The sequence below is a fragment of the Homo sapiens genome, chromosome 14, assembly GCF_000001405.40.
Source record: "Homo sapiens chromosome 14, GRCh38.p14 Primary Assembly".
NCBI lineage: Eukaryota > Metazoa > Chordata > Mammalia > Primates > Hominidae > Homo > Homo sapiens.
The window spans coordinates 94,566,104-94,635,336 of record NC_000014.9 but is presented as its reverse complement, the minus strand read 5'-3'; the positions used below and the strand labels follow the sequence as shown (position 1 = coordinate 94,635,336).

The 69,233-nt window shown below is 49.5% G+C and overlaps 3 protein-coding genes, 2 long non-coding RNA genes and 1 pseudogene across 10 annotated transcripts in view, besides 1 other annotated feature; 1 reads left to right on the top strand and 5 right to left on the bottom strand.

The window, feature by feature from the left end:
• ADIPOR1P2 (adiponectin receptor 1 pseudogene 2) lies at positions 763-1,666 on the bottom strand (annotated as a pseudogene).
• Positions 11,284-22,946, bottom strand: SERPINA3 (serpin family A member 3). Of its 4 annotated transcripts, none has more exons than NM_001384673.1 (6): positions 22,890-22,946; positions 21,968-21,990; positions 20,253-20,903; positions 15,869-16,142; positions 12,846-12,996; positions 11,284-11,726 (listed from the first exon to the last, which is right to left on the bottom strand). In NM_001384673.1, exons 3-6 carry the CDS (start codon positions 20,893-20,895, stop codon positions 11,523-11,525), a joined length of 1,272 nt encoding a protein of 423 aa, NP_001371602.1. In that variant the 5' UTR covers positions 20,896-20,903; positions 21,968-21,990; positions 22,890-22,946; the 3' UTR covers positions 11,284-11,522. The 4 variants fall into 4 exon arrangements, with proteins under 4 accessions (NP_001371602.1, NP_001371603.1, NP_001371601.1 ...); NM_001384674.1 differs by lacking the exon at positions 21,968-21,990 and adding an exon at positions 21,098-21,301; NM_001384672.1 differs by lacking the exon at positions 21,968-21,990 and having other exon boundaries at positions 22,798-22,946.
• Positions 35,314-36,152: an enhancer, noted in NCBI's record as "H3K27ac-H3K4me1 hESC enhancer chr14:95065522-95066360 (GRCh37/hg19 assembly coordinates)". NCBI's record gives its function as "activates a minimal SCP1, AML or CMV promoter by ChIP-STARR-seq in naive H9 embryonic stem cells {active_cell/tissue: H9 hESC(naive)}" and the evidence as "EXISTENCE:reporter gene assay evidence [ECO:0000049][PMID:30033119]".
• Positions 36,414-42,645, top strand: LOC112268127 (uncharacterized). Its single transcript, XR_002957587.2, has 2 exons — positions 36,414-36,511; positions 39,654-42,645. It is a non-coding gene; the product is annotated as an uncharacterized LOC112268127 (long non-coding RNA).
• LOC124903411 (uncharacterized) lies at positions 38,339-41,091 on the bottom strand. Its single transcript, XR_007064390.1, has 2 exons — positions 40,821-41,091; positions 38,339-39,680 (listed from the first exon to the last, which is right to left on the bottom strand). It is a non-coding gene; the product is annotated as an uncharacterized LOC124903411 (long non-coding RNA).
• Positions 42,219-53,911, bottom strand: SERPINA5 (serpin family A member 5). The gene is made up of 6 exons (NM_000624.6): positions 53,847-53,911; positions 53,627-53,722; positions 47,356-47,991; positions 45,026-45,296; positions 44,441-44,588; positions 42,219-43,280 (listed from the first exon to the last, which is right to left on the bottom strand). Exons 3-6 carry the CDS (start codon positions 47,972-47,974, stop codon positions 43,098-43,100), a joined length of 1,221 nt encoding a protein of 406 aa, NP_000615.3. The 5' UTR covers positions 47,975-47,991; positions 53,627-53,722; positions 53,847-53,911; the 3' UTR covers positions 42,219-43,097.
• SERPINA4 (serpin family A member 4) overlaps positions 65,431-69,233 on the bottom strand; it is an 8,465-nt gene continuing 4,662 nt past the window's right edge. For all 3 annotated transcript variants that reach the window (NM_001289032.2, NM_001289033.2, NM_006215.4), the window contains exons 3-5: positions 68,094-68,367; positions 67,049-67,208; positions 65,431-65,942 (exon numbers count right to left, since the gene is read on the bottom strand). In NM_001289032.2, the coding sequence (NP_001275961.1) occupies positions 65,742-65,942; positions 67,049-67,208; positions 68,094-68,367 (635 nt within the window). In that variant the 3' untranslated portion in view covers positions 65,431-65,741. The remainder of the gene's footprint in view (positions 65,943-67,048; positions 67,209-68,093; positions 68,368-69,233) is intronic.

Here is a 69,233-nt window from a genome sequence, read left to right as displayed (position 1 = left end):
AGATTCAGGCCCTAGAAAGATGGGATCAGGTTATACAATTGCTTTTGAAAAGTGTGCTACAAAAATGGATGGCCTGGTATAAGCCAGGATACAAAGTAAGGATGAGGGTAAGGGAGGGACATTTTCTTCAAGAAAAAAAGCAAATTTCTCAAGAGTTCCACTCTATAATTTTCCCAAAATGGTTGGGGTAAAATCTCAACATGAGGTTCAAAGTACTGTCTCTGTGGGGACTGGTAGTTGCTTTGCCAAAGAGAGCGACTGCCGAGGAGGGGATGGCTAAGTTTCACCATGCCCCATCCTCAGCTAGGAGAGTGGAAATGGAAAGTGTATCGCCCAGTGGGTGTGAAAGTGGGCTGAAGCTTGGTTGGTACTGAAATCTCTAAGAGTTTCTTCTAGAAACAGACAACTCAGACTCCTCCTCTCACTTCAGTGAAGAAGTTATTTTTAAAAAGCACCTGGGCTGGGCACAGTGGCTCATGCCTATAATCCCAGCACTTTGGCAGGCCAAGGTGGGTAGATCACTTGAGGTCAGGAATTTGAGACCACCTTGGCCAACATGGTGAAACCCCATCTCTAGTAAAAATACAAAAATTAGCTGAGTGTGGTGGTGCACGCCTGTGGTCTCAGCTACTCAGGATGCTGAGGCAGAATTGCTTGAACCCAGGATGCAGAGGTTGCAGTGAGCTGAGATGGCACCACCTCAGTCCAGCCTGGGTGATAGAGAGAGACTCTGTCTCAAAAACTATAAATATAAAAATAAAATAAAAGCACTTGGGAAGTTCCTCCTCCACCCCTCAGATGGGAAGGCTCAGAGAAGGGAGTCATCAGTGCAGTCACCTTCTCGGCTGTAATGGAATTCCTGAAGGTTGGAGACCCCACAGAAGTGGACAAAGGCCACCGTCACCATGAGGACATGGAAAATCTGCTGAGACTGGAACCATATGTCTAATTTTCCAGGAAAGAAGCGCTCAGGAATTTAAGCAGCATAAAGGCCAGCTCTGGTGATGTACATCACAGCCACGAGGAAGAACCAGCCCATCTGGCCCACTGTGGTGGCCTTGACGAAACCCTCAGCAATAGGAAAGTGCATGGTGGGCACAATACCGCTCAAGCCAAGTCCCAGCAACACCCCTGCCCTTGTCTGCCGGTGCTTAGGAGTGACAAACCGGTCCCACTGTCACAATGATGGCAGAGATGCCCAGGACATAGATGATGGAGAAGTAGATGAGCCGTGGCTGTGGCGAGCAGTAGAAGGAGTAACAGAGCCAGGGGACGAAGCTCCTTATGAGCAGTGGAGCAATCCCTGAATAGTACAGTTTGGAAAAAGTCCGAGAGACTTTCTCTGAATGACAGTAGACAGTGCGGACGAGCCAGGAGAAGCTGAGGCTAGAGCACTGCACCCAAAAGGAATATCCTCCAAATCACTTTCTCCTGTAGAGGGGCCGTGAAGTACATATTTGGTCTGAGCATGGTCAAGATTTCCAAAAAGAGAAACAGCACGAAACCAAGCAGATGTGTCCGGCTGCTGCCGGTTTCTGTATGGATATAGAAGATGCTCTTGAAGCAAGCCCAGAAGGAGGACATGGGTTGTCTATGGCCATAGAGCAGACAGTCATTGTCCTGCAGACAGTCATTGTCCTTCAGCCAGTCAGGGAGCCCATCATATTGATGGTGGCAGCAGCTTGTCTGGAGCTGCGGCTGCCGGGATGCCAGCAGCACGGGGGCGGGGCGGGGCGGGAGAAATGCCTGGCCAGGGTTGCATGCTCTGTGGAGCCAGTTGGGGCTGGTAACAGTAGGGAGCCCTGTCCCCTACTGAATTGGTGGGGTGGGACCCCCATGCATTCAGGTGCAGCTGCAGCCGCCCATCCTCAACTCCAGACCCAGGCATCTCTGTGCTCTTGGGGACCCAGGAAGCTGCTTGCTCCAACAGGCTTTAAAGTGCCTGCTTCCACTCCTGGTGTCCGCTCCAGGGTGGAGCAAAGTTGTGGCCGAGCCCAGGTGCTGTCACAAGCCAGGTGGGTGTGTGCACACTCAGAGCAGTGCTGACATGCCAGCCCCCTGCCGCCTCAGCACCCTCCGGACTTTGAGCTCCAACAAGCACGGGAGGGAGGTCAAGGGGATGCTGAGGGAGGCTTGAGGTGGGTCTGCAGACACCTCTCATCACAAACAGCTGGAGTGCTGTGGACAGCATGTTAATGGCAGGAGGCAGACAGTTTGCTGGGCTGAAAGTGGTGGATCCCCAGTGAAGCCCCACCTTCAAGCCAGGGACAGGCTGAAGCCTGGGGACTGGGCTGCCAGTTCTGAGTGGGGTTCCGTGGTACAGAGTGAGAACTTATGGTGCTTTTTCTGGGCCTGCCTATGACCGCCCATGGACCAATTCGCATGCACTTCCTCCCTTCTGAACCTGTACAATTCCTGGGCTCAGCCAGACTCCAAAAGATGTCAGGACATCTTTCCACCTGTCTGTGGAAAGCAGCTACCCACTGCATGTCCCCTGAGAGCTGTTCTGTTGCTCAGTGAAGCTCTTCCATGCCTTGCTCACCCTCCAGTTGTCCATGTACCTCATTCTTCCTGGATGCAGGATGAGAACTTGGGACACACCAAATGGAGGGACTAAAAGAGCTGTAACACAGAGCTGAAACACTTCCCACTGCTCGCCACGTTGTAGGCAACAAGAAGGAGAGAATAGCTGATCCCTTTTGGGGAGCCCAGACCTAGGGGCTCTCCAAGTCAGGGCTGTGACACCCTCTTTGGGGCTCTTTGGTTCCTCATGTCTCCAAGCTTCTGGGTGCCACCATGTTCCCCTTGTCCAGATGTGGGTGCCCATAACAGAAGCCACGTGTGGTACATCTGGTCCAGCCACAGCCTTGCATGGAGCCAGCACCTGTGCCAGTGCCTAGAGCTGCCCGCCCTGCCACAGCAGCCAGCATGCCTGGCTGTGTGCAACGGCCAGACCCTGCACTCACTAACTCACATGCCCTTCTCCACTCTGCTCCTGGCTCGCCCTTGGCAGGTGTGGGATCCAGGCTGATAGTATGAGCTGAGTGCAGCCTGCTGGGTTGAGTGGATGGAACGAGCCCAGCAGACACAAACAATACTCAGGCATTAGGTGCTGCTGGCCACAGAGGTTTCTGGCTGGCAAAGCAACCCCTTCCCCCCAAGGATCCCATGACAATATGGGATGACCCTCCAACATCTGTCCCACTCAGACCTTGTACACAAACTCCTCCATCTTCTCCATGGTGTGGTGGGCTTGCAGGGGAAGTGTCAGTACCCACACCTCCTCCTCTTCTTCCTGGGGCACTGGGCATGTTTGCTCTTCTTCAGCTTTGTTTGGGTTGGTGATTACCCATTTGCCCTTCTCTTGTAGCAGGGGTCACAATTCAGAGTTCAGCCAGTTCCACCATGTCAGTTTCCCTGTTACTGGCAGGAGCCCCATTCCTATGCCACCACAGACCCTTTGTGAGAAGACATCTGGCTGGTACCTCGATACCCTGCAACTTCATCTTGGGGAAAGGTTGGGGTCTCTCAGCCCAAAGGGGCAGATATCTCCCTGAGATGGTAGAAAAACCAGGCCGGTGGGCATGAACCGGGTCATGATGCCCCACGCTACATCCCGTGGCACTGAAGGTGGCCTGCGGCTGAGATACCCTGATCCTCAGTGTATCCCCAGGCCAGAAGAGGTGTGTAACTGTGACCCTAATTGTTTTTTTATTGTTGATTTGTTTCCATTAGAATCCAAATAACTTCTATATATGACATTTAATCTCTCTCTCTCTCTAATTGAGGCAAAATTCACATTACCTAAAATTAACCTTTGTAAAGTGTTCAATTTGGTGACATTTAGTACATTCATATGTTGTGTAACCATTACCTCCATTTGGTTTCAAACTATTGTAATCACCCTTAAAGGAGATTCCTTACCCACTGAGTAGTCATCCCTATTCTTTCACTCCTTAACCCTGGACAACCACTAATCTGCTTTCAGTGTCTGTGAATTTACCTGTTCTGGATGTTTTACATAAATGGAATCATACAATATGTGGCCTTTGTGCCTGGCTTCTTTCACTTAGCATAATGTTTTCAAGGTTCATCCACATTGTAGTGTGTGCCAGTGTTTCACTCCTCTCAAACAAAGCTGGGTTTGTTAAACTCTCTGAGCAAGGGAGAACACCATCTTGGCAGCTCAGTAAAGTCTTGAAAGAGGGTAGTTAAGGGAAATACAGGGTCTCATGGGCTGAGTTACTCTATGGTGGTTTCTGAGTGATACTTCGAAAGCATGGCCAGGATTTGTAAACTAAGCGAGTAGTCAGTGTTTTTATCTATGAAACCCATGAGTCTGTCTGGAATTACTCTTAGAAGCATTTGCTGTGGCCTTGCCTTGGAGCACATGGGTCTGAACATGCTGCTCTCAATACATTCTGGACCTAGGCAGTACCTGTAACAAATCATGGTTGGGTATAGTTTACCTGTTTTGCACATACTGGTTCAGTTTGCTTTGCAAGTTGTGATTTTTGTTTCATTTCTTATTGGGATCAACAATTTTGGCCAGAGAGGATGCTCTGGGTACCTGGGGAGAGGATGGTCATCAGGAAAGGGCTGTTGAAATGCACAATGGTCAGTAGGGTTTTCTTTGTAGAGAATGGAAGCTTAATTCCTCTGTGCCCTTCTTGGCCACATCAATCACAGCCATAAGCAGCACCTGTGGGCCCAAGAGGGCGTCATGCATGTTTCTGGTGTGGCAGAGGCTGTGGGCGGTGGAGCTGGGGTTGTGGAACCCAGCCAGGTCTTTGACGTGTCTTGTTATTATTATTCTTTGTAATCCACCTGATGGTCCTCTAGAGTAGACGCTCTCCCATCATTCAAGAGCAGAGGCAGTAACAGTGATGCCAGGTAATTTGGCTAAAGTCATGTGACCAAGATCTGAACTGGACCTTGAAGGTTTGCTGACTGAAAGTCACTATGGGGAGCTGTGTGGCAAGAGGAAGGGCTCTGAGAAGAAAGGGGGAGTAAACAGGAGAACCAGCTGCATGGAATTTGTGGGCATTGTTTCCCCATTTCCCAACTGGTAGATCTGTGTAAAATGGATGTTGAGCAAGTGGAAGGAAGCCTTTTAGCAATATATGAATCCTCCCATGTCTTCAACCTCAATGCACCATGCTCTATTCAACTTCAAATTACTATCTTGTTTCCAGACACCTCTATCACCCATCAGCTCCTCTTGTTATGGCTCCTTGATGTCCCCAGCCTGGAATATGAAAATCCCATCATTTGAATGACTCTCTGGTCAATATTTTCAGATATATTTATTTTTCCTTGTGTCAGCCACTGATGGTCCCTCCGTCCTGTAGCCAGGGGAAACTTTGGCTCCAGTAGCCACTTGCAGTCTATCCCCTTTTTGTCTATGTCTGAACTACCTAGTATACCTAGAACCACACAACTGTACAGGCTAGTGACACAGTAGTCTCCAGCCCCCAAGGGACCCTTATTAGTGACTGCTAGAACATCGAGGTTTCCTGAAGTGTCCTCGTCTCCCCTCCTCCAGACTTCTGGGTTTTATGCTTCCCCATGGTGGACTCAGCAGATAACATCTCTTTGTATGGCACAGGGAAAAATAGAAGTCATTTGCCAGGGGTGTCCTCACATTTTTGACAAGAAGAAATCCTGAAATCCATCCCTCCTGCCCAAATTTCCCTATTGAAGTTCAGATCCATAGAGCCCATTCTCTATTGGACTTCTCTTCTTAGATGGCCTACAGACATCTCCAACTCCACATGCCCACATGAGGACTTATCTGCTTCCTGCACAAAACGTTATTCATTCTGTAATGCTTAGCTCATAGAATGGCATGTGGATTTCAGTTCCCCAAGTTCCCGACCCAGCAACTTTGCTTCCTTTCTGTCCCCCACACAATCAACCATGAAGTCTCATCAATTCTGTCTAATAAATATCTCTCCAATTAGTCTCCTTTCCTCTCTGTCCTCTCCCAATTCCTAGCTAAGGCTGAACCTCTTGGTCATTCTGCTTCTCTTCTTTTCACCAAATCCACACTCAATACTGTATCCATCCTTCCCTGCTCAGCCACGGTGATCTTTCTAATGAAACTTAATCAAAACAGCTCCCTGTGTATAATATTCACTGTGGCTCATCACTCTTTGAATAAACTCTGAGATCCTTAACATGATTTACAAAGCATGGTCTTGTTCATGTTTTTCTCTTTAGCTCCACAGATGACCATGGTTCCCTCAAACATCAGTTATCCAGAACATAGGATCTTCTTCTAGCTCCATGGACACACTGCACTCCCTCTCCTTTTCTGCTGGTACATCTCCCTGGTGTCTCCTCTTCACTGTACTGGATTTTGCATTTGAGGACAGCTCTTCTAGGAGACCAAACTTGACTCTTCTAGTCTGGGGTTTATTCCTGCCCTCTCTGGGCATCACGTACCCCACTCCCGAGGGCTGCTGTCACATCCATGCTCAGTTTTCTGTCTTGCTCAACAAATTGAACATTCTATGAGGGCAAATTCCAGGTCCACTTTCTTAACCTCGGAATCTCCAGGGCCAGCTCAGGGCCTGCATTTGGAGGGTTGGCAATTTGCGTGGGCTGAATGAGAGAGTAAGTAGGTGTCTTTTATTGGTGTCAGTGCCTCTCAGGCTTGGACTTCACTTTTGGTTAGTGAGGGAGGTAGTAAATCAGGACAGGTGCTGTCTTGTCCCTGCAGCTAGCGTCAGGAAGCCATTTAAGGGCAATAGCTAGTGACCAGCAGGTGGATGGGCCCTCAGCCCCCAGGGGAGGCGGAAGAATGAAACTAAGCCCCACCCTCACAGATCTGGGGCCCAGACGCTCCCTTAAGGGAGGAACTCAGTTTTCAGCCAGCAATTTCCAGACCTAAGTCACAGAAGGGAATGAATGCTGGGCTGTGGTAAGGCTCCTTAGACACCTGGACTGGGGTCAGGAGGGACCGGGGGCAGGAGCTGGGCAGGTGGGCAGGTCAGAGCCTTGTCCAGTGCAATGCCATCCAGCCCCAGCTGAGTGACGAGAAGCCATGCCAGCCTGGATGAGGAGTTAGTTCACATGGAAAAGATCATCTCAGGAGTTTTTAAATTGCTGTCAAGGGAACGTTCAGACTCAGGAGCAAGCATTTCAGTGACTTGCTGACTTCTTACACACGGATGACACAGGCATGCACACACTGTCATGGTTTCCACTTTACAGTTGAGAAAACTGAGAGTCAATGTGAAAAAATCCTCTTTGGGGGGGAAAAGTAGCCTTTGTAGTTCATATGGCACTTCTAACAGGTCATTCTTGGACCTCCTAGGGACCCCATCTCCCCATCCTCAGTCTTCCTCAGTGATCAGCTCCCTCTGCCCTCATCTGTACCCCCCAGTGCTGGTCTCAAGTCCATGATGTCAACCCTTCTGTAGTCTGTACCTCCAGCCCCCTTGACTCCTGTCCTTCTGATCAGCAGTTGGCCTTCTTGAAGCCCACAAAGGGGCTGGTAAGAATGGAGAAATATTCCACAAGATGGGGGATTCCACAACTGTCTGTAAAGCCTGGAACCACCAAGAATTCCTGCAGCTGGATCTCCAAGGCGCTCATCAGTGAGCCTGGCTGAACTGCCGTGACACCGTGGCCCACTCTGTGTCCCATTTTGTGCCTTTTCCTGCCCCAACCTGTGGCAAATATCACTAAGCAGGTGACTTTGCCTCCTATACTAGGAATCATCAGAGTCATTGGAGGAGAGGAGGTCCCACCTGATCCTACCAAGAAACACACTCCCTCACCAGCCCCCTCGCCAGGCCCTGCCTGCATTCCCATCACAGTGGAATCCTTGATCCTTGATCCTGGCCCTCCAGCCCTCCACCTGTTCCCTTTCCAGGGATGCTTCATGCAGCCTGGCCAACTGCTAATTCTGCAACTCCGAGTTGAAGGCGATGTCAAACCACCTGTGAACTGTAACTTAGGATGGTGTCAAACCACCTGTGAATTGTAACCTGAGGAGTTGTGCCACTCTGCGACCCTGGTTGCTTGTCACCCTGCCTCCTGAATCCTTTCTATGGTTATGAAAGCTTGTTCAAGGCTCTCACATCTGTCAAGCACTGCAGCTAACTTCAGCCTAGCACTCACTACCCACCACCCTCTCTCTCACCTCCCCTAAAGGCCAGTCTCTAAATAGGCATTTGCACACTGTGAAGGGGTGGCCTGCCCCTCCACACCTATGGGTATTTCTAGTCAGGTGGGACGAGAGACCGGGAAAGAGAAATAAGACACAGAGACAAAGTATAGAGAAACAACAGTGGGCCCAGGGGACCGGTGCTCAGCACACCAAGAACCTGCACCGGCACTGAGTTCCCTCAGTTTTTATTGATTATTATCTTCATTATTTCAGCAAAAAGGAATGTAGTAGGAGGGCAGGGTGATAATAAGGAGAAGGTCAGCAACAAACATGTGAGCAAAAGAATCTATGTCATAATTAAGTTTAAGGGAAGGTACTATGCCTGGATGTGCACGTAGGCCAGATTTATGTTTCTCTCCACCCAAACATCTCAGTGGAGTAAAGAATAACAAGGCAGCATTGCTGCAAACATGTCTCGCCTCCCACCATAGGGCGGTTTTTGTCCTATCTCAGAATTGAACAAATGTACAATCAGGTTTTATACCGAGACATTCAGTTCCCAGGGGCAGGCAGGAGACAGTGGCCTTCCTCTATCTCAACTGCAAGAGGCCTTCCTCTTTTACTAATCCACCTCAGCACAGACCCTTTACGGGTGTCGGGCTGGGGGACGGTCAGGTCTTTCCCATCCCATGAGGCCATATTTCAGACTATCACATGGGGAGAAACCTTGGACAATACCCTGCTTTCAAGGGCAGAGGTCCCTGCAGCTTTCCGCAGTGCATTGTGCCCCTGGTTTATTGAGACTAGAGAATGGCGATGACTTTTACCAAGCACACTGCCTGTAAACATTTTGTTAACAAGACACATCCTGCACAGCCCTAGATCCCTTAGACCTTGATTTCATACAACACATGTTTTTGTGAGCTCAAGGTTGGGGCAAAGTGGCTGGGGCAAAGCTACAAATTAACAACATCTCAGCAAAGCAATTGTTCAAAGTACAGGTCTTTTTCAAAATGGAGTCTTTTATGTCTTTCCTTTCTACATAGACACAGTAACAGTCTGATCTCTTTTTTCCCTACACGCTGTCTTGCCTTCCCTCTCTCCCTCTCCTGCTCACTCTCCAGCCCACTGTGGTCCTCCCTTAATTCTGCTAACATTGCACTTGTGATCCCCGAGTGGTTTTAGATCACTAAATCCCACAGACCCATTCATTCCATTCATTCATCATTTGTCTCTAGGTTTTCTCCCCTCTCCCCCGGATAAGTATCTCCTCTTGTTCCTGCGGCGACAGCTTTCGTCCTGTCCTCTTGTCTCCTGCCCCACGCTGGTGACTTTCCTCGGTGGGCTGCCCTTTCTTAGCCAGTCATTGAGGTTTCCCTTTTCTTTTCACTCCATGGCACTCATTTGAGGGGACACCCTCAATACTCACTTGCCCATCCCAGGGGAGGATCCTGAATGCTTCCCTCCAGCCCAGATTTCTCTCCTGACCTCAGCCTAGCTGCTTCCTGAACAAACCCCTGGGGTGTCTCCCAGGAACCTCAGACATGGGAGGTTCAAATCTGAATGTATCGACTTCCCTTGCCAGCAAGTCCCTGCTGGGTTTCCTATTCAGAGAACTGGGGATCACCCAGGCACCCAAACCCAAATAGTTATTCTCCCTTCCACCCCACCTGCAATCATAAATTCACACCCATTCTCCTCAAAGCCTTCCAACAGAATCATCCCGCTCTCCCTCCCCAGCTCTGACCTATTTTGCCCCAGTTCCCACAGAGCCCCCTCGATGTCCAACCCACATCCTTGTCCTGGGCTATGAATCACTTTTCTACTCAGCAGCCAGGGTCCTTCTCTAGTGTGTAAAGCTGCTTCCATCACCTCTGTGTTTAAACTCGCTTAGAGCTCCCTGTGGCTCTAAGGAATCACTTGGGAATCCTTGCCAGCGGCCAGCCCTTCTGCAGCCCACCAGCTCTGTCATGGCACCTTCCTCTCTGTAGCCCCTCAGCCTCTCTGCTCTTTGCCCCAGAGCCACCCAACTTCTTTTGGTTTCTTGAATGCTACCATTGCTCTTTTTCCCATCTGAAGCATTGTCCTCTCTGTTCACTTGACCACCTTCTCTTTCCCTGACCTCAGCACAGAAGTTGCCTCCTCCAAGAAGCCTTCCCTGACTTCCCAAACTGAATTTGGTGCTCTCCCTCAGCTTCCACAGACTTGTTTCACCATCTATTTGCCATCGGGTTGTACGTTCCATGAAGGCAATCCCTACGGAAATCACTTTGTGGTTAAGAGGGCGCCTGTGGTGTCAGGAGGGTTGGGATAACATTCTACAGGCAATAATTACTAGCTCTGTAGCCTTGGGAAAATTACTAAGCCTCTCTGCACCTCAGTTTCCTCATCCATAGAATGGGACTGCTGAGAGCATTTATCTCATAGGGACGTGAGGAGGATTCAATTGGCTATTTCAGGGAGAGATCTTGGCAGGTTGTCTGGCATCAAAACCTCAAGTACTGAGCTGTTGTCAACAGTATCATTGTTGCCTTTGTGATAGAGATTGCAAGGTGCCTGGGAGCCTCGGTTAAATGCCTGACTACACGATTGCTTTATTGCAGTTGTGCGCTGATGGCTCATTTGTCCTCAGCCCTGCATTCTGGTTGTTGAGGGAGATCATTCACAGAGCCAGGGCTAGGAACTGGTGAGGCAGTTGAGGGGCTCCATCTGGAAACCCAGAAAGTAGCTACTTCCCCCAAATTGGGGGTGCTAAAGGGCAGAAGAAGGATGTCGCATGATAAAGCCCTGCACAGCTGCAGGAGCAAGGAGTCCGGGGGCTGTGCCAGATGTGGTCAGGGCTAGGAGCTCTGGAAAGAGCCAGGTGGAGCCTGGGCCCTGGGGGTGGAAGGAGAGAAACTGAAAGTGGGCACCCAGAAGCCTGGGGGGCAGGAATTGGCCTTAGAGCAGCAGGGTCCCCTCCCAACCCTGGGCCTGAGGTCTGGGTGAGCTTGGCCACAAGCTTAGGTAGTCCTGGGCAGGCTGCTGCAGCTGAAGGCAGAAGGAGCCCAGATCTTGGGGTGGAGCTGAGCCTGCATGGGAGCTCAAGGGGCTTGTCTTTGGGGCACAGGTAGCCTCAGGGGCGCAGAGTCTGATAGTCAGCATGGAAAGGCACAAGCAACGTGTCCAACGAAATTATTTATTGCTGTCAGGAGGCCCAGGACCCTCCAGACTGAAGAGTCCATGGGCCCCTGTGCATGTGAGAGCTACACAGGGAATCGCTGTCACCTTCCAAGGATAAGCAGACAGGGCCACACATGCCATGGCCACTCGGTGCACAGGGGCCAGGCTGTGCCCAGAGACCCAGGCATCCAGCTTGCATTCCAAGTTCCTTACTGAGAGCCCCACTGCTTGATGGCAAGCTCTAGGCTTGCTTGGGATTGGTGACTTTGCTCATGAAGAAGATGTTCTGGGTGTCTGTAGGGACAATGATCATCAGGAAGGGCCTGTTGAAACGCACAATGGTCCTTGTCTCCACTAATGCAGAAAGGAGGGTGATTTTGACTGCTGTGGCAGCAGATGCTTCTGTGCCCTCCTCAAATACATCAAGCACAGCCTTATGGACCACCTGTGGGGACAGCAGAACATTACACACGGGAAACACAGATGCGCAGGAGTTCAGCGACCTGCCTGTGTGCCACTAAGGGGTCTAATGTGCATTGAGCACCTAGTGCTGGCCTGTCTTTGTGCTGTTGAATGTTTGCTCCTCCCAACTCCCCTGCCAACTAGTTTTGCACAGTCCTGATGCCTAGATGTGCAAATGGAGACCCAGATGCTGAGTATGATTTGCCCAGAGCCATCGAGGTAAAGAATGGAGCACCTCATATGCATCCCTTTGTGTCTGAGTTGAGAGTCTATTTTGCCCCCAAAACAGCCACTACTGTTGGGAGGAAGAGCAAGAACAATGTAAAGCATTTTTCTTCTAAGCAACATCCCGGCAGCTCTTGACCACAAGCAGCTGCTGCAGAAACCTCCTCAGCCAAGCCAGCATGGCTTTCAGCATCTCTCCTGCTCTAGCTTAAACATCCTTGGGGCTTTCAAGTACTTTTCATGGCCTTGAATTCCTGAACCATACGGGTCTGCTCCTCTACACACAACCCTCTCTTACTTTGCTGTTTGAAAGGTGGAGTGCAGACCTCAACCCAGTGCTGTGTGAGCACAGAGGGCAGACAAGAGCAAAAGGCTGCATGGCCACCCTGCCTTGGCGCCTCTGCTTTTAGTAACACAGGCTGAGTGTCCCAAGTAGTCTTCTCTCATACTCCGAGCATATTTTCATTACAATTGCCAGATAATCATTGTTATTACCTATTGGCATTCCCTGTCCAGCCAGGCACTGGATACTAGCCAAGAACTATCACTACCATTTGACACATGGAAAGCTGGGGGTGGAGGACTTTAATTGTTTGCCCCCATGGATAGTAAATGGTATAGTGTGGAATGGTGTCCATGGCTCTCTGATTCCAAGCCTGGATGACATTATGTTGTAGAGGCTCAACCCCTAACACGGCAGGAGGAGCTGGGCTGTAACCTAGCTCTTCTTGGCTTGGGGGTGTCCCAAGCAGGGTGAGTATATAATGAGAAATGCACGTGCATTAACCCAAGTTCAAGAGTACCCAAAAGTCCATCTGGCCTTCACCAATTCAAGTTCGGATACAAAGGATGAATTGACCCAAGTCTAAAGACTCACCTGGGAGACTGCTAGGTTCCTGGCCCCTGTGATCCCTGACAGGTCAGCCTTGCTGGTGAAGGCTTCCTCAATGCCCAGCTGGAGAAGTATGTCGTTCAGGTTATAGTCCCTCGAGATGGAAAACTTTGGCAGGTAGAGCTCACCTATCTCTCTAGAAAACGAGAAAAAAAAAGTATCTGAACCTCTGCTGATCAGTACCTACCTGCCTCCCACCTCGCAGCATGGTCTTCCCTGGTTTCCTCTACAGTCACCCCCTTCTGATTGGAAAATAAATAATCTGTTCCTCAATTTCTTAACCCCTGTCTTTACTCTTCTTATTCATTAATTATTCATTCAGATCTGCAAGTGTGAAAGTCTCCAGGCAGCACACCAAGCCTGGAGTTGTGGCCCTGCTCGAGCCTGGCCCTGCCCTTTCCCTGCAGCTTGCAATGCAGTTGAAGCACCTTCACACCAGCAGGGACCCCTGAGTGTGTTGAGAGCCTGGGCTGGGCCAGCTGCAGTGGCTGCATGGCAGCCTGCTTCACGGGGGCACCAGGAGGGCTTCCTGTAGGAGGTGGTGTTGAGGCTGAGTCCCAAAGGCAGGAAAGGAGCTAGCTAGGTGAAGAGGTGGGCAGGAGGCAGGTGGAAGAACCTGGAAGAAGGTGGGAGCAGGAGGAGTTGCTCCACGGGGCGGTGGGTGATCTCAGTGTTTCAGGGAGGAGGGTAGTGAGGGATGAGGTGGGCCAGGAGCCAGAGGCAGGTCAAAAAGGGCCTGGGGGCCTCTGAAGAGTCTGATTGTGTTAGAAGAGCTTTGGGGATCCTGAAACAATCAATTGGAGGTTCCCATCTTGCCTCACCAGTGGGCACTGTCCCTCAAGCCAGGTGTGGGCTGGCATAGAGCAGGTAGCAAGCTCCTAGAGGCCCAGGTCACACCTGCCACCTGCAAACTCCCCCTCCCTTAGTTTATAGCCCTCTTAAGATGCCTGTCACTGTCTGCCTGGTCTTACAATTATACAGGAGGCTGTGTCTTCCATTAAACTCTGAGTCCCCTGAAGGAGGAAGGTGTCCTATTTCTATTTTTATTCATTCATTCATGTGTTTGTCCGTTCATTCCATCCTTCATTCAACAAGTATCTATTGAGCATTCTCTGTGGGCCAGGAGTGTGTGGACACATGTTTCCTCAGCATTTTGTAAATCAAAAGTGTTTGGAGAATTCTTTCCACTCAAAATTATCTGCTGAGCCCCTGCTCCCTGGTGGCTATTAGGTGCTAAAGGAGGAAGGAGTCTGGGAGTAAACGGATGGGTTGGGTAGGACCCCCACGTTCTGGGGTCTCCTGGGATCTAGAGTGAGGAGGGGCTGAGGGTCAGGCAATCCCGAGAGGTGTCCGGCCTTCTGGACAGTGGTTGGGGCAGGGGTTGCAGCCTCAGGTTAGTGTTGAAGCAGCTCCCTTGCCCTTAGTGGTTTATTATGGCTTCAACATACAATACCTCACCGGATTCTCACAATCACCCAGTGAAAACAGGGGTGGTGGGGAAAGGACATTCCTTTCTCTTCAGGAGGTAGCTGAGCTCCAGAGAAGAGCAGCGACCTGCTCCAGGTCACACCAGCCACCACGGTCTGAACCCAAGGCTGGTGCTCCTTCCTCTCTACCCCACACAGCTGCCCACATGCACTCCCTGGGCCCACTGCAGGGTCTGGGCCCGGAACTACTGCTCCTCCTCACTGTGTCCCCATGAAATCGGTCAGCTCAATTCCGTGTGTCCCAGCAAGTTCCTCTACCCTCAGATTTATCCAGAACTCAATGACTTCTCACATGCATGGCTCCCTCCTGGATCCCAGCCACAGTGGGCTCCCACCTCATGTCTGTGCCTGGTTCCTGCGGGTGTCACTGACTCCATACCTGCTCTACAGTTATTCTCCTCTCAGCAGCCAGGATTAGTCTTTTAAAACAACACTCGGATCGCAGCACTCCTCCAAACCTCCTGATGGCTCTCCATTTCACACACAGGAGGAAGGGCAAGGTTTTCTAGGGGTCTACGTGGCCCTACCTAAGCTGCTCCACCCCTTTGGGGACTCCTGACCTCTCTCAACTCTCTCCTCACTCTCTCTGCTCCTGCACCGTGGTGGAGCTGAAGTACACAGGCAATGCCAGCGCACTCTTCATCCTCCCTGATCAAGACAAGATGGAGGAAGTGGAAGCCCAGCTGCTCTGGCCTGACTCTTCTTTGACCACATCAAGCTCACTTCCACCTCAGAGGCCTTGCACTGACTGTTCCCTCTGCCAGGAATGCTTTTCCCTAATATACCAACATGACTCCACCCCTCCCCTCTGTTATATGGATGCTCAAACATCACCTAATGGCTACTCTATCTAAAATCACAAACTAACACGAGTTCCAGTTTTCCTGATCCTTTCATCCTCCTCTACTCAATTTCTATCCCCTTACTCAATTTCTCACCTTCTAATATATCACGTAACTTATTTGTTATATTTATTTATTGCCTGTCCCCTCTCCAATTACAAATTAAGCTCCAGGAGGGCAGGGAATCTTGTGTTTTATTTGCTGATTTACTCTCAGGGTGCAAATTAGTGTCTGACACATAGTAGGTGCTCAATTAATCATGCAGCAAATGCTGAGAGAATGAATAAATACAGTGGTTCACCAGTGCAGAACTGATTCTCAGAGTCCATCTCACTGCAGCCCTCAACTGATCACAATTCCTTCTGTTTCTCTCTCCCTTCAAGAGATTGAGACCAGGAGAAACCATGCATGAGTGTTTGGGACTGTGCAGAAGATTTCTCATGACTTAGAACATGCTGGAGTCAGAGGAAGCCTCAGCCCCTTGTCCTGTCTGATGTCATTGTCTTAAAGAAGAAAAAGAAAAATCAAGCCCAAAGCCATGTAGGCAGCATAGGGCAAAGTAAGTGTAAATTCCACCTGTCCCTGTATGAGTTCTCCCACCACCATGCCCTTGTCCCTGGACATTGGTGAGACCTTGACGTGGAGAGATGTGGGGTCTTTGGGGGCCAGGAAGAATCACCTGAACTCCAGAGAGTCTCTCCACCGCTTCAGGGTCTCTGGGAGCAGCATGGCTTCCACTTCCTCCATCTTGTCTTGATCAGGGAGGATGAAGAGTGCGCTGGCATTGCCTGTGTACTTCAGCTCCACCACGGTGCAGGACAGCTCCTCGTCCCGGAAGTAAGGTATAGTCAGGTGATGCAAACTCATCATGGGCACCATTACCCACTTTTTCTTGCTCAAGTAGAACCTTGACTGATGAGTATCTTGGGGGTCAAAGGGCATCTCCCATTTGGCTGAAGGTGGAGCAAGCAGTTGGAGAAGGTGTGAGTGCAAGGGTCGCCCTGCTCGACCCTGCTTCCGCAGCAGTGGAAGTGCCCAGAGTCCCTCATAGGAGGGACCCTGCTTTGGTTTAGAGAAGTAGCTTGGCAAGAGTAAAAGTTATTGGGGGTGAGGGAGAGCCCAGCAGGCTTGGATTGGGAAAAGGGCCACAAAAGAAAGACCTAGTTCCTTGTGCTAAATGAGAAATCAATAGGAACCAGGGAATAAGGAGTGCAAGAGAGAAAGAAGGTTTAGGGAAAGTGGGGGAAAGAGGCATGACAACATGTGGGAGGCTGGTGCCTGAGGAGAAATGGGACAGCCTTTGTTCCATAAAAGGAAAAATGTCTCATTAGCAATTATTACTCACTGGTATTACAGGGATGTGAACATATAACAGTGGCTTGTGGGAGGGCTTTGGGTGGAAATAAGAGGAAAGAGACTGGGTTCTGTATGTGAGTTGGTGAGGGCAGACAGAAGAGATGCCAATCAGTGTGAATGAGGGGAGGAACAGGAAGAACCTTAATGGAAGATAGAACTCAGAGCCAGGAGAGACCATGGGAATAAAAGCCTAGGGACACTTGTGACATCTTAGAGGATAGCGGTGTTGGACATCACAAAAGCCATGAGCTGGCTATGGTCCTTAGCTCATATCTAGCTCATGTCCACCTCTACAGACCATGAATATTCAGCTAAGATTTGCCCTGGATTCAGTGTCTGTCAGGCTGAGGATTCAACTGTGGGTGTTCTGACTCTGAGGCTGCCTAGGCTCTCAGTGTTGCAAAGGTAAAATTCCATGAAACTGCCTCTGGTACCTCTAGCTATCACAAACCTGAAATGCAGCCTGACTCCTAGCCAGGCTGACATAACTCCTCTCACTAAAGGCCTATTTACCATAGTAAAGAGAAAGAGAAAATCTTGAAAGAGGTAGAGGTAGAGGCAGAGGGAGGAAAACTCCACCTTATCTAAAAAGGAATAAGGATGAAAATGACAGCAGACTTCTCATCAGAAACTATGCAAGCAAGGGAAGAATGGAGTAAAATATTTAAAATGTTGAAAATTCCATGAAACTCATTCTTTGGGAATCATGACATAGGCCCATGATTCGCACGCATTTAGTTGGGTACAATTATTTTCCTCCCCTAGAACAGGGGTCAGGAAACTATAGCCTGTAAGCCAATACAGCCATAGCTTATTTTTGTGTGTACCTAAAGCTAAGAATGGTGCTTATATTTTTCAAAGGTTGTAAAAAAAATGAAGAGGAAAGAGAAGATGAAGAAGATGCAGAGGAGGAAGTCAAAAAGAAGAATCTGCCCTCATGTGGACCACACAGCCTAAAATACATACTACTAGGCCCTTTATGGAAAAAAAATTGTCAATCCTTTCTCTAGGTTGTGGGCTCCACAATCTTTCACCTCCATTCTTGGTTTTAGGAGATGCTTGGTAAAAGCTCATAAAGTCACAAACGGCTTTACTTTAGGGGTTAAAATGAGGGAGCAAAAGGAATTTTCAAATGGGCCCAGGTCAACTTTGAATGTTTAATTATTTGCTTTTCTGGACGGCATGTCTCCTACCTAACAAATGGCAATACCACCATCCACCTTTCAGAGCCGCTGCGAGAATTAAACGAGGTATTGCATGTGAATGGCTGGTGAGAGTAGCTGCTCAATAAATGGGAGCTTCTTTCCTTTCTTTCTTTATTTTGGTTTTTCTTTCTGTAATTGCAATGAGAGCCAGCTTCTGGGTGGCCCTACATTCTCTTGTGCCCTCATCTTCCTTCTTGACACTTCCCCACCTTTGGGCTTTCTAGGACCAAAATAACTGTCCATCTTTCCTTTCCCCTCCCCAAAGACCATCTCAGCTTCTCTGGTCCCTGCAGCCTCCCAACATGGAATGACTGGGGACAAATGTAATTGTAAAGATCCCTTGGAGAAAGGACCCATCTCAGGGTAGGAGATATTTCAGTTGAACAGGTGTCCCCGTTACCAATTGCAGCAGCCATTCAGGGGCTTCTGTGGCCTCCATGTGAGGGCAGTGCCATGGAGCACCTTCCCATATTACCCAGGGCACCGAGCTCCTTTGGGGCCTTTCAGCTGGCCAGATCTCCAGCATGGGTCCCTGCCAGAAAGATGGGCTGCCTCTGGGGACCCTGACTGCTGCCTTGTATGCCAGAATGGGGAGAGAGATAGGTTTGGTGGATGAAATCACCACCCAAGCTCTACAAGCCTTTAAATCTTCTCACATCTGCTCCCATCTCCCCCCATTTCTGTCTGCCAGCCACCAAGTTTTCCAATTTTGCCTCCTTAACATCTTCTGACATCCTCAGCTGTTCAACTGAGGGCCCGAATGTCTGGTTAGTCTAGTGTCTTTAGTATCTGATCTCTGCTTGACTCAACTTTCTCTCTGCTGTAACGGCCTTCGCTTCTTATTCTATCTGGATTTAAGAGAAAAGACGAAAACCGTTTTCTAGGGGAAACCTTCCTTTCTTGAATTCCCATCTTCTGCCCCTGGTTGGATGCCCCCACCCCCTTACTTTCAGCTGAATACATAGTTCTAGCATCACTGGGTGAGTCAATCCTTGCATGCTCTTGGGTCCAGTGGGTGCAATGGAAGAGGAAGAGCAGAAAGGGAGGGAACAAGCACTCCAGGGTTCTGAGCTGGGACTGTCTCAGCCTGAAGCTCATGCATGCTCGGTCCCCTCCACCTTCCACAGGGCTGCCCCAGCAGTGACCAAGCCCCGTCACATACACTGTATGTAAACCAGGCTGAGGCAGGGAGCAAAACTGGCACCTGGAGAGTGAGGAGAGGTCAACAGAGGAAGGGGAGGGGCCCTGCAGGTCTCCACTCCAGGAGGACCAGAGCACTGAACAATGAGGGGGGTGGGAGCTTCCAGGGGAGGCTGGAGACATGGGGCCACCTCCACTGCCCACCTGTTTACCACCTGCCTGTTTCCCATTGTTAGAGGCAGGTGGGGAGGGGAAAGCTAGGCTGGCTACTGTGTCCTGGAGGGGAGAGTCCTAGCATAGGGCTAGGTAGTAGGAGGCGAGAACATGGGAAACTCAGAGAACAAATGGCACGTGAGGCGTGGAGTAGTCTTAGAGGGAGATCTGGATCCACGCCTTCATTTACAGATGAAAACCCAGGCCCAGGAGGGGAAGTGGCTTGCCCAGGAATCAACCAACAGCTTCCAAGCAGGACTCTGCCTCCAAGCAGCTCATGTCTCCTAAGCACCTTTCCACCCTCTGGCTCAGTGATCACTCTTTGTGTCCCTATCTCTTTTTTTGTCCCCATCTGGACTGTGGGCTCCAGGAGGCAAAAGCTACCGGCTTGCACTCTGCCCCTTCGGAGCTTGCAGGCTGAGGTTTGCATTGGTTGAGTTTCTATCAATGGGATTGGGCACTGGACCAGTTAGAATCTGGCAAAGGGTCATGTTTTGTATACTGCCCACCCTTGAGGCTCTTCCCCAGATGGGAACAATGCCATTTCTGCCCTCATTTGTTATGTGTCAGTGACATATTTTTTAAAATAATTAAAGATGATAGCAGAGTAGAATCATAGAATCTTGGAAGTGGCCAGGCTCCTTGGGGATTATCTTGCCCTGTGAAGATGGCCCCAGCCCCACCTGGCCACCTCCAGACACCAAGGCCCCTGGCTGGAATGTGCTCCTCCCACATGTGCAGGGCAGGAGCCCCAGGTGCATCCAGACAGAGGGACTTCCTGGCCTAGTCTAGCAGCACCCCTGCAAGGAGGGAGCTCTAGCTCCTACGCGCCCTGGAGTGGTTTGAAAGGAGAGCTCCTTCTTTCTGTTTGCCGGACAAGTTTAAATCAGAGTGAAAAGCACCACACTGACTCAGACCAGAGGCTGATGGGCTCCACTGAATTATGTCTTCCAAGGACAAACTGTAATTTGGAAAAACCCCACAGGAGACGGCGATGCCTATGGGCAGGGTGGGGCCTTGATGCTTATGCTGCCCCCATGCTGTGGGCACTCTCCTCTACAGTGGTTTGCCTAATAACACCATTGTTGAGTCAGGACAGAAATGGCCCTGAGATCCACCTCTTCTGAACCCCAAGCCAGGCACACTCACCTTTAAAGAAGATGTAATTCACCAGGACCATCATTGTCTGCGAGTCAAGGTCCTTGATCAGATCTGTGATTTTCCCCCTAGTTCCATTCTTCACGTAGTCGTTGATGAGCTTCTTAGCTGCAGCTGAGTCCTGAAAGTCAGTGGCAAAGGCCTCGGAGCCATACAGCCTCTTGGCATCCTCCGTGAACCTGTCCAGCAGACTGAGTTGCTCTTTGACAAACATGGCATTTCCCATACTCAGCTGCAGCTCATCGCTGGACTGATTGAGGGTGCGCAGGAGGTGCTGGAAGCTCTGGTGAATTTCTGCCTCAGAAGTCTCCGTGAGGTTGAACTTGAGGCCTTTGAGAATCTCTGTCAGGGTGGTATTATGGGCCCCCAGAGACAGGAAGGCCAAGGCGGTGGAGATGCTCAGTGGGGAGAAGATGACATTCTTATCAGGGGCCTTCAGGACTAACTGCTTGTACAGGCTGAAAGCGAAGTCCACGTTGGCGGAGGCTAATCCGAGGTCCACGTGTGTCCCTCGGTCTTGGTTCTCCTGGGTCAGATTCTCCTCGTCAAGTGGGCTGTTAGGGTGGCAGAGGACAGCAGGGCAGAACCCAGCCGCCAAGAGCCCCAGAGCCAGGAGAGGTAACATTCTCTCCATTCTCAACTCTGAAAAGCAAAGCTCCTTTAAGTCTCAGAGGGCCAGATGGAGCCCCGACCACCTCCCACTGCCCTCCACCCAGCCTGCGTCCTGGTCCCTGTCCTGCTGCCTCTTGCTAGCTTTGGAGCCTCCCTCAGGTAGGTGCTCTCTGGGGCACCCGACACACATCACTCTGCTTCATTTCACCCTTTGAGGTAGGTACCATAATTGTTGCCATTTTCTTGCAGTGGAAAAGCCGGGCACAGAGCGGTGAGGGGGCTTGCCCAAGATCATACAGCAAACAGGTAAAGGAGCCCAGTGGGCAGCCAGGTTTGCCTGGCTCCTCGGTCTGTAAGCTGATGGGGGGTCCGAGGTTCAGTCCAATCAGAATGCCTGCTCCTCTCCTGCTTGGTGAGCAGATCTCATCCTAGGGGATTAGAAAGCAGGGGCTCCCTTCCTTCATTCTCCCAACTGCCACCAAAGTAGAACCCAGGGATGAAGGAGCCCTGGGCAGAGATAGAGGCCACAGTGACTCTCCCAGCCTCTAGATGTCACGTGGTGTGGCCTCCACAGGCCTCCACGATGTGATGCTGGGTGGCAGTGAGGGTCGACTGAGAGAGGGAAATGAAAGTCCCTGGTACAGTGTCTGGAGCCTCGATGGCCCTGATAATGGTTGGCAGCAAGACCAAAGAAAGGCAAATGTTCTTCTCTGCCCCTGCCAGGTTGCCACGTGGTGTCTGTGTCCACCATAAGCCTGGAAGGGCCTCTTAGTGGGGAGAAGGCAGAGAGGGCTTTGGAGTCTCCCAGACTTGGACTGGGATTTTATTTTGGCCACTTTTGATTGCTGTGTACTGGCAAGCAGGTGACTGTACATCTCTCAACCTGTTTCCGTCTCTGCACAACCTGTTAAGTGGCTCAGGTGAGATAAATGATGAAGGCACCTGGTTCATATTAGACGTACCGAGCAGTCACCACCTCCCATACTACCCCTTTCCTGAAACTACAAGCCAGAGAAGAGCCATGAGCTACTGCACAAGAGACCCTGGAAGGGCTGAGTTCCAAGCCGGTGACCGCAGCAAACAAGATTATTCACCTTCAGCCTCCGCCCACTCAGTCCTAGAATTCAGAAGAGAAAAGGGGCAGCTTGGGTGCTGGGGAGAAGAGTGGGGAAGAGAGGCGATTGGAAGGGAGGGGAGGGGAGAGGGGTAGAGAGAGGAGAAGAAAAGGGGAAGAGAGAGTGGAAGGAAGGGAAGGAAGGAAAGGAAGGGAAGGAGGGGAAGGAGGGGAAGGAGGGGAAGGAGGGGAGGCCAGTGGAAATGCCTTTGGCCAAGCCCAGGGACAGAGGCACCTTGTTTGCTTCAACTGTTCACTCTCAGGCTGATGCAATCATTTCTCTGGATAAATGTTAGACAATATTTTTCTCCAGAATTATTTCAGGGGCAAAGGCTTGTCTTTTCTGTTTGGGCAAGTTGGAGGGCTGGCTGTTTCCCAGCAGTTTGTCTTTTCTGTTGCTGGACAGAGACACAGCCCATCTGTCGACTTGGCCAGGGGTCCTTTTGGGGAAGTGGAGCTCCCGAGGCAGCCCCATGGAGACCCTGAAATCATGGTGAGGCCTGTGGCCTCTGCTCAGAGGGACCTGCTGCAATAATCACATCTGCCACATGTTCTGAGAGCTGCACCCTGCTCCAGGCAAGGGGACAGCACCTCTTCCCTGAGGGTCAGATGCACAGCTGACTCAAATCCGAATCTGTAAGTATCAAGGCAGAAATGACCATAGAGGCCCCAGGGCACCTCCACCCTTTGCAGGTGTGAAAACCCAGACACAGAGGATGCCTCTAAAAAAGGCACAGGGAATCAGTGGCAGCCAAGAACAGACCCCTGGCCCCTAACACCTGAGTACACCTCCTCCTGGCCTCTGCTTACCCCTCACACTCCACACACTCCAGGCTGCTGCCTAAAACTCTCCTGGAAAAACAGATTCCTCCGCTCCCAGGATGTAAAACATCATGGATTACCTGCCTCAGGGAGCTGGATGTAGCTGGTGGATTCCAAAGCCGTCTGTCTGGAGTAGTGGATTTTCATGAATGCTGAGGCTTATTTATTCCTGCAGAGAACTCCTCCCCCTGCTTGGGAAATGCCAGGACAACCAAGTGTTCTGTTCTCGGACTGGAAATGACCAGATGATAATTTCTGGTAATACGGGCTTGTTAGACCTACTCAAATAACCTGGTTATGGGACTAGCTCTAATCTCTTCCTCCAAAGGTCAAAAAAGCACACAGAAAAAATCCTTTGTTGTATTAGTTTTTATCTGCTTATTAAATACTCATTGAAGAACATGGAAAAACTCAGAGAATGTAAAGAAGGACTTTGGAAAATATCCCCCAGCACTTTACTACCCAGAGAAGACCCCAGCTAACATTTTGGTATATTTCTTTTTTATTTCTTTTTATTTTTTATTTTTATTTTGAGACAGAGTCTTGCTTTGTTGCCCAGGCTGGAGTGCAGTGGCGTGATCTCAGCTCACTGCAACCTCTGACTCCCGGGTTCAAGCAACTTTCTGCCTCAGCCTCCCGAGTAGCTGGGACTACAGGCACACACCACCACGCCCAGCTAATTTTTGTATTTTTCGTAGAGACAGGGTTTCACCTTGTTGGTCGGACTGGTCTTGAACTCCTGACCTCGTGATCTGCCCACCTCAGCCTCCCAAAGTGCTGGGATTACAGGCATGAGCCACCGCACCCAGCCACATTTTGGTGTATTTCTAAAGCACTTTTCTTTGGTGTCTCTGTGTGTGTGTGTGTGTGTGGCTGCATGTGTGTCTGTGTGTCTGTGTGATGTGAATGTCCATATACAAACCTAGATATATTTTTAAAATACAGGACTCTATTTTTCTGTGGATCAGTTTGCATTTTTGGCACCCCTTCACCAACCCCAGAGAGTAGGGCACCTAGAGAGGGGTGTGGAGGGGAGCTTTCGGGGAGCACAGGTGTTGTGAGGAACCCCTTGTCCTCAGGCTCTGTTTCTCTGTGGGGGCCTCCTCAGCCTTGGCCTCTGTCCTGCTGAGCCTCTGCGATTGGTTCACCCCAACAAGTGGTTGTCCCTCCTCCCCGGCCTTCAGGTATCCTTGGGCCTCTCTCTTAGCTAGTCTGGGGTCTTTCTTTGGCTCATGAAAAAGGAAAAAAAAAATCCTGGGCGGGACTAGTGGCTCATGCTGGTAATCCCAGCATCTTGGGAGGCTGACGTGGGCAGACCACCTGAGGTCAGGAGTCCATGACCAGCTTGGCCAACATGGCGAAACCCCATCTTTACTAAAAATACAAAAAAAAAAAAAACAAACAAACTAGCAGGGCATCATGGCGCATGCCTGTAACCCAGCTACTTGGGAGGCGAGGCTGAGGCAGGAGAATCGCTTGAACCCAGGAGGCAGAGGTTGCAGTGAGCCAAGATCACGCCACTGCACTCCAGCCTGGGCAACACAGAGAGACTCTGTCTCAAAAAAAAAAAAATCCTTCCTCTTGATTCCTCATGGTCACAGTCCCCATCCGGGGTAGCCCTGACAGGCCTCTCTAGAGGGCATGCTTTGGAGGCCACCAGACCAGTGGCGAGGTTCTAGCTCTGGCATGAGCTGACCTGGCTTGAATCTCTGATGTCTGACTCACCAACTGACTCACTTCAAACAAATCATGGGAAATCTCTACAGCTTAATTTCCTCATGTCTAAGATGCAAGGCAATATTCCCTGACAGAGTGGTAATCAAGATGAAATGAAATGATATTAAATGTACACTCTACGAGGACAGGATTTTTTGTTTGTCTGTTGCGATAGTGCTGCATCTTTAGAGGACTTACATATTTGTTGACTGTAAGGCACTAAGATGACCAATAACTGTCTGGGCCCATCTTTCTTAAATGACTTTCAGGCTCCCAGTTTTGGAATTGAATGTGTGTGTGTGTGTGTGTGTGTGTGTGTGTGTGTGTGTGTGTGTCTTTATATATATATCTCTCTCTATGTGTGTGTGTGTATATATATACATATATACGTATACACATATATAATATATTATATATTTTTATATATATATTATATATATATATATATATATATAGAGAGAGAGAGAGAGAGAGAGAGAGAGAGACTCGCTTTGTCACCCAGGCTGGAATGTAGTGGCGCAATCATTGCTCGTTGCTTACTGAAGACTCTGACTCCTGGACTCAAGATATCCTGCCGCCTCGACTCAAGATATCCTGCCGCCTCAGCCTTCTGAGTAGCTGGAACCATAGGTGCACAACGCCATGCCTGGCTAATTTTTAAATTTTTATTTTTTTGTAGAGGCAGGGTTTCATTGTGTTGTCCAGGCTAGTCTTGAAATCCTGGCCTCAAGGGATCCTCCCACCTCAGCCTCCCAAAGTGCTGGAATTACAGGTGTGAGCCACTGTACCTGGCCAATACATATGTTTAAGTTACACAGAATCCTAAAGAAATAGTTGCTAAAATGAGACTGAAGTTCATTTCCCTCTCCTGCAGGTCCAGCTGGAGGCAGTGGGTTGATATGGTGCCTCCACGTTGTCAGAAACCACGTCCTCCTGTCTGGTTGCTCAGCTGCCCCTCCACGTCTGTTTGTCTAGGCTAAGATGGCTCACTGCTATGTCCACCTTCCAGTCCATAGAAAGGGCCACAGGGGAAGGGAAGGGCACACCCTTTCTTTTGAAAGGAATGCCTTGAACATTGCCTGTCATTCCCACTTGTGTTGTGTTGCCTGGAGTTTTGTCCCATGGCCATACCTAGCTACAAAGGAGGCTGTGCAGTGCAGTCAAGATTCTAGGTAGCCACCTCCCAGCTAAAAATTCAGAGTTCCATTACCATGAGAGAGACAAAGAGAGTGGACATTGGGGATGACTAGTCATCTTGCCTCAGAGCATTATCTGAGTGTTCTCAAGTTCTCCGGCCTCAGAGCATCATTTTCCTTCTTTCTTTCTTTTCTTAAATTATACTTTAAGTTGTGGGGTACATGTGCACAACGTGCAGGTTTTTTACATAGGTATACATGTGCCATATTGGTTTGCTGCACCCATCAACTTGTCATTTACATTAGGTATTTCTCCTAATGCTATCCCTCTGCCAGCCCCCAACCCCCCAACAGGCCCCAATGTGTGATAGTCCCCTCCCTGTGTCCATATGTTTTCGTTGTTCAGCTCCCACTTATGAGTGAGAACATGTGGTGTTTGGTTTCCTGTTCCTGTATTAGTTTGCTGAGAATGATGGTTTCCAGCTTCATCCATGTCCCTGAAAAGGACATGAACTCATCCTTTTTTATGGCTGCATAGTATTCCATGGTGTATATGTGCCATATTTTCTTTATCCAGTCTATTATTGGTGGACATTTGGGTTGGTTCCAAGTCTTTGCTATTGTGAATGGTGCCACAATAAACATATGTGTGCATGTGTCTTTATAGTAGCATGATGTATAATCCTTTGGGTATATATCCAGTAATGGGATTGCTGGGTCAAATTGTATTTCTAGTTCTACATCCTTGAGGAATTGCCACACTGTCTTCCACAAAGGTTGAACTAATTTACAGACCCACCAACAGTGTAAAAGCATTTCTATTTCTCTGCATACTCTCCAGCATCTGTTGTTTCCTGACTTTTTAATGATCCCCATTCTAACTGGTATGAGATGGTATCTCATTGTGGTTTTGATTTGCATTTCTCTAAGGACCAGTGATGATGAGCATTTTTTCATATGTCTGTTGGCTTCATAAATGTCTTCATTTGAGAAGTGTCTGTTCATCTCCTTCGCCCACTTTTTGATGGGATTGTTTGTTTTTTTCTTGTAAATTTGCTTAAGTTCCTTGTAGATTCTGGATATTAGCCCTTTGTCAGATGGATAGATTGCAAAAATTTTCTCCCATTCTGTAGGTTACCTGTTCACTCTGATGATAGTTTCTTTTGCTGTGCAGAAGCTCTTTAGTTTAATTAGATCCCATTTGTCAATTTTGGCTTTTGTTGCCATTGCTTTTGGTGTTTTAGTCATGAAGTCTTTGCCTATGCCTATGTCCTGAATGGTATTGCCTAAGTTTTCTTCTAGGGTTTTTATGGTTTTAGGTCTTACATTTAAGTCTTTAATCCATCTTGAGTTAATTTTTGTATAAGGTGTAAGGAAGGGATCCAGCTTCAGCTTTCTACATATGGCTAGCCAGTTTTCCCAGCACCATTTATTAAATAGGGAATCCTTTTCCCATTTCTTGTTTTTGTCAGGTTTGTCAAAGATCAGATGGTTGTAGATGTGTGGTGTTATTTCTGAGGCCTCTGTTCTGTTCCATTGTTCTATATATCTGTTTTGGTACCAGTACCATACTGTTTTGGTTACTGAAGCCTTGTAATATAGTTTGAAGTCAGGTAGTGTTATACCTCCAGCTTGGTTCTTTTGGCTTAGGATTGTCTTGGCTATGCAGGCTCTTTTTTGGTTCCATATGAAATTTAAAGTAGTTTTTTCCAATTCTGTGAAGAAAGTCAGTGGTAGCTTGATGGAGATAGCATTGCATCTATAAATTACTTTGGGCAGTATGGCCATTTTCATGATATTGATTCTTATTATCCATGAGCATGGAATGTTCTTCCATTTGTTTGTGTCCTCTTTTATTTCGTTGAGTAGTGGTTTGTAGTTCTCCTTGAAGAGGTCCTTCACATCCCTTGTAAGTTGGATTCCTAGGTATTTTATTCTCTTTGTAGCAATTGTGAATGGGAGCTCACTCATGATTTGGCTCTCTGTTTGTCTGTTATTGTTGTATAGGAATGCGTGTGATTTTTGCACATTGATTTTGTATCCTAAGATTTTGATGAAGTTGCTTATTGGCTTAAGGAGATTTTGGGCTGAGACAATGGGGATTTCTAAATATACAATCATGTCATCTGCAAATAGAGACTTGACTTCCTTTTTTCCTAATTGAATACCCTTTATTTCTTTCTCTTGCCTGATTGCCCTGGCCAGAACTTCCCATACTATGTTGAATAGGAGTGGTGAGAGAGGACATCCTTGTCTTGTACCAGTTTTCAAAGGGAAAAGCATCATTTTCTTTACAGTTGAGCTGACTTAGTCTTGACCTCCATCCAACGTGAAAGCAGAAAATTTTTGACCTTCTGCAGGTCCTACTGAGGATGCTTTGGAGGACCTGCAGAGGGTCAAGAATTGTTCTGGGTGCCACTGGTCACCTGGAGCTCCAGGCAGATGCCCCAAGGCCACGTTTACCCCATTCCTGACCTTCTCCCAGCCTCTTTTCTGGGCTCTTACAAGTCTTCATTGGTCTGCTTTTCCCCAGGCATTGGTACAGGCCCTTCCTTCGGTTCTGCAAGCACCATTCATACAAGGATGGCACATGTCATCGTGGACTCCCATGACCAGATGAAACCACAGGGCAATTAAGACAGAAAAGTGAAGCAACACTAAGGCCAAATCATACTCTTCCAGGCCCACTGCTCTTCCTTTTTGGAACAGCCCCCTGTGGGTCATCTCCCCACCAGCCCGTGGGCTGCAGGATCGCTGGAGCCTGTTTGCCTCCCGAGTCAGCAATCCCTTGAGAATGTTCTCTCATCAGAATCCAGGGCACTTCTACTGTTTTTTGGAACCCGACAAAAGGAAGCAAAGAGGAAATGAGGAGGATACTAGGGTCTGAGGAGATGCTCCTGCCTTTGAGGAAGAGAGCTTTGACATCCTTGCTGTACAGCACATGTGATTCAGGGACCAGTAGCTGCAGCAACACAGAAGAGCTTGTTAGAAATGCTAATTCTTGGGGCCCAGCCCAGGCATGCTAATTTAGAATTTGGATACTAATAATAACCCCAAGGTGATCTGTGTGCACCAGAAAGCCTGAGAAGCTCTGCTTCTTAGGCTAAGCAGAAGAGCAACCTCTGTAGGAGGTTCCTGCCTTTAGATTTCCTCTGTCTCCAGCTTCCTGGGTTGGGATCTGCCCTGCCTCTTCATAATGTGGCTTCAAGCCAGGCTCTCCCAGAACACACTGAGGGCCTTGTCCAAGGGCAGAATTCAGCATCCACTCCAGAATAAGAACAGGTGCAGTGGATTTAAAATAGTATGTAGGCTGGGGGCAGTGGCTCATGCCTGTAATCCCAGCACTTTGGGAGGCCAAGGCAGGTGGATCACCTGAGGTCAGGGCTTCAAGACCAGCCCAGCCAACATGGCAAAACCCCATCTCTAATAAAAATACAAAAAAATTAGCCAGGCATGATGGCACATGCCTGTAGTCCCAGCTACTCAGGAGGCTGAGGCAGGAGAATCTCTTGAACCCGAGAGGCAGAGGTGGCAGTGGGCTGAGATCGTACCACTGTACTCCAGGCTGGGCAACAGAGCAAGAGTCCATCTCAAAAAAAAATTAAAATAAATAAATAAAGTATGTATTTTTATTTGTCCTATACTTGGACTTTATAGGTTACCAAGTGCTTTTCTATACATTGTTCATTCATTTATTTTTTCCTTTATTCCACAAATATTTACAGAGTGATTTTATGTGCCAGGCATGATCCTAGGCACTGGGCATCCAGCAACGAGCAAAACAAATAATGCTCCCACTCTCAGGGTGACACTGTCTCTGCAGTTTTGGGGCAGTGGCCTTAATGGAAGGGAGCAGGGACTACATTCCAGGGATCTGCAAACTTTTTTCTGTAATGGGCCAAATAGTAAGTGCTTTAGACTTTGATGGTCGCATATGATCTCTGTCTCCTCTTCTCCCCTGACTCCTCTTTGTCTTTCTCCTTTTCTTCCTTCTTCCTCATAATCTTTTAAAAATGTATGAAGCTTAGCTTGTGAAATATTTAAAAGCTGTCTGTTTTGGGCCTGGGTTTGGCCAGTGGGTCTAGTTAGCCGACCCCTGGACAATCTCCTTAAGCAGCTGTGAAGTGATCAGATACATATGGAGTCCAGAATACTGAATAAACACCCTTACTGTTTTAGCTCAGGCTCACATTATAGCTTCAAGCCTATGCGTTGCCCCCAGAGGTTTGAAATGCAAGTTAATTTCATTGCTTCCATCCCACCTCTCAACTCCATCCTGCCCTACTTGAAATTGCAGGGAGCCCCTTCCTGATTGAAATCTTCTCTTTCTTCTCTCTGGGAAGCAGAGTCCCATGCAATGGTTATCAATCTGGGGGGAGGACTCCCAACATGTCCCCAACACTGTGCACCTGCCTCGCTCCTCAGAGAGGACTCTAAGCATCTTGCTAATTTCTGCTTAATTTCCTGGATGTGGGAGGAGGTTTTACACAAACCCAGTTGCTAGAGTATGAGTTTGATGTGACAGAATACTATGCAAGCCACGCAAACCAACTTCATTACAGATATAGGCAGCAAGAATCAACAGACGCCTAGGATCCATGGTGAACCAGTCCCCCAAGGCTCAGGAAAGCTGCCCCGGCAGATGGGGTCTTGTTTGCATGTGCCTCACTTTGCACCACAGCTAAGGGGCCTCAAAAACACCCCTCCCTGGGTTTTATATCTCAGAAGTCACTTGGATGGCTGAAACAAGTTTTAGGAGGAATGAAGACAAAGCTCAGATTGTTCCTGATATTTTCTCCTTGTCTCAGGGCACTGCATTCTTAGCATATTCTACAGTTATCCTGAGAGCTAAGAGTTGGAGGAAGGAGAGCCAAGGCCAAGGCCATCTGGGGATTGCTGTCCTGTACTCTGCATCCCCCACAACCTCTTGATCCTGCTAAACCCTGTGTCCTTTCCCCATACCTCCCAGTAGGTGCAGAAAATTCCCTAGGCAGAACATGTGCTGGCTAACGAGTATTTTGACATTGCCATGGCTGACTGTCTCCTCTCTTTGTATATCTTGTATAGCTCCCATCTCTGATGATGTTGAAAAAAATCTCTGCCCTCTTTTTTTTTTTGAGATAGGGACTCACTCTGTAGCCCAAGCTGGAGTGCAGTGGTGCAATCTCACCTCATGTGCAGCTTCAACATCCTGGGCTCAAGTGATCCTCCCCCTTCAGCCTCCCGAGTAGTTGGGATTACAGGTGCACACCACCATGCCCAGCTAATTTTTGTAATTTTTTGCAGAGACATGGTTTCACCATGTTGCCCAGGCTGGTCTCAATCACCTGGGCTCAATTGATCCACGCACCTTGGCCACTCAAAGTGCTGGGACTACAGGCATGAGCCACCTTGCCCGGCCTCTGCCCCTTCTTTTATCCTAAGTTTTCTTACCAAGCTTTGGTCTGTGTCAACCTCCAGGAAGGGGAGTAGGAAGGAGGAAAAAGCTTCCTATGTCTAATCATGTGATTTGCCCACATACCCCTAGCTGTTAAATGCAGGAGCTGTTGGAGTTTAGGAAAGACCAATCCAATGCCAAATCCAGACTCTCACCACCATCCCCTGCTCCTTCTTTAAAAATGAAGGAAGGCATTTCCATTCTTGAACACAGGAGAGAAAATCACATTTTCACAGGCTTTAGGGTTGATGCCTTTTTAAGGCTTTGGTTGTCTGTAGATCTGTGTAGGGAAAGATTTTCTTTACTGATTGGGGTCTCAGCTGAATGGGAGCTTTGTCCACATTGGTCACCACCCTCTTCTTTGACTGTGGATGGGTATAGTCCTCTGACTTAAAATGGACACAGGGGGTCAGCCTACGGTGAGATTGAAAGTTCACTCTGGCTTTTGGGAGGTCAGGGCCAGGGGCTCCAGGGGACTATTTCTTTTCTTTTTTTTTTCTTTTTGAGATGGAGTCTCACTCTGTTGCCCAGGCTGGAGTGCAATGGCATGATCTCAGTTCACTCCAATCTCTACTATCTCTACTTCCTGGGTTCAAGCAATTCTCCTGCCTCAGCCTCCTGAGTAGCTGGGATTACAGGTGACTGCCACCACACCTGGCTAATTTTTGTATTTTTGGTAGAGACGGGGTTTCACCATATTGGCCAGGCTGATCTCAAACTTTTGACCTCAGGTAATCCGCCCACCTCAGCCTCTCAAAGAGCTGGAATTACAGGCTTGAGCCAGCAGGCCTGGCCTCCAGGAGACTATTTCTAAAGGTCAGGGAATCTGGTGGAATGCAGGAGTGGAGATGGCAGAGGTAGTGGGTGGCACTGGCCTTTGGGACCTGTGTGAGTGTGGCTGTAGTGCCTGTCTCAAAAGTGAAGAGACTAAAGATTCACATCAAATGTTCAGCCTGGGACCTGGGACAAGCAGATGCTTAGTCCAAGGCCTAGTGACTCTCACTGTCCCTGGATTGCAGTCACCTTGGTACACACAGAGTCCATCAGACAATGGAATTCTGCAAGCTTGATCACTGTGATGCTGCTTGTGGTCTTCACAGCTATTGCCTTTGTGGTGCCACTCTTGATTCCTAAATGCTGACTTGGTGCAGTGGGCTAAGGAACACCCTAGGAAATGGGTTGTGTCCACACATGGGCTGGGACTGCAGATAGGGAAGAGTGTGCTTCTGGGGCATAACCAGCAGGAGCCCAAGCACAAACGTGCCCACCTGCATGGGAAGGTGAGGCGGAGAGAAACCAACGCTGGTGCCTTCCGGAGAGGCAGGGGCCATCCAAAGAGTGTCACCCACCAGGGCTTCTTTTGCAACATGGCTTTGCCACATCTACTTGCTGGGTGACTTTAGGGCCATAACTTTACCTCTCTGAAACTCTTTTGTCAACCGTAGCTCCTTTAAGAATTCTTAGGAGGCTGGGCTCAGTGGCTCATGCCTGTAATTCTAGCACTTTGGGAGGCTGAGGCAGGTGGATCACCTGAGATCAAGAGTTTGAGACCAGCCTGGCCAACATGGTGAAACCTTGTCTCTACTAAAAATACAAAAATTAGCCCTGTGTGGTGGTGGGTGCCTGTAATCCCAGTTACTCGGGAGGTTGAGGCAGGAGAATCCCTTGAACCCGGCAGGCAGAGGTTTCAGTGAGCTGAGATTGTGCCATTGCATTCCAGCCTGGGCAACAGAGCAAAAACTCCATCTCAAAAAAAAAAAAAAGAATTCTTAGGAAGAAGAAATAGATACTGACTGACACCAGCAGATCCAGAGAACCCTGAGAAGGCCCCACCTTCTCTGTGGAAGGCCAGAGGACTCTGGTCTCTGTTAGAAAAGGATGGAGTCAATAGCCTGTTTTTGCCCAACACCTATGCTGCTCTCTGGCTGGGTTCGTGCTGGCCTGGTTTGGAGGCTGCTGGGGGAGATACTGGCTGCAGATTTGAGGCAGGATTTGCAAATTTCCTTCAGCACAGCTAGGCCTTTGGCTGCGTCCCTGTATGGATAAGAGGTGCCTGCAGAGGGTTTGGCAAAAGCAGGGAGAACTCCTGACTCTGTTTTGAGGGCTGCTGAGTCATCCCTTCCTCCTTGGTGTTGGGTCCGTTCTCCCTCCGGGAGGGAGTGGCTGCTGTAGCTTGCCATCCCTGGCTTCCATTTCAGAACTGCTGCACGCTGCATGCTGCATCTCCGAGTTCTGGCAAACCAGGCCAGCCCCCACCCCTTACTGCCTAGAGAACCTCACACATGTCCTAATTCCTCTGAGCCTCAGTGCCTTTTCTGCATGTGAAATGAGACAGAAATATCCTGCTCACTCACTCGTTCATTTATTCCTTCAGCTAGTCCATCCATTTTTTAAAACATTAATAATCTACTATGAGGGCAATTAGTCTGCTGGATTCTGAGGTTCTAACGCTCTGGTCATTTTACAAATGTGTCCACAAATGTCTGATACCACTTCCTTGAAGAGATAGAGCTTAATTACTTTCTCTCACATTGGACTGGACTTAGTGACTTCTTTCTAAGGCAGAAGGGGTGGGGTGTCATTTCCGAGATTGGGTTATAAAAAGACTGATGCTTCTGGCCAGGCGTGGTGGCTCAGACCTGTAATCTCAGCACTTTGGGAGGCCGAGGCGGGCAGATCACGAGGTCAGGAGATCGAGACCATCCTGGCTAACACAGTGAAACCCCGTCTCTACTAAAAATACAAAAAATTAGCTGGGCGTGTTGGCGGGCGCCTGTAGTCCCAGCTACTTGGGAGGCTGAGGCAGGAGAATGGTGTGAACCTGGGAGGCAGAGCTTGCAGTGAGCCGAGATCACGCCACTGCACTCCAGCCTGGGCGACAGAGTGAGACTCTGTCTCAAAAAAAAAAAAAAAAAAAAAAAGACTGCTGCTTCTGCCATGGGTTCTCTCTCTGTGTCCCCCTCTCTCTGTCCCTTACTCTCTCTGTCTTTCTCTTTTCCCCTCTATTTTGTGCTTTCTGTCTTTTGTCTCTCTCTTGGTCCTGGACATTCAACAACTGTCTGTGTCTCTGTCTCTATCTCTCTCTCTGCCTTTCTCTTTTTTTCTCTCTCTCTTTTGTGCTTTCTCTCTATATCCTCTCTCGGTCCTGGACACTAAACAAACAAGCCTCTCTCTCTCTCTCTCTCTCTCTCTCTCTCTCTCTCTCTCTAAGTCACATTTGAGCAGCCCTGTGAGTAGCCCACATAGGGAGGAACTGAGACCTTCTACCAACAGCCCCACAAGTGAGCCTTCTGGGATTGCCCTGGCCAACAGCAATCCTGGATTCCTGACCCTCAGGAACTCCGTGAGATAATCATGGGCTATTTACTCTGCAGCAGTAGATGACTAACACATTCCACAGCTCCCGTCCTCTTGACTCTCAGGAATCATGGGAAGTGGGTAAGGAGGGAAATTTGAGGACGAAGTAAGAAAACCAGTAAATCTCATAATACAATCTGTGCCACATGGCTGACGCCTTACTACCTTCCTCCGCCTTCCTTCTACTTAAGCAAATCTGCCTCTCCTTCCCTCACTTCCGGAGGCCCAGTGACATAGATGATGGTCATCATAGCTGCTCTGTTCTTTATGCTTAAGAGCACATGGAATCCACATGAACACCCACTGAGGCGGGTCCCATTACTCCCTCAATTTTAGATATGAGGAAACGGAAGTACAGGGAGGCGGAGCTCATTCCCAAGGCCTCACCACCACTGCTGGTAAGTGCCAAGCTGAGCCAGGATTCTGAACCAGGCAGGTTGGCTTCGACGTCCACCCTCGTTCCTTCCCTGCAAACACAGCTCCACTCCCAGCTGACCTGTGCCCAGCCTGGCCATGAAGACACAGTGACCCCAGAGATAAGGAGACACCCTCTGAGGTTGCGCAGCTGGGGAAGGTGGAGGCCCCCTGACTCCTCTGGCAGTCCTCTGTGCCAGCCCTGGAGGGAGCCTGGGTTTTGCATCAGAAATAACGGGCTTGCGTCCTGGCGGTGTGGATGATCACTCGTGCTTCTCTCCTTGCCAGGACACAGATAGGCTTCTGATTTTAGGGTCGAGGGGTTGTGCCGCTGCGTTTTACCTGTGGCTCTGTCTTTATCAGAGGTCTCTGGTAACTAACATTTTGACCTGGGATTTTGACACAGGGGCCTCCTTGGCACCTGTCCTTAGCTACCCTCACATGGAGCATTGCCCCCAAATAACCCCCTTGACTTCCTCACTTGCTCTTTTGCTCCTTCTCCTGCTCCTCACAGTCATTCAGCAAGCAGGAAGTGAGTGGGTGGTGCCTCTTCTCCTGGCTCAGCCTCCACCTCCCCTCAGGGCCCCCAGCGTGGGGCTGGGTCTCCCCCTCCACATCCCTACTCTCCACCTCTGCTGCCCACGTGGGTCCCAGCCTGTCTGGCTGCACCCTCAGTGACCTCTGAGCTGGTCCTTACTTCCACCCTCACCCCACCTGACTGTTTTCTACGTGGCCACCAGGATATCCTTAAGAATATGAGTCCTTCAGGTTACTGGCCAGTTTGAAGCACCCCTACTGGCCTCCCAGTACCCTGAGGCCCAACTGCATCATCCCCAGGTCCAGAAGACCCCCCTTTCTGGACAAGCCCCACCAATCTCTGCAGCTAGGATGCCCAGGAGCAAAGTCCCCTAGAGCCGGACCCTCCCTGCAGAGCTCACCTTTGGCCAGGGGAGGGAGGGAGAGGAGCTCTAGGAAAACCTGCAGTAGAAAAGCCTCTTTGTTACTCCCAGGCTGGCTACTCCTGGCACAGGTTGCAACTTCCCAGACAAAACTGTGTGAGTCAGCTCCTCTGCAGTGAACAAGGCCACCTCACAGAATGTTCTGTCTCAGGCTTCAGTTTGATGATGCAATCATGGATAAGGCAATCCTTTGTTATGCTCCCGGCCCTCATATTATGTAGCAGGAAGCCTCCCAGGGTCCTTCCTTGTGGCCCTGACCCTCTTCTGACCCAAGCCCCAATCCCACTGCCAGTGCAGTGCCTGGACTTTCCTGCTGTCCCTGGGACTTCCCGCATCTCTGCAGGGAAGGCTGTTGGCTTCTGGCCATCGGAGCAGCTGCTTCTCAATCATCCCTGTTCCCTACAGGTAGAATTGTCAGATTTAGCAAACAAAAACACCTCACAATTCAAAGGGCATGGGTACTTTGCTAAAAAGTTACTCATTATCTGGAATTCCCACTTCACTGGGTGTATATGGCCAGCACTTCCCCGCCTGTGGGGCACGCCCAGCGCTTGTGTGTGGTAGGGGTCCCAAGCTCAAGGACTTACAGAGTCCTAGGCAGCAGCTGAAGACTTGTAGAGTCTGAGATATCAACGTGGGGACGAGCATGGGGAACTCGCCTGGGTGTGCGTGCTTGTTACCTGGTGAGTGCTCTGCAGTGATTGGAGGAATGAATACTTACATAGCTAAGAGCCTCTGGGCCTGTTCTAGGAGGAGTCTGAGGACCACCCTCAGGCACGAAAGCTAGGTGGGTGGCACCGCAGGGAGCAGGGGGAGTAGGGGAGTTCCGTGGGCCTGAGCGTCCGGGTCACAGTGCACTGAACAGGACAGTCCTGCCCTCTCTTGTACTGTAGGCGGCAAAGCACCAAAAATCTGTGTGCATTTGAATCCCGAGGGGGAGCTTAAAGACTCTGTGTCAAATATTCTGATTTATCTGATCAGGGCCAGGAGTATGTATTTTTAACAAGCTCCTCAAGTAACGTTAATCAGAGTTTGAGAAACACTGCTATAGGGAGGTCTCAGGTCATAGCTTTTTTTTTTTTTTTTTTTTTGGCCTGGTCTCCCCTGAGCCTTCAATAACCCTGTAACATCGGCCTCATTACATTCATTCCCCCTGCATGGCCCAAGAGGTGGTCATGTGTGTGTCTGCTTGCGATCACCCAGCTTAGGATACCGGGCAGCAGAGACTCCACCCACTCTCCATCTCCACAGCCTTGTACCTTAACATTTGTGATGGATCAAGATAAGGATCATTTACCTTGATTATCCTGATCAAATCCACATGCTTCAGAGCAGCCCCTCTGGGAGAGGCCAGGAGAGAAACAGAGACTTCTGCTTAGTGGAGACACCGCTCTGGGGGTCCTGACACAGGTTCTTCCTCTGTGCATCGGGGACAACAGGGACCACATCAGTGGGGCAGAGAGGGTTAAACGGGGTCGCGCAGGGAAAGTGCCTGCCCTCTCCCCACCCCAGCAGGCAATGGGTGCTCAGCTCAGCACAACCAGAGGTGGTAGCTGTGTTAGCCACCCAGAAGCCACAGTGCTCCAGGAGGCTGTGTGTGTGTGTGCACAGATGTGTGAGTAGCAATCCAGATGTGTGCAGGAACAGCTGGTTAACTGCACTCTGCATGTCTACATAAAAAGTCACCATCAGGAAGGGTGTGTGGATGCCCATACTAGGTTCTCCTGGGAGTCAAAAGTGTCTTGTGTCTTGTGTCTGTGGCTCCTGTGTGTGTTGTCACCTTAGAGCCCCTTACTCCCACCAAGGTGGTCTTGGAGAAGGGTGGCAGAGAAGGATCAGTACTGTAGACCTGCTCTAAGGACGCTGGAGAGGACTGGAGATGTCACCTGCTTCCTGTCCCCCAGCCCCTACCCCAGGTGCCTCTCAGTTCACCTCTGCATTAACTCAGCCAATGTGCACAAAGGGCTTAGGCGAGTGCCAGACACACGGGACGCAGCCTCCAAGTGCTGCCTGTTATTATTACTGTTACTCCCATCTCAGCACCCTACTCAGTGTCCTTGTGGCCAAGGAAGGGATGGGCCTCCCACCCCACCTTCTCTTTCCCTCCTCAGCTGCTGCCACAGGCACCGTCTCTCAATTTTGTGCACAGCACTCCCCTTTTCCCACTTCTGAGACTCACAGTGTCTACACCTGATTGTCCCTCAGAACTCCGCTTCAATGGCACCACCTCAGGGAGCCCCTCAGGGCCCTGGCTGCAGCAGGTCCTCCTGATTGTCTCTCTTAGTGCCCCGTTTTCTTCCTTAACTGGTCTCCTGCTTCTGCCTTTGCAATTCCCAACCCCACTCGTGTGCCCTCCCCTACTTGGCTGTTTTTCTTTTTGAAACATTTTCTTAAAAAAAGGGGGTGCAGCAAACCACCATGGTACATGTATACCTATGTAACAAACCTGCATATTCTGCACCTGTACCCCAGAACTTAAAGTATAATTTAAAAAAACTATTTTAAGACAGTTTTGGATTTACAGAAAAGTTATAAAAACAATACAGAGAGGTCCCATATACGCTCTCCCTGCTTCTCCTAATGTAAATGTGGACAGACCACAGCATGTTCCTCAGAACTGGGAAGTGGACATTGGTACAGCCTGGACTTACTTGGGTTTCACCAGCTGTCCTACTAATGTCCTTTTCTGTCCGAGGATTCTACATTGCATTTAGTCGTCATGTCTGCTGAGTTTCCTCCGGCCAAAGACGATTTCCCAGGGTTTCCTTGCCTTTCAAGACCTCGACACTTTTAAGTAGGAGTGGTGGGCTATTTTGCCAAATGTCCCTGAACTTGGGATTGGCTGTCATTTTCTTGTGATTAGACTGAGGTTCTGGGTTTGGGGGAAGATCCCACCAAGAGGAGGCAGCCTGCTCATGACGCCATATCGAAGATAATAAGATGTCAGCACTGCTCACAGCTGGCGATGCCAACCTCGATCCCTTGGCCAAGATGGTGTCTGCCGGGTCTTTTGGCTGAGATGTCGCCATGTTCCACTTTCTGTGCTCCATTTAGATGACGGCCTCATTCCACAGTACTTGTCATCAAGTGACATGCAATCCATTTTACTTTTCTATTTTATTCTTCATTCTTTTTCATTATGTTATCTTGTCACATTATAATGTCTCCTCTATAAGGGCAGGGATTTTTGTTTTCTTCATTTTTCTTCAGCACTTGGAACAGTGCCAGGCACACAGTGGCCATTCAGTGAATATCTGTGGATGGATGAATTCTTGTCATCATAGTTTGTAGTTCTGTTTATTTGTTTACCTGATTATTGCTGGGGTCAGTGTCTGCCAGGCTCACTCTTATCATTGTGCTTGCACTAGCTCCATGCCTGGATTTCCACTAGGCAACCCAGGAATAGCCTTTGGATGGATGAGCTAAGTAAGCCGCACAGTCAAGTGTAGGCTGGGCATGGCTGTTCACTGTGGTGGGAAGTTCTTCCCCCGAAGACCAAGGTCATTTTTTAAAAAAATCTGAGTCTCTGCAGGGAGAGGTGGGAGAAAGAGTCCTGGGCCCTAACCTTGTATTACTTCTCTGCATTCTGATTACAGCTCACAAGAGGAACTTTTAGAATCCATATGGCTAGAAAGGAAAATAATGGTGGGCTTTCTAAGAACAAGAATGATCTTGGCAAGAGCTGCAAAAACTCAAAGGGCAGAGGGGGGCTGAGTGTGGCCTCTGCTGCAAGTCATTGATGCGTTTCATGCATTGAAGCACCGTGCTGGGGGTCATTGCAGCCTGTTTAACTCAGCATTTCTTTCTTCTTTTTCGTTTTTGCAGCCTGTTCAACTCAATTGTCACACGTTCCTGGGTGCACAAAATGATAGAGGAGTTCAGACAAAGATCGACAGAAAGAGAGAAAGAATGAAGTTCTGAGAGGTCAGGACATTTTTTTGTACAAAGGAGGACACTGAGCTGGCTTTGAAGCATGAAAAGGACCTCCCAGACAGTGGATGTGGGAACAGGTGTGGGACTTCCAGGCAGACAGACCGACTGGAGACGAGTGTGATGTGATGAGCTGTGGAGTGTAGGGGATGTCACAGAATATCACTCTGGATGGATGGCTGTTCCTGGGGTGTCCACTGGGAACCAGGCATGGCACTAGTGCAGCTGTAATGATAAGAGTGAGCCTGGCTGAGTTGCATCCTCCCAAAATTCATACACTGAAGTCCTAACCCTCAATATTTCAAAATGTGACTGTATTTGGAGATAGAGACTTTAAAGAGGTTATTAAGTTAGAATGAGGTCATTGGGGGGCCCTAATTCTATAAGACTGGTGGAGATGAGGAGAGGAGAGGAAGTTAGAACTCAGGCACATGCAGAGGAGGACCATGTGAAGACATAGGGAGAGGAGAGCCACCTGCAAACCAAGGGGAGAGGCCTCAGGGAAACCAGCCCTGCACTTGCCTTGATCTTCGATTCAAGCTCCAGAATCAAGCTTGAATCAATTTCAGCAACGCTAGCAAATCAATTTCAGCAAATCTACTGCAGCCTCCCAGATGAGGACACTTTGTTTTGGCAGCCCCAGCAAATTAATACAGTGGCTGTGAATGAGGGTCCTGAGGGGAGTAGTCAGGCTATATGTGACCGTGACCTGATTTTACCCTGTAGGTGAGCTCGTTCCATGGGAGGGCCTGGTGGGTTTTGGAGAAGCATCTGTGGATAGAGGTGAGCGTCCTGGGAGGGCTGCATGGAGGCATCTACTCATGTGCAGACAGGGGGGTGAGGGAGAGAAAGGGCCCAGGGGACACTTGGAATGTGGCGTGGATGACCAAACTACCCTGAAATTGGGATGAAAGAGATCATCCCATTTAGGATTGGCCTCCCATTTAGGATCTCTGTCACTGAACCGCCGGCACGGCCACCTCCCTCCTCCTTGTCTCCTCCACATGCCCTGTGCAGGCCCAGACTGAAGTTCTGTGGGGACCCATACACTCCATGGCTCACCACATCACGCTCGTCTCCAGCCAGTCCCTCTGCCTGGAGGTCTCACTCCTTTCCCACATTTGCTAGGTGAAGTCCTTCTCACGCTCCAAAGCCATCTTAGTGTCCCTTCATCCAAGAAAACCTGACTCCTCAGAGGTTCATGCTGTCTGTCCATCTCTCTCTGAGCTGCTCTACCATTTTGTGCACCCAGGCTCATGTGACAATTGAGTTAAACAGCCTGTGATGACCCCCAGCACAGTGCTTCAATGTGTGACATGCAGCAGAGACCACAGTGAGCCCACCCCTGACCCCCCACACAGGAGCTGCTTTGTGACTGTTTGCTGAGTAAAGTTTGGACAGTGCTGGACGTTGACCTTCTGTGTGAGACACAGACAGGGCTTCCCTGTGACCTTGGACTGGCTGGGTAAACTCCAGAGAAATATTTGCCAAGACAGGCAAGGCATGATGCAAGGGAAAACACACAGGAGTGCATGACCCCATGAAGGGGCCCCTTCATAAAGAGCCACCCTGAGCCCACAGCACAACTGCAGAGAAATGTCTGAGTCTGGTTGCTGCCATCTCCCCTGCCACCAGCCCGCACATGTGCGATCTGGGCTCTCAGACCCTGGGCCCTCACTGTCACCAGCGTGGGACCCTGGGAAAGCACTTATGTTATTGCCTGTAAAATGGGAACAATAATAGAACTTGCTGGGTTGTCAAGGGATGGGTGATATCACAAGTGCAAAGCATCTGGCATGGGCTGGTGCATGGTGGGGGCTCAGTACTTTGGGGGATGGACAAGGTTTGGGGTCCTGACCTTGTTACCTCTAGTAGGCACTCACCTCTGATACAGTCCAGACTCTAGAATCAGAGGGTGGGGCACAGCCTTATGGAAGCATGCTTAGAACATGCAGGGTGGGGTGAGCAGGCGCACAGAAAATCAGACTTGGGTGCAGCGAAGGACTCACTCACCCACTCATTCCATTCTTGAGTATCTAATCCTCTTCATTCGGCACATGAGGAAACACATGGTGCTTGGTGAAGGGAGGGAGGGAACTTAGCTGGCTCATGGGGGAGCTGGTGCCTGAGATGTCCCTGAATGAAGTTTCTGCTCCTGGTCATCTCTCCTCCACAGCACAGAGCACAGGACTGAGTGTAGGGTTCTTGGTCGCACTCCCCCCGCCAAATTCTGGCTGCACCACTTAGAAGATATGTGACTGGGTAAGCCACCTAACCACTTCAAGCCTTGCCTTTCCCATCTGTGAATAACAGATGGGATAACAGTGGTGCCTTTCTTCATGGGAGTCTTATGAGGGGCAAATGCGACCATCCAGGTGAAGGGCCAGGCACCCGGCCTGGAGCATGGTAAGCTATCAATGTCACCATTCCCAGAGCTGCCTCCATAAAGACAGTTATAACCAGTGTTTGCAAAATGCTTTATTGTTAATGCCAACATAGAATTCAAAAAGTTAGTCATTGGCACCTGCAACTGATACTCTACTATTTGCAAAAGGCTTCCCTTCTTCCACTCCCAGCCAGGCCCATCAGATTATAACTATATCCACAAAATGATATAATCAATCATTAAATGGGCCATTTCCACCTTGATATCCAGATGTTTTTCTTAAAGGATGAATGGCACTTGAGTGTATTGAAATCAACCACGAATGACAGGGCCCACCCCAGCCTTTCTATATGATTTCAGGAGTTCTTGGGTCACAGCAAGAATCTGATCCTTGTATACAGAGGGAAACTGAGGTCCAGAGAGGGAAAGTGTTGTCCCAATGTCACACAGCACATTAGGACTGAAACAGTAGCCCCATTTCAGACTCCCATTCCAACATTTTTCCCATGCAGGATGAACTGACAGTTGTTGCTGCTGATAAGTGTGGGACCAGCCTTGGACCTGTGCTTCCTGGTGGCCCTCATCCACTGGAACATCCCTCCTATTGAGCTTTGTGGCACTGAGCTGGGCATCAAGGGCCAGGACTCTGGACCTCTCTTTGCCACTACCATGCTGGTGAACTTGAGCAAGTCATCCAGCCTCTCTGGATCTCAGTGTTAATCTTCATTGATGAATAGTGACGGCAAGATTGAATGTTCTCCACATTTCCCCAAGGCACCTGTATGTTGCAGTCGTGTGGGTGGAAGCAATCATCATAGAGTAATATTATTTGTAATGCCTCATTAGTCAACTAAACCTGTGTAAATCACTAGCTACCAGCATACAGATGGGCCATAGCTTAGCCCCCTTCATCTCCCACCCTGAGGCCTGTAGATTTCAGGAGAAGCCCCACCTCAGGGGCGGTTCACTTTGCCAAGGAAGAGGATGTTGTTATCCACAATGAACATCAGAAAGGGCCTGTTGAACACTAGCCTCTGAGAGTTCAGGCGGGCCGACCTGAAAGTGAATATTGTCCCCGTGGCTGCCGCTGCTCTGGTTCCCGACTCGTCCACCTCCACCACAGCTTTGTGCACCATCTGCAGGGGAGACACCAGGCATCACCAGGCCACTAGGGGCAGGTGAAGTCATCATAGCAAATGGCAAAGCTTCTGCCTATGGGCATCAACCTCTAAGTATCTGTTCAACTGAGCCATGGAGCAAGTAGGAAATGGAACAATGGAGCAGCTACTCTGCCCCAGGCACTGTGCTGGGGGGTGACTTCGCATGTGTCTGTCATTGAATTCTCATGGCATCTTTGAGCAAGGTGTAATTCTTCAATTTTATAGAAGAGAGAAAGGAAGCTCAGAGAGTCAAGTATTTTTTGGAGATCACATAGCTAGGAAGTGCCTTCTTAGTTTTGATTGTTTAAAACAGGACTCCTTAACTCAAGGAACAGTGGTGGATATGGCTTCCCATTACATGAAGGATAAGACACAAAGTGAAACTTTCACTACTTGTGGGAAAAGAGAGGGAGAGGGAGAGAATAGAATAGAATAGAATAGAATAGAATAGAATAGAATAGAATAGAATAGAATAGAATAGAACAGAACAGAATAAAGGAGTGGAGTGCAGTGGAGTGGACTGCAATGGAATGGAGTGGAGGGGAGAGGAGTGGAATAGAATAGTAGAGAGTGGAGTGGAGTTGACTGCAATGGAATGGAATAGAATAGAGTAGAATGGAATGGAATAGAATAGAATAGAGTGGAGTGGAGTGGAGGAGTGGAATGGAGTGGAGTGGAAGAGTGGAGTGGAGGAGTGGAATGGAGTGGAATGGAAGAGTGGAGTGGATGAGTGGAGTGGAGTGGAGGAGTGGAGTGGAGGAGTGGAGTGGAGGAGTGGAGTGGATGAGTGGAGTGGAGGAGTGGAGTGGAGGAGTGGAGTGGAGATGTGGAGTGGAGGAGTAGAGTGGAGTGGATGAGAGGAGTGGAGGAGTGGAATGGAGTGGAATGGAATAGAGTGAACTGGAGTGGAGTGGAGTGGAGTGGAACTGAATAGAGTGAACTGGAGTGGAGTGGAGTGGAATTGAATAAAGTGAACTGGAGTGGAGTGGAGTGGAATTGAATAGAGTGAACTGGAGTGGAGTGGAGTGGAGTGGAGTTGAGTGGAATGGAATGGAATGAAATGGGGTAGAGTAGAATAGAAAGAATAGAACAGAATAGACCTTGGGAAGCAGATGCATAGGAGCTTCTGAACCCACCTCAGACACCTGGATATTTGAGTGGTTGCTGATGCCGGACAGATCAGCATGGGAGGTGAAGACGTTACTGATCCCCAGACTGGGGAGGACTTTCTCCAGCTGATAGGAGCCCTCAATGGAGAATTTGGGAAGGTAAAGCTCGAGCTGCCTGGAAAGGGAAAAGGAGCTTTCTTAGACTGTTCTGGGGCATTGGCACACTGAGCCTCACCCCTTGGATTCATAATGCACTGGATTCTTAGTTTTGATGGTTTTAAAAAAGGACTCCTTAACCCAAGGAACAATGGTGGTTATGGCTCCTCTGGCCTCTTTTCTAGGATGAGCCTCCCCTTGCTCTGGACTTGGACGTGGGCTGCCCAGAGGTCTCTGCCCACTCTGGCACCACCCTAAGGAACCCAGTTTCCAGCTCTTGTCCCTCCAACTGGGCTAGGCCCCCAGGACTTGGATGTCACAGGATGCCTCTGGGCCTGGAGGCAGCTCCTTGGCTGGGTGAGTCCTTCCCACCAGTGCTGTGTGGCCCTGGTAGGGCGTGTGTGTCTCCCTGGGGCTGTGTGGGTTTAGGCTGGCCCTGGGGTAGTCTGAAAGTACCTCTTTTTGAACATCTTAAGCCACTTCCTCAGCGTTTTCTCACTCAGTCCATTCTCCACCTGCTGCATCTTTCCCTCACTGGGGAGAATGAACAAAGCCGTGGCATTGCCTTGGTAGGGGACCCCCACCACCCTGCAGGAGAGGTTCCGGTCCAGGAGGTAGTGATACTGATCCTCGCGGCTCATCATGGGTACCCGCACCACAGTCTCCGAGGTCACGTAGAAGTCTTGCTCTTGGGTGCCTTTGTGGTTGAAGCTTGTCTCCCACTTAGCTAAAGATGAAAAAAGGGAAAAATGAAAAAGAATTTTGTGTCAGAATTAGAAATTCTCAGCTGCAAATAAAAGGAGTGAAGACAGTAAAGATAGCCAGCGGAGACCATCTTTATGGCAGCCCCAGAGCAGTGACTGTTGAACCTCTTGAATATGAAGGCAAGTCTCTTTATAACATTGGGCACATTCTTGGACTTTTCGTGGGACTTTTCCTTCCACATTTGCAAAACAAGGAGGTTGGTTTTCACATCTTCAGAGGCCCTGGACCCCTGATGTTCTCTGATTCTCTAACGTTTTACTCAAGACCAAATCTCCAAGTGAAGAGGGTGAAAAATGTGGCTGGCTGTGAATGCTACCTGATATCTGGGTGAACTTCTCTGTTTGCACTTTCATTCCAATATTTTGATTTAAATTTTAGAAAGAAGTTAGTATGGATCCTGGAAATGAATGGTTTTTCCCATTGGGAAGTCTTCAATGACCCTTCTCTGACCTTCCTATGGGAACTTCTGAACAAAACGCTACAAGTGATTGTTTCCAACTTCTTTTTATTTTATTTTATTTCTTTTTTTCTTTTTTTTCTTTTTTTCTTCTTTTTGAGATGGAGTCTCGCTCTGTGACCCATGCTGGAGTGCAGTGGCGCAATTTTGGCTCACTACAGCCCCCACCTCCCAGGTTCAAGTGATTCTCCTGCCTCAGCCTCCCAAGTAGCTGGAATTACAGGCGCCCACCACCATGCCTGGCTAATTTCTGTATTTTTTAGTAGAGACGGGGTTTCACTATGTTGGCCAGGCTGATCTCGAACTCCTGACCTCAGGTGATCTGCCCATCTCGGCCTCCTAAAATGTTGGGATTATAGGCGTGAGCCACCATGCCTGGCCTGTTTCCAACTTCTTAATCGTTATCGAAGGAAGACCCCAGTCAATACCGTCCTTAGCTTATTTCCCAGCTGCCCTCAGCAATCTGGTGTAATGGGGACTGCCCTGCACCAGGGGATAGGAAATCTCAGAGTCCAAGTTCGACACTCACTGCTGTGGTCTCAATGTTTGTGTCCCCACATTGTTCATATGTTGAAACCTAACCCCCAAGGTGGTGGTATTAGGACAGGGGGCCTTTGGGAGTTGATTAGGTCATGGGGGTGGAGCTGTCATGAACAGGATCGGTGTCCTTACAAAAGAGACCACAGAGAGCTGCCTTCCTCCTTCCAGCAAGGATATACTAAGAAGGCACTCTCTATGAACCAAGGAATGGGCACTGCATCTGCCAGTGCCTTGATCCTGGACTTCTCAGCCTCCAGAACTATGAGAAATATATGTTTGTTGTTGCTAAGCCACCCAGTTTATGGTATTTTGTTATAGCCACCCAAATGGCCAAAGATACTCATGATCTGTGACCATAGGAAGGGGAGGTGTTAACAATTTACCTTCCTTCGCAACCCTTCCCACCCTCTCCTCTCCTCTCTTCTCCTCTCTATCCACTCTTGCTTTCCCCAGGGTCAGCAACTGGCAGGAGCTGCAGAGGCGAGCAGGAATGCTTACAAGGAGTGTCGGGGAGATAAGCAGAGGTCAGCTCTTGCTGAGGAGTCAGGAGGAGGCATTTCAGAGGAACAAGCATTTGTCTGAGGGAGTCTTGGCCTCTATGAGGGCAGAGGGGCCAAGATCTGAGGGATACGGGGGACTGGGAAATGCCCTTTAAGCCCTTCTGGGGTCTGTGTCCTGCCCTGAGTGGCTAAGGTGTTGGTGTCTTTGCCATGGTGGCCACAATGGGTTCATACTTCAGAGCCTGTAGAAAGCTGGGGCTTCAGATGTCCCCAGGGGCCCGAAGACAGCAACCAGCTCTTCCTCCGTGGAGGAAACAGCATCTCAGCCTCACTAATCCCATCCACAGCAAGAAGGCATTCATCTTACCTTCTCTGGCTGCTTGTTTACTTAATTTTTCTCAACAGGCACCCAAAAGAACTTAACGTACTCCCCGTCTTTTATGTATGTGAGGGAATTGGGTATTCTTTAGATAAAAGCAGCAGAAAAGCCAAAGAAAGTGCAGGTTTGGGCCCAAGGGCCTTACCTTTAAAGAAGATGTAATTCACCATGATCACGACCGCATTGCTATCGAGGTTCTTAAGCAAGTCCACAATCTTGCCCTTCGTTTGCTTTGCCACATAATCATTGATCTGCTTCATGGCCCCTGCAGAGTCCCTAAAGTTGGTAGGGAAAGTGTCTGCCAGGTACAGCGTCTTCATGGCACTTACGAAGGTGTCCTGCAGGTCTACCACCAGGTCGGTGAAAAGGGCATTGCCGAGGCTCAGCTGGAAGCCATCTCTGGGCTGGTTGAGTTCCTGAAGGAGCTGCTGAAAGCCTCTGTGCAGCTCCTTCTCTGAGCTTTTCTGGAGGTTGAGGCCCAGGCCCTCCAGGATCTGCATCTTTGTGCTGGACCCAGCCCCCAGGGAGAGCATGGCCAGGCTCATGGAGATGCTCACAGGGGAGAAGAAGATGCTCTGGCTGGGGGCAGCGGAAGCCAAGGCCCTGTAGAGGTCAAAGGTAAAGTCCCTTCTGCTGCTGGGGGCCACCGTGGCACCTACATGGAGGTCCTCGACTCTCTTCTTCATCTCCCGGGGGTGGTGGCGGTGAAGGGAGGCCCCCTGAGGGCTGAGAAGCACCAGGCACAAGAGGAGGAAGAGCTGCATGGTGGCTGTTCTTTGTTCTGAAAGGGAAAGAAGGTGTCCTCAGAGAGGGGTGGAGCTGGTCCAGGTGCTGACTTTCCAGAGATGTCCCCACCCAACACTCAATGGGTATGTTTGGTCCATTCAGCTTCAAAGAGAAGGGATGGCACCCGCAAGACTGGGCATGAGGGTTTACACAGGGTGGCAGTGGCTCGAGGACAAGATTTAGGGATGACGGGGAGAGGAAGGAGGGAGAGGAGGTGCAGACCCAAGGCAGGGGTCTGGCTGCCAGGGCAGGAATCCTGTCTACCCATCCACATCAAGGGACACATTTTGGAGGATGGGATATGGAGGGAGAGGGTTCCCTCTGCTCTGCTCTGTCTCATCAGCATCTCGAGGTTACCAGGGAACTAAGCTGCTTCCATGTGAGCTTCTGGCCTTCACTCTGGTGTCCTGGTTTGGCACATGGCAGGGCGCTGTGGTCCTTCTATGAACTCAGACCAGCTACATGCCTGGGACCATCAGCACTGCTGGCCTTGCCCTGTTCATTCAGCAAACGCTGAGTGAGTGTCCACCCTGGGGTAGGCAGAATACCAGTATGCAAACTGTCCCCTTCTCCTTCCCCCAGGGGCTGCTCCATGCCACCCTTGTCCCACAGAGAGACATCTTCCCCTCCTAAAGGAATTCTGCCTGAACCTCTTCATGTGGACATCCCCACCGTCCTCCTGTTCTGGCTGAATTGTGCCCCCAAAATGCATATGCTGAAGTCCTTACCTTCAATACCCCAGAATGTGACTATATCTGGAGATAGGGCTTTTAAAGAGGGGACTGAGTTAGAATGAGGTCACTAGAGTGGGCCCCAACCCAATATGACTACGTCCTTACACAAAAATTAAAAAGAGGAGATCAGGATAGAGACATGCACAGAGGGAAGACCAGGTGAAGACAGGGAGAAGGCAGCCACCTGTGAGCCAAGGAGAGGGGCCTTGGAAGGAACAAATCCTGCTGGTGCCTTAATCTCAGACTTCCAGCTTCCAGAGTTGTAAAGAAAGAAATTTCTGTTGTTGAAGCCCCCTAGCCCCTGGGACTTTGTGACAGCAGCCCATGCAGGCAAAGACATCTTTTCATCTTCCAGATGAGGAGGCACTCATCTTTGTCTCTAGCTCTTCTCAGGGAGGCCTTTGTGGGGTCTCCCATCACTCCTGACGTGGCCTTGGCCTTCAGTCCTCCTCTTCCTCCCTCCACTTCACCCAAGAGCCGTTCCTGTGCCCATGCCTCCCCATCTGGCTACGGGTAGAAGTCTTGCCTCCTCCCTCTGCAGTAGGAAACAGCTCAGGCTCTGAAGCCACTGCCTGGGTTCAAATCTCAGCCCTGCTGTGTCCTTGTAGTGTGATTTTGGGCAAGTCAGTTACACCTTGAGCCACTGCTCCATAACTGTAAGATAGTGATAATAACAGCACCTACACCATGGGGTGCTTGGGGGCACGTGCTATGGAAGTGTGAGCAGTAGGCATGGCAGTTTCTGGCAAAAGCCCCATCTGAGGCCTCCATATTCTCAACTGTACCATAGGGTACATGCTTTACACACACACACACACACACACACACACACACACACACACGTGTGAGCCTGACAGCACCCAGGCTGGCTAATTACCAGGTGCAGAGGGCCTGCCTGGCTTCTGATGTGAGCTTTGCCCTGTGTGTCGCCTTGGAGGGAATCCCTTTCTGCTGGGCTCTCTCCATGGGCACAATGTCATCAGTGACCCCAGATCCCCACCAGGCAGGGGCAGCCTGTCACAGCATCCCGTGACCCAATTAAAACCAAACTCCAAAGGGCCCCAAACAGGTGGGTGGGAAATCCCTTGCAGAGTGGCCGTGGGGCTCAGCAGTGGAGAGAGAATGGTCTCAGGAATTGGGCAGGCTTGGACTGCAGGCCTGTCTTTAAGTGAAGTTGAATAGCTCCAGCAGGTCACCCTTGCCAGCCCAGCCTCCAAATTGTGTCCTGAGCTCCTTCCGAGAAGGAGCCTCATGTAGAAGTTTCTGCCTGCAGAATCGAACCTGGCACCAAACCCAGCAGCCACAGCAGTTGGGCGCATTGCCCGCACCCTCTTTCAGGCACTGTGCCAACTCCTTCAGCCCTGCACCACCCAAAAAGGTACATCTTGCTGCTAGCTCTATTTTACAGATGGGTAATCCGAGGTTCAGAGAGATGGAGTCGCTTGCTAACACTGGCAAAGCTTGGACTCAGACTCGGTTATCACTCTGACTCTGCAGAGTCCTGCCTCCTCTGCAGAGTCCTGCCTCCTCTTTTCCTGGCTGCATCTTCCTGATTTTGAAATCCCTGACTTAGTAGCCACCAACAATAGCCCTAATCTGCAGATAATGAGTGAGCAGAGTCTGGGCTTCCCCCCACTGACACTCCCTACCTGTTCCCACCATGGCACTTGCCTGGAGAGCTTTGAAGGACATAGGTGGGTGCTTTAATCTCCGGCTTCTCTAAATGAGTCTATTTTACAGCACAATATGGTCCCTCCTGCCAAGGGTTGGAACCAGCCATGTATGGAGATGCTTCTAAAGAAACAATGTGGCTCAACCCCCCACAGGGTCACACTGAGCTGATAATTTCGAGAACAGCTTCAGAAGCAGGGGAGTTTCCTTATTGGATACAGCCCAGGGGCAGCTGACCAGAGAGTCTCAGTGAGGCCCTGGCCTCCATTCTCCCATCTATTCAGCTACTAGGTCACCCTGGGCAAGCCTCACCCCCTCTGGGCCTCAGTTTCTTCATCTGCAGTCTGCCATGTGTTGTGGACACCCCCTCAAGACCCCGCCCCCTGCCAAGCACTAGAGATCCGATGGGGAGGAGCTGCTTCTCCGGGTGTGCACTGAGTCTCCCCCAGGATCTGTTTGGAGAGGGCCCCAGGTTCACTTAGGCTCTCCTGGGCTACATGTTTGAGACCCAGAAATCTTGCTCCCTCTGGGCCAACTCTCTCTACTTTTCAGTAAAACCACTAATTATTAAAGACATACTAGACACTCCATAAATATTACTATGTTTAACCTTCACCAAAAGTAAGCTCTCTATTTTACAGAGTTTTCCAAAAGTAAACTCACTCTATTTTACAGATTGAATAGACTGAGGCTAAGTGAAGTGGAATAGCTTGTTTCAGCTACTGAGTGATGGAACCGGAATTAAAATCCAGGTTCCTCTGACTCGTGCACAGCCTGTCTCTGAGTGGCTCTGAGGAGTGATACCTCGTTCCTCCTCGACCTCACCTCCTGGTATCCCCAGGCGGTTCACCTGTATTAGCTCATTTATACTTCTCTACAACAACATGGAGTTAGTATCATTATCCTAACAGTGCAGAAGAAACAGAGGGTCAGAGAGGTCACTCAAGAGGCAGTGGAGTCCTCAGTGCTTGTTTTACGTTTCTTAGTTTCAAATCCAGGGTTTGCCATCGCACTCTTGGGCCTCTGGTGGAAATACATGGCTTTGACAGAGACAGGTGAAGCCCTGGGAGCCTCCCATCCCCCAGACCAGCCTCTACTGAGTGCTTTGAAAGCTTGGTTGGGCTGCCCCTCTCCTGGTCCCTGGCTTTAGTGTTTCTGCAGAGGGAAGAGAGAGGATCAGTCATGTTCACCTGTCATCTCAGGCCAAGGTGAATTGAGGTGGGAGGTGGTGGGGATGTGATGGGTAGGCCCTGGTCAGTCTTCCCGCTGGCCCACCACCATCCCCGAAACCCAAATCTGCTGACTGATATTTCCCGTGTTGGGCAGTGAAGTCCTGCCCAGTTCTACCCTGGACTCAGCTGTGGGAATTGTGTTAGTGAGGACGGTCTGTCCAATATCTTCTAATTACAAAAAGGGATGTGAGGCTTGGAGCCCAGGCAGAGATGAGAGACAAAGTCACAGCTTCCTCTAGATCCTAAAGACCCAGGAACAGAACTTCCCAGAAGAAGTAATCTTGACTTCCTGTTCCACTCCAGCCCATCAGCAAAGCTTGTCCGTTCTATCTCCAAAACAGGTCTTAAAGCTGCCGCCTTTCCCTGGCTTTCTTACTGCCCCCAGTGGAAGCTCCCTTCATCTCCCCCAGGGCTACCCCAGTAGCTTCCTTTCTTTGCCCTGAAAGGCTTTCTATATACAGCATATAAAAGAATCTCCTTCAATCATAAATATGGTCACAGCGCTTCCTCGCCTAAGAAACTCATGGCCAACTCCTGTGTTTCAGATAAATGCTAAACTTTGATTTGTGCTCTAACCCACTAGGGCTGCTGTGACCTGGCTGCACCTGGCCTGGACCTGCTCTGCCCTGGATCACGTGATACCCCCAGGCTCACTCTTCTTTTCCCAGTTTCTCAAACACAGCAAGTTCTGTCCTAACTCTGGGCCTTTGCATACCTTCCCTCTCTACTGGAACCCTCCCCCAACCTTTCTCACTGAGGCCAACTTCTGCATAGGCTGCAGGCTTTTGCTTAAATGTCACTTCTTTGCAATACCTTATCACACTGGACCTTTTCCCCTTCCATGGCTATTCTCTGGAACAGTCCCTTGACTCTTTCTCTCAAAGCTCTTTCAATTACACATGTGCCTTTATATATGCATTTGTCATTGACATTTTTCATTCCGGCCTCTCTCTCCATGGGACCCTCATTTGTGCTGCTCTCACCTTCAAGAGCTTGCAGTCAGGAGAGATGCTCCATAAACCTTTGTAGAATGAATGAATGAATGAACTGACCAGTCTCCTTCTCTGTAATTCAGAGACATTAGACTGCAAGCTGGACACTGAGCAGTGGAAAAAGCCAGGCTGGCCACCCAGAGCTGAGCTCTCCCCGCCCCGGAGCTCACTTGCCAGGTGACCTTGAACAACTCCCTCCCTGTCTCTCAGCTCTGGCTTCCTATTATTTCTTTATTAAAACCACTTGATTGAGACATGACTGCTATTCATAAAGTTGCACATATTTAATGTCTATAACCTGACAAGTTTGGAGATGAGTCTACATCTGTCACTTATCATCACCGTCAGCACCATGAACACGTCCGTTACCTTCAGGCATCTGCCGCCTGTATTCTTCATGCTTCGGTTTCCTGATCTATGAGCAAGGACACTGGCCCAAGGAAGCAGTTTGCTCTTTTATTGCTGCATATCTGGCCAAAAGCCCTACCTTCAGAAAAACTAAAAATTCTGCTTACTTTATTTCTACATTTTGTTCATTTAACAAACTGCCAAATTGTTACTGTCCTTCATGAGCAGCTGCCATGACCGGCCTGGGTGGCAGCCTCCAGGCAAGATGCCCTTATCTCACGGAAGCCGATAATATTGGATCATTGTTCCTGATTTCTAAAGGCCCAAGACTCCAGGCACAGAAAACAACAGAAGCTGCCACTTACTGAGCACCTCCTATCCAGCCGACATTTTGTCCCCATGGCCTTATTTCAGGGTCTCTCAACCTTGATCCTGTTGACCTTTTGAACAGGATGATGCTTTGTGATCTTGTCCTGGGCATTGTGGGATCATCAGCAGCATCGCTGGCCTCTAGATGTCACTAACCCCCACCCCCCTTCCAGTTGTGGCAACCAAATGTGTCTGCAGACATGGCCAGATGTGCTGAGTGAGAGCACCCGCTGTATTTAATCTTCAGTCACACCATCCAGAGGGTGTAATTATTTCCATCTTACCTATGAGGAAACGGAGGCTCTGCCAGAGTTAGTGTGGAGCATAAGGTCACAGAGCTCGGGGGACCCACTCACCTCTGCTGCCTTGGATACCTGAAACTGCAGAGATGAGACTCCTTCAGAGCTTTGCAGACCCCAAACCCCAAAACTCTAGAGTCCATCCTCTCCTCGCCTCACATGCCCTCAAGCCCTGGGGACCTCCCTTTGCGGCATCGGTACTTACTGTGTCCCGTAGCTGAGTGTGCACACAGTGGAGGTGGCAGTCCCTCGGGCTCAGAAAGGGCAGAGGGCTGGCTGGATTGCAGCCAGCATTTGTCACTGACCACAGCCGGCCCTGTCTCCACCCCTCCCTGGCCCCGCCCCGGGACAGCCCCTTCCTTTCCTGGCAGGTTTCCGGCCAGCAGGCCTGCCTGCAGACGCAGCTCCCTGATCCCGAGGCTTTCACCACGATGCCCACTCGCTGCCCCCCAAGCCTTACACCACCAGCTGGGCCATCATTTTCCTGGAATGGCATGGGCACTCCTGAGAGACAAGACCAAAGAGCCTCCCTATTGTTGGCATTCCAGAGACAGGGAAAGGGACAGCTCTAGCAAACCCTCTCTTTTTCCAGGTTCTATTCCTTGGTTTTCTGCAGCTAATTTCTTGTAGATTAGGGGGGGCATATGCTTGAACCTGAGAGCTCCCCACAGGCCTGCTATGCTGACTGGGTCATAGATCCCAACAGTTAGATTCTAGTGGAAATGAGAGGGATTGAGAGACTCACCATGCCTGCAATGAATGGGTCACTGTAGCCAAGCCTGTGATTGCACCAATCACTGAATTGGGGCTCAGAAGAATGAGGGGAATTTTCAAAGTCATGCATTTAATTAGGGGCAGAGTGGGGTTGGTGCATAAGTGGCTGACTCCCAGGCCAGTGCTTGTTGCTGAGAAAGGAGTGGATTCAGGATTTCTATGGGCTTGGGTAGATTCTCCCTTTCTACTTTGAAATCCTGGTTCCCTAACTCAGCCATACACTCTTAAGAGCATTTCCAAGACACCGGTGCAGAGTGCTGTCTCAAGCCTGGTTATGTTTCTAAGGTCCCCTTGCCTGGGGGACATGGTGTGTTGTGCATGGCCGTGATCATGGAAGGTTATGTGGCTGCAGGTGGGGTGTGGAGTTGGTAGAGCAAATCAGAGGTAATACCTGGAAAGTGATTTTGATGTTCAGCAAACACTGTCCATCGACAACCTTTAAGACATTTCCTCTTCCTTCTTCATGGCTTTGGGGCCCAATTATGTGGCTGTTGGATATCCACAGAAATAATAAGAACTAGTATTTATTCACACTTTTAAAAAGACCACCTACTACACCAAGTGCTTTAAACGCATTATCTTTTTTCATCCTTACAATAACCCTTCAAGGGAGACACTGATCTCAGCCCAGTCTAGAGATGAGCACTGGGTATCTAGAGCTAAGTCCAGCTACTACTACATCTCTAGAAGCAAGCACAATACCTACTGGGTATCTAGAGGAAACACAATCACTACTGGGTATCTAGAACCAGGCATGATCACTTCTGGGTATCCAGAAGCAGGCAGGATCACTACTGTAGGATATCCAGAAACAGGCGGGATTGCTACTGTAGGATATCCAGAAACAGGCAGGATCACTACTGTAGGATATCCAGAAACAGGTGGGATTGCTACTGTAGGATATCCAGAAACAGGCGGCAGGATCACTACTGGGTATCCAGAGGCAAGTCCCACTACTACTAGGTATTGAGACCTTAGTTTTTGCTCAGTGCCCTCACAGTTCATTCCCATTGAATTGGAGAGAAGACAGAACACAGCAGGTCAGGGAATCAGCCCCTAATCCCACAGTTAGTAAGAAGAGGCTCTAACAAGGGAACCTGAGTCCCTCTTTTTCTAGGTTTGGCTTTCTTCCCATTATGCCATGTAACATGAGCAAGAGTCCATTATCTCATTGACCTAGAGATCCCTAAACCGTACCTACAGGATGGAAATCAGCACTGCATACCAGTTATGGGTGAGTAATGGAACCCCGAAGTTATCCGTGTCCTAATACCCAGAACCTGTGAATGTTATCGTTCTATGACAAAAGGGACTTTGCAGATGTGATTAAGTTAAGGATCTTGAAGAGATTGTCATGGATTATCCAGCTGGGTCCTAATTACAATCACAAGGATCCTTGCAAGAAAGAGGCAGGAGATTGGAGTCAGAAGAAGGTGATGTGATGGTAGAAGCAGGAAGGGAAAAGTCAATGTGATGTCGGAGCCAGGTGCCAAGGAGTGAGGAAGCTTCTAGAAGCTGGAGAGGGAAAGGAATGGATCCTCCCCTAGAGCCTCCAGAAAGAGTGGAGCCCTGCCAATATCCTCATTCTAGCCCAGTGAGGCCTCTGGCCTCTTCAACCATGAAAGAAGAATTTTGTGTTGTCTGAGCCACTGTTTGTGATAACTTCTTAGAGCAGCCATCAGAAACTAGTGTAACACCGCCCAAATGGGTTCCAGATGAAACTACTTTGGGAAAGGTGGTTAGCCCACCTTTCCTGTGGGCCGTCTCCAGCCTGTGTGTGCTGTCTGTGCTCTGACCACCCACGAGGGAAAGACATCACATGCCGTTTCCCAAGCTTACATCTTAAGGAATGTCTTGAGAATTTGGGGGAAAGTCTGAGGTAACTCATGACTCCCACTGCCATGCAGAAAGAGCTCTGAAGGAATCAGGACTGAGGGTGGTGCGTTTTGAAAGGAGAGATTTGGAAGGAGTCTCGGGGGCATGGCACCCCAGTGTATCAGTCTTCTCTGGCTGCTGTAACAAAATACCTCACACTGGCCTGGCTTAAACACACACTGGATGTCTTAAACAATAGAAATGTATTTTCTTACAGTTCTGGACGCTGGAAATCCAAGGTCAAGGTGCCGTCAGGGTTGGTCTCTGGTGAGGGCTCTCTGGCACTTATAGATGGTTGCCTTCACTCTGTTCGCCCATGACCTCTTCCCTGTGAGCCCACACTGGACACACACACACACACACACACATACACACACACACACCCCCCAAGAGAGGGATTGGGCAGAGGAAGAGAGCGAGCTCTCTGATTACTCTTCCTCTTCTTAAAAGGGCACCAATCTTATCAGATTAGAGTGCCACCCTTATAACCTTATTTAACTTTAATTACCTCCCTAAAAGCCCAATCTCTACAGTCACACTGAGGGCTAAAACTTCAACATAAGAATTTGCGGGAGAAGCAATTCAGTCCATAACACCCAGGGTGACTGCCTAGGGAGGGCCAGTGGCTAGAATATGAGAATTTGGTGTCCTAGAGCCTAGCAGGGCATGGGAAAGGATCAAAGTGGGGAGGTGGTTTCTGGGAGAAGGGCAGGGAAACCAATGTTGGCCCCTGTGATGCCTTGCCCTGCTGAGCACAGGTGCTCCTCTGCTTGGCCCTCAGCCTCCCTGCCCTCTGTTCCATGGTATTGGGCCTCATGGGGATTGAGTGAGACCAGTTCAAGAGCCTACAAGATGTCACTCAGGGCCTGGCTGATGCTTCTGCTCTGAAGTGGGGCACTGGTCTTAATTACTAGTAGGGTGACCAACCATTCCAATTTGCTGGGACTGAGTAATTTCCGATGGTGTGGGATATTCAGTGCTAAAACTGGCAAAGACCTTGGCAAACTGGGATGAGTTGGCTACTCGAGTCATTAGGCTCTTGCCTTGTTCTGGGATCCAGCTTCTAGCTCCTGATCTAGGTCTTGTGTCTTAATAACTTTCCCATTTTTCTTATCTTCTCTTCTCAGTCTTTGTGGGGCTGTCAATCTTGCCTTAAACATCTGCTATGATCCTCCTGTAATCAGCCACCATGCTTCCCTCTGCCCATCATCTGTTTGCCTGCATGAGCTAAAGCATACTGGTACTACCTTTCTTCTACCATCCTTCCTTCCTTCCTTCCTTCCTTCCTTCCTTCCTTCCTTCCTTCCATCCATCCACCCATATATTCATCCATTCATCCATCCATCCATCCATCCATCCATCCATTCATCCATCCACCCATCCATCTATCCATTTTTCCATCCATCCATCTATCCATCCATCCATCCATCCATCCATCCATCCATCCATTTATCCATCCACCCATCCTTATAGCCTTCTATCCATCCTTCCTTCATTTCATCCCTCCAGTATCAATGTTTATTGAGATCTAACCATGTCCCAGAAAATACCCCTGGCCTCAAGAAGAGAGATCAATATCTCAATAGATGAACTAAAGATAGAGAGTCGATGCTCTGACACATGTCTCCACAATAAAGACACACAGGGAGGAATGGTCCATTCTCCCGTGGTTGGAGAGAGGAATGGAATAGGAAAAGCTTTGTGAAGGTGGTGACCTTGGATCTGGGTTTTTGAACCTTGTCTAGGTTTTTATCAGCCCTGGCTGGGTGGAGAGGAGTGAACAGACAGAATAGCTTACAGCACAGCAGTGGGAGGCTGCATTTTGGGCTGAGAGAACCACAGGAGTGATAGCAGTACAGGCTAAGGGGGTGGTGGGGCACCGGGAGCCCATCAGAGAGGAGGAAGGGAGGACAGAGAGAAGCCAGATCAGGGCCAGATGGAGGGCTTGGAAGTCCTGCTGGGTTGGGAACCAGGGTTGAACTTCATTCTGTAAGTAAAGGAGGGATAAATTATCTTGGGCTGTCACGGGTATGGTCACCTGGAGATCAAGACAGGACCAAGTGACACTGCTGTGATAATCCAAGCGAGAGATGATGGTGGTGTGGGCCAAGGAAGCGGGGGTGAGGCTGGAGAGGAGGAGACACATTAAGGAAGGAGAATGGACCTGGTGTGAGCTGAGGGGTAGGTTTTGGAAGCCTGTATGGAGGATGATGAGTTCAGTTTTGGACCTAGTGAGCCTGAAGGGCCTGTGGTGCCTGCTGGCAGAGATGACACAGGTGAATGGGTCTAAAGAGAGATTTGGAGGCAAGAACAGAGACAGGAAATAAAATGAAGGAAGCACATGGGATCAGGGGTGTCCTGGGGCAAGGAGAGGACAAGAGAAGAGGATGAAGCATAGAACGCTGAGACCCTCGGCATAAGCCTGAGCAGAGAGGGAGAGAGCTCACAAAGGTGATGATGGCTGGGAAGGAGGAGGACCAGGGCAGTAAACAAGGGAGGACAAGGGATATCACTGTCAGTGTCAGATGCAGCAGAACATTCAAGTAGATGAGGATGGTCACTGGTCCATGGAATCCACCAGGGTGATCTGGGTGGGAAGGTGGGAGCAGGAGCCCAGGGCCAGCAGGCTGAGAAGTCAAAGAGATGGTCAAGGCAGATTGCTTCTTGATGAGAAGGCTGGGAAGGAGGTGGGGCAGAGGGAGCTGTGGCTTGGAAGGAGGGACTTCCCAGGTTTGGGGGAAGAAGCTGAAAGGGAGGTTAAAGGTGGTTATTAATGGAAGGAGACTCCCCCAGGGAGCAGGAGGCCAAGAGAACACACAGCTGAGTGTCAAGAAGAGCAACACCTGTTCTTATGAAATTGGAGGAAAAGAGGAATGTTAGTTGGCTGCCATAATTAATCACCACAAACTGGGTGGCTTGAAACAATAGGAATTCACTCTCTCACAGTTCTGGAGGCCAGAAGTCTGAATCATGGCAGAGCCACGCTCCCACTGAAGTCAATCACCCCAGGAGAGCTAAACACTTGAGCGGGTGGCTCTGAGGATGTGCGAACTTGGCTGGCCCCATTTGGTCTGTTCTCCAGCCCTGCTCAGCAACTCTGCAGCCAGAGAGCCAGCCAGGGCTGGTGAGGGCTGACCTCCGCTGGCTTGATGGGGCAGCCTCATTAACTCAGTCTTGATAGGCTTAGGCCTTGGCTTAAAGGCAATTGTGTCCTTTCTAGACCACATGGTTGGCTTCACGCCCAGTTCTTGTCAAATCAGCATTCTTCTTTCAGAATAGCTGTTAACCCCACCTAAGGACCAGGTAGGTCATGGTCAATTTTTTCCATTGACATCAAGAGCAACAAGGAGCTCTCGCCTCCATAGGTGAGTTTCATGCCATAGATTATTATGTAACAATGTTGAGCAGAATGCCTTTAAATGGGGGCTCTTACTGTCTCACCTGCCTGGGCCCCATCACTGGCAGCCCACTTCGTCTGTTTGTGTGACCTGCCCAGCTCTGGCAGGCATACCAGTTGTCACCCTTGTTGCACAGCACACAGTTGTTACAAAAGATGAATGAGATAACAGCAGTTAACATTTGTAAGGCACTAATGCTGAACCACTAGCTTAAGTGCTTTACGTACAGGAACTCAGCAAACACCCACGATAGGTTTATGAGTTAGGTATTGTCATCTCCATTCCATAGGTGAGGGAACTGAGGCACAGAGAGACCACCCAAGTCCCTCACCCGGTGTTATGGGTTGAATTGCCCCCAACCCTCCAAATTCACGTGTTGAAGCCCATACCTGGAGCACCCCAGGATATGACCTTATTTAGAAATAGGGTCCTTGCAGACGTAATTAGTTAAAATGAGGTCATAACAGAGTAGAGTGGGCCCCTACTCCGATATTACTAGTGTTCTTTCACAAAGGAGGAATTTGGCCACCAGCAGTCACGCAGAAAGAACACCACAGGAGGAGAAAGGCAGAGATTGAGGTGATGCTCCTACATTTAAGGGACATTCAAGATTGCCAGAAAACCTTCCGAAGCTGGGGGAGAGGTGTGGAATAGATTCTTCCTCACTGATCTTAGATTCCTGGCCTCCAGAACTGAGAGACAATGTATTTCTGTTGGTTAAACCACATCATTTATGGTCCTTCCTTAGAGCAGCACTAGCAAACAAATACACTCAGTAATTGCTGGATTTCAGATTCAGATTTAAGCATCCTGGCTCCAAAGTCCAGGTTCTATACTTGGATGCTTGCGGCCTCTTCATACCTCCTGGCAAGCACTCGGCACCGTGCCTTGCTCATTGCAGGTGCTCAGAGCACAGGAGCTGTTCATATTAGTTCTGCCTCTTCTTCGATAAGGGCCCACTCCCAGGCAGTCAGGGATGAAGCAGACTGGTGTGCCCTTCACCCACTCCATGGAGTCAGAAGCCAGGGGCTCCCAGGTCTGTGTCTTCAGCGGATCCCATGTCCATCCTCCCATTTCCACTGCCACAGCTGCAGTAGGTCTCTGTGCCCAGAGGACACTGCCATGTACAGGTGAGGAAATTAAGACCCAAACAGGTAAAGCGATTGCCCCACAGTGCATTGTTAGTGAAGAAGCTGAGACTGCAGCCTTGTCTGAATCCAAATTTTACACTGGGGAGGTCCCTCTGGCTTCCTGGCTAGCAGCCTGTGAAACTGTGACATATTAATAATAAGAAATATACATTTAGTCTCTGGCTCGAGTACCTGAGACAGTGCCTCTAGGATCCTTGTAGATAGGGGTACTAAGAGAATCGTTTGTTTAATATTTGGTCTTTGACCTGATTCCCGAGAGCTTAGTAATTTCCAGAGTGACAAGAGCATCTGATGAAGAGCTCCTGGATCCCTTGCAGTTTCTTGGGTGACAGGAACATCTTTTTTCTAGCGAGGCAAGTCTTGGTGGGCTCCTGGGTAGGCTCATAAAGAATCTGGTTACCAGGGAAACCAACCATGGAATTAGAGGGTTGGAGCTTTCAGCTCACCCCCCTCCTCATGACCTCCTGAGATGGGAGAGAGGCTGCAGGTTGAGTTGGTCACCAGTGGCCAATGATGTAATCAATCATGCCTGTGTAATGAAACCTCCATAAAAACCCCAAAAAGGACAGGGTTTGGGCACTTTGGGGCAGCTGAAAGACGGAGGCTTCTGGAGGGTGGTACACTGAGGGAGGACATGGAAGCTCTGCGCCCAGTACCCTATACCTGGCCCTCTGACTCTCTTTTATCTGGCTGTTCATCTGTATCCTTTATTAATAAAATAGACCAGTAAGCGTAAGTGTTTCCCTGAGTTCTGTGAGCCCTCCTAGCTAATGAACTGAACCTGAGGAGGGAGTTGTGGGAACCTCACTTTATAGCCAGTTGGTCATAAAGTATAGGTGACAGCCTACTACTTGCAACTGGCATCTGAAGTAGGGGCAGTCTTGTGCGACAGAGCTCTTAACTGATGGGATCCAACATTATCTCCAGGTAGATAGTGTTGGAATTGAATTGAATTGAACTGCAGGACACCCAGTTAGTGTCTGCTGGACAATTTGGTGGTTGGAGAAATCCCACACACATTTTGGTGACCAGAGGTGAACTGTAGTGTTGAGAACTTGAAAAAAAGTTTGTTTTCTCCTATCTCAAACATGGCCAAACCCCACTCTGTAACTAGATGTTGAATGAAAGAATGAAAAACCGAATAAACCCACGCTGCATTTCTCTACACACCAATTTACTAGAGTCGTGCAAACTTGTCACCTTCCACTAGGCTACATCACTGCCACTCACATTGGCTTCCTCTGCCTTTTCCCCTAGTTGCAAAGTACAGAAAGACTTTGTTTTCCTGCTGGAAGATAACTTCTGAACTCACAAACAGGCACGGTTCCTCCGAGCACTCATTGCTGCTGTTGAGAGGCCTACCTCTCTAGCGGTGTAACAAGGGCCACACAAATGAGAGACCCCACAGGGGAGCAGCAACGGGAAAAGTGGACTCAGGCACTGCTCTAAAGAGGCAAGATCTCCTGCATGAAGTCTTTTTAATTTTTTTTTTTTTTAATGCTCCAAAAGGGCATTTTGAAATCTGAGGAGCTGAACTAAATATTTGCCCAATCAATTCCAGGGCCATGTCAAGGGGTGGTGATGCAGAACAAATAGCTCGGTGACCTTGCTTCTGGCTTAACCTTTTCTATTCATTCATTCATTTATTCATTCATTCATGCAACAAATATCAGTTGGGCCTCTCTCATATCCAGCTGGCACTGGGGCCAGGTGAGCTGAAGGAATGCAGGGTCAGCAGGGTCAACAGGTCCCCACCTTTGAAATGTCCTATCTAATAGGGATGGTGGGGGTGGGGGCAAACATTCTTATCGGGTCAACCACGTTTGATGGTGGGATGACAGTCTGCCTTAGGGAGGTGAGTGGTATCTGTGAGATCTTGAGAGAGTGCAGATTCTTAGAGGTAGGACGCTATAGGAAACCTGGGAAAACAAGACTTTCTGTGACTGCAGCCACTGGGTACATGAGAGCAAGAGGAGGAACTGAGGCAGAACAGGCAGGGGGTGACCAGATCAGGGAGGGCCTTGACTATAAATAGAGGCCTTTGAACCTTATTTTGTAGGCAATAGGGAGCCATCAACTATTTTTGAGTAGTGGAGGGTTGAGATTAATCAGAATAAGGAGGCTTCACTCTCAAGGCTGAATTGAGGAAGACCTGCTTCCTTTCTCTCTCCTTCATCACTTCGGGGCCGCGGTCATTCAACATCACCACGCCCTGCCATGCTGTTGCCATAGTAACCCTAGACCTTGGCCTTCTTTCAGGTTTGTCTTCCACCCTGGAATCCACTCACCCATGTACCTCTGTAGGGACAGAAGAGGGGGCGAGTCAGCCTGGGCCTTACTTCATTTCTTGCCTGGTTGTTGAAAAACAGAATCCAACTTCCCAGAAGGCACAGGGGGAAATGAATCACTCTTTGAGCTAGCAGGCTTGCTTTTGGGCCAACAAAATCAAGGGGTACAAAGGAGAGCGTGCATTCCCCTGAATCCCAGAGGCCTTGGGTGCCCTCAGGCATTTACTGGACAGCTTCTCCTGAGTGAAGCCCAGAGCTGGTATAACTAACTCAAAATGGCCTCGCCAGGCAATTTCCTGTATGGAACATTTCTTCGTCAAGTTCTCCTGAGGCTGCACTCATGTCCAGCTCAGGGCTATATTTTAGGGGCAGGAAGGGAGAGGAACGCTTTTGGGCTTTCCCCTTCCATCTTCCTCCCTTCTGCAAGGACTTTTCCACTGTACAAGAGTAGTCTGTCTATTGCTCCAAATATCGGTTTCCTGGTTTCCTGGCAGTGAGCCTATTCCTGTGGTTGCAGCGTTATTTGGGCCAGGGATCCCCATGTCACACAATTACTGGAATATTTTGGCTCTTAAACAGTCATCAACACTGGAGGCCGCTCTCCGGCCTGTTCCCCTGGTCACCTTCTCCTTGGTGAAAATTCTGGGTTTGTGACAGTGAGACATCCTGCTTGCCAGAGCCAAGAGCCTGAGACAGCTGGGTCTTGTTCTGAAGCCCATGGCTGAGTTTTCAGTATCGGCCCTGGGCCTCGTGGACACTGAGCAAGCACCCTGGAGTGGATGTGGCGAGCAGCCATGATTCCCAAAGCCTAGAAGATTCTTTGAGCTGGTCCTAAAGTAACAGCCCCTAATCTTTCAGTCCAGGACAGACTCTGAGGGGAGATTCTGCCCCCACTGGATCTACCAAGAGAGGAGAGCTGAGAGCTGAAGTCTTATTTAGAAACTTCTGGAAGATCAGTTAGGAACTTCAGGCGCCAGTGTGGTGAGAAAGGCCTATAAATCTTCTGCCTTTTTGGAACTTCTCCTTGCGGGGACTCAGTGTCAATTTTCCTGAGTAGCGAAAGTGGCAACGTGAAAAAGGTTTGGGGTCCCCAGATGGCAGTGGGATTTGGTGGAGAGAGACCCCCAGCTCAGAGCCTGTGGTGGCAGCACTGACTGTCAGGGCTGCAGGAATGAGGGCAATAATAATATAGCTAATGTTTGCACAGCACTGTTGTGAGACTTGACATATACAGTCACTGTTTAATCCTCCCAACAGCCCTATGAGGTCAGTAGCGTTATCATCATCCCACTTTATAGATGAATATACTGAGGCTCAGAGACGTGAAATGACTTCCCCAGGATCACACTACTTCTAAGGAGCACAGCTGGGACTTGAACCCAGGAATTCTGGTTTTGAACATGCTGGCAACCTGGACGCCACCGAGTGGGAGTGAAATGGCCTGCCTGGGAGGAGGATGAGCAGCTGATAGGAAAGCGTGTGGGAACTGTTGCCCCGGCCCTGAAAGCACAGGGTGAGCTAGGTCGAGGAAAAGGAAAGGAGATGTCCTTCCTGGCTGGACCGTTCCCAGCTCTAACTGTCCCGGGAACTCCGTGTCCATGGTCAAGGGCTGGAGACAATGCTGGAGCCCAGCTGCCACTGATGTCCTGGCCACCAAGAAAACCACAAGGTCCTACCCAGAGAATTGCATTTGCCAGAAATCACCGAGGCTCAGGGCAAACAGAACCACATCTCATCCACCTGCCTTGCCCTGTGGAGGGGGTGGTTTATTCTCACAGACTCTGGGAGGATCCACCCCACATACTCAACCAGTCTGAGCTGGACCACCTAGGCCAGAAAGGTGGGGAAACTGAGGCCCAAGAGGGTGAGGATTTGCCTGAAGATCCAGAGCACAGAGCCTGGATGTAAAAGCAAGAGTCTCTGGGTCTGCAGTGTGCTCTTTGGCCGCAGCCATTGTCCTGGGAGAGACACGGGTCACATCTCTGTAGCCACAGGAGGGGACAGTGCCTCACTGGGCTCTTCTGACCAGGTCCCCGTGGAAGCCGCCCTGGTGGTGTCTGCCTTTCCGTGGCTTTCTCAGCCCCTGCTCTGGAGCAAGGTACCAGCCCTGCCTGAGGCAGCTGACTGCCCACACCCAGTCCCCTTTCCATAAACCTGGATAACCTACTGGAACGGGACTTGGAGCTCTCATACCTTGTGTCTGGGACCAGGTCTGCCAGGGGAGTCTGGGGCAAACCCAGGAGGGCCAGGCAGAGGACGCATTTACTGAGTGTCTACCACGTGCGAGACACTGAACCAGGGTCTTCATGGCATCGTGTTGTTTACTCGGTACAACCAGCCTGTTGTGAAAAGGGCCCGCCCCCTTTCCAGAGGCAGAAACTTGCTCCAAGAGGTCGGATGCTCTGCCAGAGGCTGCACAGCACCAGGGTGTGGAATGTCCAGGCCCTGCCCATCTCAGTGCCCCTCCCCGCTCCCCACCGGCCAGCACCTGCTGTCCTGGACTCCTGGACCTTCGGTGTCATCCTTGTCCCCAACTCTAAACACAGAGCTACTCACTCCCAGCCCTCCCCTGCCACATCCTCCTGCTTGGAACAGATGAGCAGCCCTGGGAGGGCTATGGTTTCGTGGGGTCGACGACCTTGCCCAGAAAGAGGACACTCTGGGTGCTGGTGGAAAAGATCACCACAAGGAAGGGCCGGTTGAATCGCAGGATGTGGCGATTGGTCTGGGCAGAGAAGAATTTGATCGCGAAGCTGGTGGCTGCTGCAGCCTCGGTGCCAGCCTCATCCACGTCCAAGGTGGCCTTGTGGAAACTCTGGGAGGAAAATCACAAGCATTATCTCCAAGCCAGCAAGAGAGGGGGCCTGGACAAGACTGCGAGAGCCAGAAATTGCTAGGGAATAATATTGCACATAACAGCCTGCAAGGCCATTTCTTGGGGATAACACAGCAAGAATTTCATTTGGGCGGATTTTTGAGCTAGAGACCTCCTGCCACACACAATCATGGTAGCTCTCATTAAATGAGCACTTGCTCTGTGCCCGGGGCTTTGCATGCATCTTATTTGATCTTCATGGCCATCCTAAGAGGTCAGCAGTATGATGTCCATTTTAAAAGTGAGGAAAATAAATTCAGAAACTAGTACTCTTTCAATAACCATAAGAGGAAGAACCGGAATTCAAGCTTGAACCCAAGGCTCTACCCCCTCGTGCACTTTTCTTATCAGAAGTCTTGAGTCTCTTTCTCTTATCTGCAAAGTCTCCCTAATACAGACGCACCCAATGCAGCCTCACCTGTGTCTCTCCTCTCTGTTTCCTCTATTTTTTCTTTTTTTTTTTTTTTGAGATGGAGTCTCACTCACTTTGTCACCCAGGCTGGAGTGCAGTGGCCTGATCTCTGGTCACATTGCAACCTCTGCCTCCCAGGCTCAAGCAATTCTCCTACCTCAGCCTCCTGAATAGCTGGGATTACAGGTGCCCACCACCCGCCACCACACCATTCTAATTTTTGTATTTTTAGTAGAGTTGGAGTTTCACCATTTTGGCCAAGCTGGTCTCAAACTCCTGACCTCAAGTGATCTGCCTGCCTTGGCCTCCCAAAATGCTGAGATTACAGGCATGAGTTACCATGCCCGGCCCCTCCTCCATTTTCTATCATTGCGTTTATCTCTCTATGAAGACGCTGTGTCCCTGACTAGACTGGGAGAGCTCTCTGAGGGCAGGGGCTGGTTCAACACTATATCTCCAGCACCTAGCACCACGTCCAGGGCTGGTTGATTGGTGGATGCTGATGCCTGTAGATGACTGAACACACTCAGGCTCTGAGACTCCATGTGGCAGCTTGGGAGCCCCATCGCCTGGCAGCTCCCATGGGCACTGCCCTACCGAGTTCTCTAGGGATTGCTGACTGTTGACGACTTACTTTGGATGCCTCCAGTTTTTGCTGTTTGGTGATGCCGGATAAGTCAGCCCACTTGGAGAACAGATCCGTGAAGCCCAGCCTGGGCAAAATCTGATCTAATACATAGGAGCCAGAAATGGAGAACTTGGGAAGATGCAACTCTAGCTTCTTGTAAAAATTCCTGAAAGGGGCATTGAGTTAGAACATTAGATTAATGAACAAGCCAGGATCCCTGCTGGGCAGAGCCCTCCTTGGTGGCCCTCTCTAGCTGGCTCTATTCCATCTGAGTTCTGTCCCCACAAACAGCTTCGGCTCAGACCACCTCCCACAAATGGATGTTGAAAGGCCAGGTTCCTTTGTACCCAGGCCCTGCTGTCTGTGGGATCTCCCGTCCTTGGGAACCCCTCTTCAGAGGTTGCTTCCTGTGGGTGTTCAGGTGCCCAGGGAGACAGATGTAAGCCTCGCCAGGTGGCAGTTTTGCCTTTGCCTCTGTTATAGCCCTGTGGGTTTTATTCTTTTTGAACCAGCTAATTTCTTTGGATTGGATTCTCTCCATCATGAAAGTTGTGTGAATTTTCTATCCACATGTGCCCTTGGGCTAGGATCCTTTTCTTATATATGGTTGAAGACTTTTTCCAATCATAACCAGAGTGATGGGAAGCCTTCCTATTAATTCCTTGGGTAGGTGGATGGAGTTTTTTTAAGTCCCACTATGGCAGCTTAGTCAACCTTCTGGGCCAGAAGGGCTACCTCTTCATTGCACAGAGGTAACCCCCCAGAGAGGAAGAGTCACTTGACCCAAGTCTTGTGCAGTGGAAGAGCTATGTCTAGAACCCAGGACTCTGAACTCCTACTGTGGTTCTTTTTTGCCTAAAGAGGGGGAAGTCATATTTTAAATATAACAGGAGAGTTCATCATTTAAAGGAAGCCCATGGAAGTTCTCAGAGCAAGTGAGAATTCTCTCATAATTTGGTGTTCACTCTCTATTTTGGGGCACTGTCTTTCATTAGAAAGTTACATTTGATGGATAGTACTGTAGATTCAGCCCCCATAGCACACTGATTACCTCTTCCGCAACAAGTTGTTCCACCTCATTAGCATCTCTGGAGTCAGAACCTCTTCAATCTCCCTCATTTTGCCTTGGTTAGGGAGAATGAAAAACACGGTTGCGTCTCCTTTGTAATCCATCCGTAGCACCGAGCAGGGCAAGTATCTGTCATGAAGATACCAGTGATGCTCCTGGTCCTGCAGCATCATGGGCACCCGGACTGTTGTGTTCTCATCAACATAGAAGTCTTTGGGAGTGGTCCTTGAGGAAATGAATGGTTTCTCCCACAGGGCTGAAGGGAAGATGAAAAGAAGGTACAGGACATCTGCAGGCCACAGAGCTAGTCCTCCAGCCAGGGAATGCCATCTGGTGTTCTGAGCTACAGAAACAGTCGCTCCAGATCCTGCCCTATGAGCCCATCAAGATGTCCCATTTTGACCATTCAAAACCTGACATGCCTGGGGAATGGATCCTTTAGGCCTCATTTAAATTTTAAAATGAGAGATAGCAGAGGATGTTCGTTTTCTAATATGTGAGTAGGATTGATAGAGAAGAAACAAGGGGTGCTGGAAAGAGAGTTTCATTGTTAGGTGAGCATCCTTGAGAAGGAGAGAGGAGATGGCAGAGTGTGAGCAGAGGGGTCAGCCTTCCATAAGAGGTGGGTCACTACTGCCATGATGAGAGGAGGGCATCTGAGCTTGTGGGTTCAAATGCAGGGAGGCGAGTAGATTTGGAGGTGAGAAGATTTGGAGGTGAGTAGATTTGGAGGTGAGAAGATGAGAGATTTCCTGTTTAACTGATTCTGTTTTCTCAATGAAAAGTGAGACAAGATTGTTAAGTGAAAGTCATGAGTGGGGAGGACATTTGAGAAGGACGAATCTGTTATTATAGTTGTTTTGGAGAGTGGAGATATGTAGGTAGGATTGCTGGACAGTGTAGAGATATCAATGAAAATTTGCATTCACAAATATCAAGTGAGACCATCAGCCCCGTTGGATGTTTTTCTTCAACCACATTCAGCTGCTGGGTGCAGATGTAGACTAGTTAGACCTTTAGGTTTAAGCAGGTTTGCAGCTTTGGAGGGTAAGTATGATAGAGGGAGGGAAAACCAAGGAAGTTAAGAGTTCAGAGTGTTTGCAAGGAAGTGACCACAATGAT

Excerpts from the sequence above, each read along its gene's own strand:
- SERPINA3 (NM_001384672.1), bottom strand. The coding sequence starts at position 20,895 with ATGGAGAGAATGTTACCTCTCCTGGCTCTGGGGCTCTTGGCGGCTGGG. Across the intron at positions 16,143-20,252 it reads GAATTACATCTTCTTTAAAG|CCAAATGGGAGATGCCCTTT; the intron begins GTGAGTGTGCCT and ends CTCCACCTTCAG. Across the intron at positions 12,997-15,868 it reads AGAGACTCTCTGGAGTTCAG|AGAGATAGGTGAGCTCTACC; the intron begins GTGATTCTTCCT and ends CTCGTTTTCTAG.
- SERPINA5 (NM_000624.6), bottom strand. The coding sequence starts at position 47,974 with ATGCAGCTCTTCCTCCTCTTGTGCCTGGTGCTTCTCAGCCCTCAGGGG. Across the intron at positions 44,589-45,025 it reads CTTAAGATGTTCAAAAAGAG|GCAGCTCGAGCTTTACCTTC; the intron begins GTACTTTCAGAC and ends TTCCCTTTCCAG. Across the intron at positions 43,281-44,440 it reads CAAATATCCAGGTGTCTGAG|ATGGTGCACAAAGCTGTGGT; the intron begins GTGGGTTCAGAA and ends TCTCCCCTGCAG.